The sequence below is a fragment of the Tauraco erythrolophus genome, chromosome 22 (assembly GCF_009769465.1).
Source record: "Tauraco erythrolophus isolate bTauEry1 chromosome 22, bTauEry1.pri, whole genome shotgun sequence".
Classification (NCBI taxonomy): domain Eukaryota; kingdom Metazoa; phylum Chordata; class Aves; order Musophagiformes; family Musophagidae; genus Tauraco; species Tauraco erythrolophus.
The window spans coordinates 2984506-3037190 of NC_141486.1; the positions used below are offsets into that span (position 1 = coordinate 2984506).

The 52685-nt window shown below is 45.5% G+C and overlaps 1 protein-coding gene across 2 annotated transcripts; it reads right to left on the reverse strand.

The window, feature by feature from the left end:
- Nucleotides 1-13428: 13428 nt before the first annotated feature.
- TNFSF15 (TNF superfamily member 15) lies at nt 13429-27396 on the reverse strand. 2 transcript variants are annotated; one of them, XM_086625261.1, is made up of 5 exons: nt 27370-27396; nt 26622-26897; nt 19867-19918; nt 19179-19226; nt 13429-13856 (listed from the first exon to the last, which is right to left on the reverse strand). In XM_086625261.1, exons 2-5 carry the CDS (start codon nt 26832-26834, stop codon nt 13429-13431), a joined length of 741 nt encoding a protein of 246 aa, XP_086481387.1. In that variant the 5' UTR covers nt 26835-26897; nt 27370-27396. The 2 variants fall into 2 exon arrangements, with proteins under 2 accessions (XP_086481387.1, XP_009976252.2); XM_009977950.2 differs by lacking the exon at nt 27370-27396 and having other exon boundaries at nt 26622-26834.
- Between the last annotated feature and the right edge of the window lie 25289 nt (nt 27397-52685).

Below are 52685 nucleotides of genomic sequence, written 5' to 3' on the forward strand. Positions count from 1 at the left end.
CAGTTCTGGCTCCTTTAAGCACCCAAGCAAAAAACATTCAAGTGATGCAATAGATCAGGCTAAAGCTTATGTGATGTTTCCTGTTGCATTGGCTCTGAGTTGAGTTGGTGCTTTGCTGCTTCAGTCAAAGACTTTCTCTGGTTCTTATCCATGTAAGTAATTGATAGTGATGACTACAGAGTGAGTGAGGAGATGTCATTCTATTCTCTGAGCCTATTGGTGTGATTTCTGAAACTCCTTGTAAATCCCAGCTGTGTGGGAAGGCTGAACTGTGACAGCAGCCTTCTGCCATGCTCCTTCCTAATCCCTGGAGCATGGCTCTCAAAGAACCACAGGGTGGGCTCCTGGCTCTGACTGACTGTCCCGAAGTGAACAGGGAAAAAGGGAAAGAAAATAAGAAATACTTATTTTTGCTGAAGAGCCAGATGGCAAAGCCCACAAAGAAGAAATCGATGACAAGCCAGCAATGTGCTGGTCAATCTCTATTTTCCCTGTTTCACAGATCAGAGGTTAGTGACATATAATGATGGGGGAGATGGCAGGGTAAAAGGAAGTATCACTTGTTCAGTGGTGTTTTTTTGTCGGAGTCTGGAAACTAGGTGATGTTATCATTCATGACCTCTTTGACTAAAGATGTCTGAGTAGCCCCTTTGTCACAGGATGCTGGTAGGGAGCACTCTGCTCGCTGGAGGGTGGCCTCACATGGTGCAGTAAGCCAACCAGTCTGTGGGTTATTAGCATCCATGCTAACTCCTGTGGTTTCAGGAGCAGCCTGGTAGCCAAGACGCTGTATCCATACAGGAGGGAAAATGGGTGTGATTGTGGTTTCTGATGAGGTTTCTTTCATGTGGTGCAGGTTGATGAATGATAAACAATTGGAAACACGAATGCTGACACACAACTGTCATGTTCCAAAGCTCCAGCCAAAAAGGAGAACCTGTCCCGGACTAGACTGATCTCACGTCTCCTGTGCTCCAGGTGAGTGCTCAGCCCCAGGCTCAAGGGCTGTTCTTATCTTCTGGTGGAAACTGATAAGAGAGCTCTTACTCAGTGAGGAAAGAATTTAAGGAATCTGCCACAGGAAAGTGAAGGCACGAATACTACTGACTTGTTCAGAAAGTGACTAGTCTGTTCATGGACCTGTTATTTGTGAGTTCAGTACTGAAAGGAATAGGTGTGGATGTACCCTCTGAAAGCATTGCAATGACTGGTGGACGTGTGGATGGAAAAGGACAGGAGGGAAATTAAACACCCCTGTGTTCTCCCTAAACAACGTCTTCTGCCACTGTTGTTCAAGAACTGGCCTCAATGGACTGTTGGCCTGATATTTTAGGATGTTCCCTATGGCTTGAAGGGTCTTCAGCCTTCACTTTATTAGGAGAATGCTTTGTGTGCTGGGTTACTGAGGGGCAGCATGGCTTGTATCAATCCCAACAGGCCTATTGGGAAGCATGGGCTGTGGCAAAGGGAGGCATGGTGCACCCAGTGGCCCCTCCGAGGACCTGGGCAGAGCATCCTCTGGTTCCTGCCTGCTCCCTTGGCATGCACCTCCTTTACCCTTACACCTATCCCTACACACCAGGGGAGAAGGGAGAGAGAGCTGTGAAATGATGCCTTCCTGGGTCTTAGTCTGACGTGTGCTTTTCAGTGCTCACCAGTTGCCCATAGACTTAGCAATGCTCTTGGCTCCTGCTGCTCCTGTCATGTAGAGAGCTCCAGCTCAGAAGAATCACTTTCTAGTGATTGGAAGAATGGTTGGGGTCTTGGAGAGACTCTCTGGAGTGTGGTCAGGCCTTTCGGGAAGGGACTCTCATGCCAGAGGAACCAGCAGTATGAGGACCCCGTCTGTCCCCAAGGATGTCAGAAATAAACCTTGTTTTTGAGTTGAGAAACCTTTTCCAAGAACTTCCATTGAAGCTGCTGTCTCCTCACACCAACCTCTTATTTTGTAAAGTGACGTTTCTGGAGATGAATCCTGAGTTGAATGCACTGCCCACCCCCAGTGCTGTACTTGTAATAAATTTATTTAATTTTTTTTTTTTGCCTCTGAGTGGGAGAGGATTGCTTACCCGCAACCTGGGGAAAGCCACTGAAGTTGGAATATTCCCAGATGCTGGAGTAGTGATTCCTGAGGCCAGTAAAGGCTATCAGATCCCTTCAGAGGACTAGATGGGTGTGTTGTGAAGCATGAGTTGAAGTTGCTAGTCTTCTGCTGATTTCTAAGCTGTGTGAACATAAACCTAAATGAACGAGCCGTGATTTATTTCCACCAGATCTGACATTAGACAGGCCTTAATGTACAGTGAAGATAAAATAGTCTAATTTGTGTCCTCTTCTGCAAAGGGAAAGGTGTGCTGTGTGGGAGCAGAGGGACCTCAGGAACCTTTGGAGTTGGGGGATGCAGTTCCTTTTGAGGGGATGGTAGAGCGCAGAGACATCTTGAGGTGCTACAGACCCAACCTAAGAAGTTGTCAGTTAGCTTTTTGGCCCACCAGAAGATGAATATAAACCCATTAATTATGAAATCAAGATAGTTAGTTTTAGCATTTTAAGCTTTGCGTCCTGGCAATGCACATGCTTAAAGGGAGAGTGGAGGAATGGCATAGCCCAGAGCCACTGGGCTTGGGGTGGCCCAGGAACCTGCCTGGTGTCCCCTTTCCCTTGCCCTGGGTGTGTGTTGATCCGAGTAGTGTTACAGAAAATGCAGGGAAATAGGGTGCGGGTGGAAGCAGCCCTCGCTGCCTGTGTGCAGGGTGTCGGTGGCACCGCTGTCACCGCTGACTCACCGCAGCCGTGCGCATAGCCTACATGCCTTCCTCTGGGATTTTCCACAAAGTAGGGAGCAGGTGCTGGGGTAGCACCATAATTTGTAATTATCTGCACCCTGTGGTGCAGTAAGACTTTTCTGGGAGGAAATGACATGAAAAATTCCTTGTGGCAACTGTGGCAGAACTCTTCTTTATCCAACATGTTTTCCCTAAAAATAGTGGGGCTTTGCTCAACTACATCTTGGGAGACTTCCACAAGAAAAAATCGAGTAAAACCTCTTTAAAGAACTGTGTTGTCATTTGCCATGGTTACAACCTGCAAACATGAGCCCATGATGCCCCACTGAGACAAGAAAATATTCCCATAGTAAGCGATGCTTGCCAAAAAAATGGTTTGTGGTTATGCACTTAGCTTCGAATGGGTGCATAAACGCCTTCCTGAAATTAGGATTGTAATTTAGAAGCTGGAGTAAGGAACAGCAGATTTGTGCAACAGAACATGCCTAATGAATGAGCATCAGAGTCTAGTTTATGATTGTAGAGGGTCAGTAATAGTGTGATATGTAGGAGATCCGTCCTGTGCTTTTAACCTATATGAGAATTGGCTGCAGTTGGTGGGTAAAGAAAGGGTCCCTTTTCAATCCTCCTTACCTCACCTCTTCTATTAAAGAAGTATAAAGGGATGACCTCTGAAGGTAAACTAATGGGATGTTAGTTTCAGTGGACCTAGAGATTTGTACACAGATATTGGAGTTTTCCACATGCTGTAATATCTTTCCTACTTTCTCATCAGATAATTCAGTAGCAAAGAGGAACAGTCCCACAGTCATAGCAAAAAGTTGTTTCATATCTCCTTGTTTTTGTCCTAGAGATTCCCCTGATTTACATACAGATGTCCCACTTCCTTTTCTTCAAGAAGTGAAGTCATCTTGCTAAAGGGCGAGGGCATGGGCAGCGCTTGCTGCTAACCATCTCTTTGAGAGGATGTCATTTTTCATCCTTTGCTTTCAGGCACTGATGAAAGAAGGGAAGTGTAGTGAGCAAACATCTATTTTGTGTGATTTCACAGATAACCGTGCCCTGGCAGCTGTTTGCATGATGATGTCTCAATAGATCTCTTCCACTTTGGTCTCTGCATGCAGAAATGTGCCTCTATATCCTGTCGGCAAGGATTAACTCAAAACTCGATGATGTGTTGGTGTGTCTTTACACTCACCAACTGGCTGGACCATTAGTAGGGAATGCTGAACCTCTTCCCCCTGGCATATAGGACTGTGCTCTCATTTAAACTAATGAGTTTGTTCTCTTCAAATAAGGCAGGGAGAGAAGGGGGAAAGCTGAATGCTTTGTTGTCACGTTGATTGCTGAAGGAGAACAGCCACACGGGCCGGGGCAGTGGCCGGCTTCAGGCTCTGATTCTGGGAAGTGCTGAGCTGCCTTTTCTGGGGACCACAGACAGAGCTGCCCACCCCAACAGGTGCTCGTTTGGCTCAGAAACTAAGTCCAGGCTGCGAGTCCTGACTCTCTACCTCAGCTGCCCTGAAATGTTTCTGAGCATTCTGGAACTAAAGGAGAAAGGGAGATGGCCCCCAGGGGAGAGTCGACCCATCTCTGTTTGACTTTAGAAGCAGCCAGACTAACTCCTGACTTGCAGATTACAGGTCTGAGCCATCCCTGTAATTCTGGATCACACCTGTGAATAGAACTTTTTGCTGTAGAAAACAGAACTAGTTTTTCATAGATTCATAGATTTCTAGGTTGGAAAAGACCTTAGAGATCATCGAGTCCTACTGTCCCTAATCCCCATTGAACCATATCGCTAAGTAGATCATCCACCCAATTTCCCTTCATTGTTTTTACAGAAATAGCGGTTTATGGGGTTGGTCAAATGGATCCTATTGCGAGAATTGGGAATTTAGCTAATCCACATGAAGTCATATCTTCTGAATCATAAATGCTGTTCTGCTCCAATGTTCTGAAATTCTAAAGAGATCTCAAAACACAGTGAGGTTTTGCTAAATAATCTGACTGTTGTTGAGTAGAAAGCAGTTAAATGGGGGTTTTTCATTCTGAAGCAAGGTACATCATCTTTGGGATGCACTGGTGGGTTTGGGTTTTTTTTTGGGGGGGGGGGGGGGGGGGGGGTGTTGTCAGAGTTAGGCACCCTTGAAAATGAAGGTGAGATTTAGCTACATCTAGAGAAAAAAAATTAAATCTGTGAGGAGTTGGAAATTACAGTCCCAGTACTCAATCATACACCAGTGGAGCAAAATTCTCTAATTAAAGCCCTTAAAATACAGACTCACGACAATGTCTGAAACTTGTCCTCAAATGAGTAGGGCTTAATTTCATTGTTCTCAAAATATTAGGATTAATAAATTTCTGTGCGTGTATTTTGTATGTGATTAATAGCTTACATAAAAAAGATAATCCTACACATCTGTCACAGCAACACACAGCACGCTTCAACCCCTTTGGCACAGGTAAACGTCTGCCCTTCCCAATTGCAAATATGAGCATTTGGTGGGTGTTTATTAGAATAAAGAAAGACTCAGGAGCAAATATGAATCAAGTGAAATGCTTTTATTTTTTGCTTTAAGACACAAAGCACGTTTTAAAGAATTATTCATAAACTTCATTGTCAGAAGGCGTCAAAGCTATTTGCTAAAAGAAATAGCTGTTAAGTATGAGATCTAAACTTTGTACCATGATTTTTACAACTGCTCTTACATAAAACTAAGACATCTATATGTACAGTACCAATAAATATGCAGCAAACATTTTCAGTGCCTTTTTGACGTTTTAATATAAAACTCTACAATCAATGAAAGAACATACCTTGATTTGTGCAAGAATGAGAGCATCTAGAAAGCTAGTTTAGTTCATAATGCAGCAAAAACCGCAAACACTCCTGACTTATGGTGCTTAATAAACGAGGTTATAACTTCAGGCAATGTCTTTTCATGCTATTCCGGAGGATTTAGCAATAATACAAGGCAAAATGAATTTGGAACTGTCACTGTTGACAAACTTGGCTCCTGTTTTTGCACTTTTGAAGAGAATCACACCTAGCTTTGGCACCAGGTCTCAGAAAGAAACTGAACAGCAGTGTCCTCATTTCTTTTGAGAACCTGTCTGACAGATGCTGAGTGTGTTAGAGAACACGTTCCGTATTCAGCTGCCTGTCCGTGAGCTCAAATTTTTACAGCACAGGACCTTCCTGTGAGTGTAGATCACTTCCACTTCATCTCAGCTCATGCTCTAGCCTGCAAGAGGCTTAGGAAACAAAGTCTCCATGCCCTGCCAGAGTGAACTCGAAGCGCTTCCCAATAGCTGGACACGTTAACTGTGACATTGAACTTGTTCCCAGCTTGGAAAAGGTGTCTTCACGCAAGAACAAAGCTGACAAGGCGCAGATCCAGCTATGGTTGGACATCTTGGCCAACAGATGAGAGCTGGGAAGATTAAACTCTCGTGGGTAGCGTCTTACTCTGCAGGATGAATTTCACGGAGTAGCAACTTCATCATTTGAAAGTGAGGTTCTCCCTTTCCTTGAGATTCATGTCCATGTATGTATTTGTTAATGCTAAACCCTATGGGGATTCTGCCCAGGCAGTAGCTGAGCAGCTTTATCCAACTATCTGAGAAAGTGAGAGCAGTGCAGTTATCACTTTCACTGCTGCATTTAGCTAGAAAAAGGCTATATACATCTCTGCAGCCCTGGGAGAGAACCACCCCCGTTACCACCACCTTCCCCAGCATGTGCAGCCTTTCAGAAATGTATATCTCTTCCCCTCGCCTCGCTGGAGAGGGAGCCTAGAAGCTTCTTGAGAAGAGGCACCTTCTGTATGATTAAAGGCAGGCACAGTGAAGCACGATGCTTGTGTGGAGGGGCTGTATGTGCCAGTGTATTTAGATCACAAAGATGATGTTAACTCAAGGTATTACCCTATATGTGCAAAGCACAGAGTAAAATGGCAATAAAACAAGTGAACTTTGCTTAGTTCAAGTTGAAACAGAAAATAATAATAAAATTATCATTTGCTTTTGCTATTCTTTTAAAGGTGAGGTAGCTATTGGATTTTTTTTTTTAAAGGCAAACCAATATCTTTTTGGTGTTACTGGAGAAAGCAGTCTGATTCCTACTGTCTAATTAACTCTTGGCTGATCTATAGAGGCTGCTAACAAAGCATCTCAGGTATTTGCAAGTGGATGGAAACCAGAGTAAACATATGTCCTCCATCAGAGTTTTCAAGTGAAAACCTTCCTTGAGCCAGAGCATAGAGCACTTAATCAGAAACCTCTTCTGAAGAAATTTTGATTTGATACTCTGAGCTCAAGCCAGAGAAACAAAAGAAATTTTGAAAATACAAAATATGCCCAATGGGACAATGTTTCTCAATTCTGCTAGTGGAAAGAAAGAATTTGTATTCTTGGCTGCAGAGGAATTGAAGATAATACTACCCAGGATAAGAATCATAGAATGGTTAGGGCTGGAAGGGACCTTCAAAGGTCATCTAGTCCAACCCCCCTGCAAGGAACAGGGATATCTCCAACTAGATCAGGTTGCTCAGGACCTTGTCCAACCTGGCCTTGAACATCTCCAGGGATGGAGCATCCACCACCTCTCTGGGCAACCTGTTCTCATATCCAGGACATGCTGCTATTATGCTGAAAGCATAAGGACAGCAAGGCTCAGGCTAGAACAGGGCTAAGGGTACCCACAGCTCTGCTGCCTTCAAACAAGACTTTGACTCTCGTTTGGCCAAAATTTCCTAGCCAGGCTGTGCCTGGCAGCCAGGAGCTGAACAACTGGAAACATTCCATTCCCAAGCTGCCACGATGCTCTTACGTGTGGTTGTAGATAGGGCAAACCTGGCTTTGTGGCCAGGTGGTGACACTGTGGTTCCCTTCTCCCTTGGGTGCTCAGCGGGCAGTATGGGTCCCCGACTCAGCGGGCTGAGAGTACAGCTACGGTGCAATTTCTGATGAACACTGCTTTTCTGTCGGGTTTACTTTTCCAAAATAGACTAAGAAATAACAAAAAGAGCAAATCAACTGTTCCTCACACTGCAAAGGGCAAAAGGGACTGAAAAAGAAAATCTGCTCAATCTTTACGGTTTTGCCTTTCAAAATGCAAAAATAAGCCCCTGGGGGAAAGTTTGAATCTGAGTTCACTCTGGTGAGGAGCCTCTAACCATGTATAAAATAACGACCATTCACACGTCAACACACAACAAAGTAGGTTTCTTACACATCAGCGTTATCTCGCTGCATTAGCTGGTCGTTCTGAAATGCGCTATCTGGTTAGTGTTGGAAGGGGACCAGGATCAGAAGCTGCCACATTAGTTAACTTGCATTTTTATTATCGTAAAACTTGGAAACCAGAAGCTAAGTCAGTTCTACCAGTAAAGACACACATCAGTACTGAAGCACAAGACAATATACAATCACTTATATAAAATTCCGTACAATAGCAAAATGCTATACTGGTATCTAACACCCAGATCCGGGCAAAAATTCATGACATTTTCTGATTCTTCTAAAGAATGAATTTTCTCCTCATTTCTCATCTGAAATGATGGGCCACTCAGGAGATGAATAAAACAAAGCGCAGTGTGGTCAGTTATACCGTACAGAGGTGAAAAATGAGATTCCTGCAAAATTCTGAAATATCGGTGTTGAAAATTGCAAGTGAGTACCTCAATCCTTTCCACATGGTCTGTGCTGCAGTTCAGTACAGCCTGGTAACACCCCTTTGTACCGGGGGTCTGCTCATCCGAAATTCACTGAACTGTTATGTCCAAAATCATCTCAGCAGCATCCTTTACGTTGTTTGGGTTATGTTTTGCTAAGGAACATGACCTTCAACTTTACACCTCTAGATTTTAATCCTGCCAACATCCATGTGCTGGAGATGGTCCGTGTAAGTGCTACTTAATTTGGAGAGTCGCCCCAATAATGATGTGGTTGAAGGTAAACACAGGTAATACATTTTATCCCCTTTTAATTTGAGCAATATAGATTTTATTCCCCCCATACACCAAATAGGAAAACTGAGCTCGCCTGTTCGATACCCCTTTAGACACATTCTCAGGACTAAGTACAGCACAAGTACGTGTTGGTAAGACTGGAGGTGTGATCCTTATAGCTCGATTTAAATTTGCTTCTGTATCTATACAGAGAGGAAGCTAACACTTTTTTACCAATTCTTAGTTTTTAAGGGGCAAGGAAGGGGTAGGTAAGGGAGCCTTTTGTGTGAGTTATACTTAGTGTTAGGTTTTTGGGGATCAAAGAGATTAGAGAAGAATAGAAATCCTAAGAACTACGATATTTTAATCAGACTTCATATTTAAAAAAATATAAAATATCTGTTACTTTTTCTTTCGATGGTTTTGTTCTGGAAAGTGCTTAAATTTTTATTATTTTTCCTAAGAAATGTAAGGGTCCAAACCTGAAATCATCTATTTCTAAACCATTTAGCATGAGCTGCCTATTTCACTCTTTTTCTCCAGCTTGGATTTTTTTCTCATAAATGTTTTAGTTTCACATCCACCCAAAACAAATCATATTTTCAGTTTGACCACAGACGGAAAGGTCAGTTGTTCACATGACTGGATTTCATCATCTTCTCATTCAATTGAAAATGCTGATGATGCATATGCATTTTCATGTCTCCAGAAATTATTTACGTTAAAGAAAACTCAATAAACACAAATTTCTGAGAACATTTCTGTTCTCATTCAGCTTTGGAAAAATCTGAGAATCCACAGCTTGGGTTCAGTCTGTTCGAGGTATTTCCCTTTAAGCTTGACCTCTGTCTCACTTAAGTGGCTTTACTCTGACTTCATGCCATCAAATTCTGTGGAGGAATATCTGATATACAACAGGGTCAGAATCAGCCCCTGCATACTTATTATAGTTGCTGGTCATTGTTAAAGAAACATTATTAGCACTGAAAGGGGGAAAAAAGGGAGAAAGAGAATTTCCCTAGGGCAGATGTGTGGATCAATATGCCTGCACCACTTTCAAACAAGTAATGCCAGCTATATTATATGTCATATAAATGCCAGATATATTATATGTCATGTATGTCATATAAAATATGCTGATGTGCTAAACGTGCTAAAAGCTGGTGTGTGTAACGGGGTGCAAAAGCTTGCTCTAACCGGACTAAAATAAGTGGTTTTGTGCTATGGATAATGGATCAAGAGAGTCACACGTAACAGAGCTGCAGCAGGCATTGTTTTCTTGTGAATTTTATCACTAGTGGACACAAATTATGTGCCTTATGATAGAAAAGGCTCATTATTGCCAATGGGCTTCCTGGAGCTTCTATGGAATATATAAAAATATATAGGTATATGTATAAATGTGTATATATCCCACAGAAGGCTCTTTTATTGTATGCCAAATACTGCATTCACTGCTCCTCTCCCCCAGACCTCCTATCCACCACCGTTCAGTGCACCGGTCATTAAGTGATGATGTCTTTAGATACAGTTTTTACAGAAATCTGCTCTACAAGCCTATCAGGATTGCATTATGGCCTCAGAAGAATGCTAGATCATCTCATTTGAAAAAACAAAGAGCTTTCTCAATTTCTGTAATGATCTCAGAACAGCTGGAATTTACAATCCAATTTTGTCCAAGGATAAACCAAATTCATCCTATATAACACTCCTATATAACATTCACAGAATCTTTCCTATCTAGTTGCTGAGAACCACGTGTTCTGGACAGGTTATTTTTAAGTCTTCCCTTTATGAGAATTACCACCTTATTTTGTGCTCTAGTCACCTAAAGTGCTTTACATGATGGTCTGCAAGAGCTGCAAATTCCATGTTTCATGAGTTCAGATTCTATTTTGGGCACACAACTAAGGGATCAGAACCTCAGAAGGACTCAACGTGGGGTGTTGAGAGAACACTTTACAAAATCTGAGATACAGAAAGTCTTAGGGTTTCCCAGAGAATAACTTTGTCTTGAACTGCCAAAAGAGCAAGATTTCACCAGATTTTACCGTGGTGGTGGTGATTTCTGAGCAGTAAGAACAGCCCTGCCAAGAAGCTGAACGACCATATGCTCTTTCTGAGAAGTAACAAGGCCAGGTTGCATGTGCAAGGTACTGAACAGATACATGGGGAATAATTGCTCCCATCTCAGCTAGTTTCAACTTAAAAGAAAAAGCTGAACAGGTGGAGGAAACATAGGAGTAAGGACTTAAAGATGGAAGTGAATCTACCTAATAAAGACATAAAAGGATGTTCTGGCCAAGCCTGTTTTCACCTGCTAGCAGGACCATGACCTTTACTTTCTGCCATCCTAACATATTTTCAGACGTCAGTTTTCTCTGTGCACTGAAGTGATTGTAAGAGAGAAGCTGGACGTAGAAAATTAGATTTGGACAAAAAGGTGTCCTTATACTTAACAGACAGGGCCAAGAAGGCAGGAAGGTACTTGTGGGAGAAAGGGATCAAGAAGACAGTTGAGATAGGGATGTGGGGAAAATAAAGGACAAGAAAGGATGGGAAGCCAAACTGTAATGAGGTTTTGATGCAGGGACATTGTCAAGGTCTCCTAGATGGGCAGTGTTATATAGTGGACAAACACTCAATGACTAGACTCAAGGAGAATCTGGAAGCAAGGCAGACACGGCTGAGGAAAGAAGGGCAGGGTAAGATGGCCATGTCCTAGCTGTTGTGATGTGTTCAATGCTGTCTCAGTGTAGATAAAACAGTGAAGACCTACTATGGGTCTCAGGCACTGCAGAATGGGGAAGGTTGGCCAGCTTTCTTCTCTGAGATGACTGCCTACACAAAACACATGCTAGGTTTAAGAGGTGTAGTCATGCTGTCAGCATGAAGGTGCTTACACTGAGCCATGAAGAGACAGAAATCCTGGTGTCACCTGGATCTCCCGCCTCCTACTCTGCTCCTCTCCTCCCTTTACCCTCAACCTGCCTTGACCTTTCTCTATGCTCTACGCTTCACTTGTGCCACTGACTTTTCCTTGTCAGCTCAAACAGATCTTTATATAGTAATAAATTGTCTCCCGCTAGGAAGAGGCTCACTGTGGACAAAGCAGCCTGGTCTCACCGCTGTTTGGGCTGCAATAGCACACATGGCCTTTTGTAGCTGGGCTGTCTCCACCAGAGAACTTCTCTGCCCATTTGAACTCTTCATCTTCAGCCCCCCCATCCCCAGTTCTATGTATTCCCCAACCTCAGTGACTCCCTGACACTAACAGTGTGCTTTTGGGCTCCACCGGGAACATGAAGTAGGCAATCAAGCCTTGCTGTGACTTCTAGCCAAGAAATGGAAACTGGAGAAAATCCAATGAGGTCGCTGCAGAACAGCTGGGTGGTAGGTGCTCAGGTGTGAGACCTCCTGACAGTTAAGAGTGTAAAATCCCAATCTATGAGAACATGATTTGAGTCATTGTCAGTGATGTATTTATTGTGGGAGGAGCATGAAAGCTGGGGAATTTCCCTGAGATACTGTAAGGTCTATGAAAATAAATAGTGCAAGGTAGGAAGCTAAACATTCCTGAGCTCCACATCTGGCTGTGGCACACCATGGTCGTTCCTTTGGATCTTTCGACCTTGTGAAGGGACTACTGGTTGCCAGGCTTCACCTAGGGAAAGGATGGGGAGTCCCTTGTGGTTCGGGGACCGCTGCAGCGTTGGTGACAGTTGCAAGGGGGAGCACTGGGACAGTGATTTATTTGGTGGCGTTTGCTTTGCATTAAACGAAATGGAAACAAAATACTGCAGAAGTTTTCTCTCAAAATTTCAGTGGTTGATTTTAAAAGTGTGGAAAATTTTGCTGCATCTCTCTTTCTGCCTTGTCTTTTCTGTTTTCCTAATGTTAGGACATGGTGGGGAGATTTCACTTTCGTGCTGAAACAGAAAGTGTTTATGTGTGTTCCCTAGAAATTTTACATAAAGTTCTGAGGCTGTATAATGACTTAAAGAACTGTAAACAATTTCTGGGAAAAAAAAATTCAAGTAGCTTCTGCAAAATGCAAGATATGATTTTAATCTACAGGGAAGTTGGAAGGGATTAATTCAGCAGTTAATGATTAATCTGAGCTTTTTGTTAGTGCAAAGTACTGAGCAAATCTATTTGTAAGGAAATGATGAAAAGTAATTACCTTTTAGAACTGAGAATCTGAAGAAGGGTCATGCAAAACTATACTGGAATTGCTGGAGAAAGTTCAAAACACTTTTCCAAGTTGAGGAAATTGTACATTGGAGGTGGAATTAGTGATGTAGCTTAGCTGCAATATTCAAGATCAGTATTCCTACCCACATGTATAAACTGTTCCTCCCTAGCTTACAAAGTTTTGAAGAGTTCTCAGTTTTTACTTTCAAAAATATTTTCAATATTTTTTTTTCCTCTAATCTGACTTTCATTTTTCTGTTTTTTTTTTTTTTTTTTTTTGGGTTGGTCTTGTTTGTCTGTTTGTTTCAATTCAGCCTGCGGCTTCAGCTTTCCCTACCCCTTAACTTAAGGCTGCAGGGAGCTGCAGGGGAATGACGGTACAGAAGAAGGACAACAGCACAGAGATCGCACCCCGACGCGCGCCCACAAAGCCAAAGTCCAGCGAGGTCACACCAGGGCCCTGAAGGGAACCCCCACCAGCTGCTGCCAGGGACCTACAGTAAAAAGGCACCAAAGAAAGTTTTGTGCTCCTTAGTGTAATCCACCAGCTTGATGTCACTAACGTTGACCATTAGCTTGTCTCCTACTTCTAAGGAGACCACGGCACCCAGATAAATGGGCTGGAACCAGCTGTTTCCCTTTTCGCTGAGAGTCGTGGTGCCTGTCAGCAGCTGGGTGGGCTCGGGGTAACTGTCAGTGACTTTGGTGATGATCTCAGTGACAGAATTTGTTTTACTGTAACTTTCAATGGGCCCTCGGAAAGTGACCTGAGCATAGACATAGTAGTCCCCAGACACGGGTATCACCAGTGAGTTGCTGGAATAACTTAGGTTGTTCTTGGTAAAGGCCAAGCCTCGCTTGTCTTCCCACTGCAGGATGGGCAGATGGTTTCCCACGGTGTTGGCGAGGTCTTGTTTCTTCACTGCGGGAAGAAGAGAGAGGGAGAAGAGGTGGGTTAGCTTGCTACAGCTGGAGATGTGCTGCTGAATGTAACGTAAGATCTCTGCTGCAAAGGGCAAGAAATTTAAATATGGTAATCAAAATGCTAGAACAGAAATGTTCTTGAAAATGCTTGAAAACTGAGGTGAACTGGCTGCAGGCTAACTGTCCAGTGATATTTTTGGAGGGTGTCCATAGGGTGTCCAGATCTGAGCAATCGGGAGTGAAAACCAAGGATGGTTTTGGAAGACTTTGGCCAGCACAGGCTGCCTGAAGGGGTCTGCTGTGACTGGAGGACCTGGTTGTGGGCCAGATCCTGAATGGGACTGTTGTTGCTAAGGGCTGAGTGTCATGACACTGTGGAGCAATACGGATGGCTTTACCCTGCAGGTCTGGGGTGCTATCTTACCTATTTAAAGAGTTAAAAAACCTTTTCCTTAAGTGAAACCAGTGCTGAGGCAGTTGTACACATGGGTACCACACCTGTACCTAATGGTTTGGGACAGTAATAAGAAACACCAAACCATCATTTTCTTCAGTAGTGATGGACTGCAATTATGTTTCTTAGACAGACACTACTGTGCTTGCGAAAGCTTCACAATGATCAACATGGTTTATCACCAAACATTGAGATGCTTGAACTTCTCTTCCTGACATGTTGCTTCTGAAGGACATTAGGGTTCATTAGCCCCTGTGTCAAGCTTTTCCTCTGCAGTGTTCGCAATGAAATCTCCTGCCATAGAATTGCCTTTGCTTTACCAGTGTCATTTGATTTCACCAAAAACTCAGCAGACCCCACTGTGCTTCAAGAGGCCCAATTCCAAAGCAACACTTTATATTCAAAACCATTTTTATCTCAACTTTTTTTCAGAATGCTTTGGTGGATCAAAACACTAAGCTTGATGTTAGCCTCAGCTTTCCTCCAGACTTTTTCCCAGTCTTGTAGTTAGTTGAGAACAAGCAGAGCTCTAATCCGGACCCCAGTGTTACTCTGATCCAAGCCAAGGATGCTCCCCTGCTGCAGGGGTCTCAGGGGAAGAATCAGGGAACTGCTGCCCTATTCCCTTCCCCTCTCCTCCACCACTTTAATTTATCTCACAGGACAGTCAGGAGAATAAGCCCCTGTACTTATTCATTCTTTTGCAGGGAAGCAAAAGAGTTTTCTCTGCTCTATCCTGACTGTCACATAAAACTGTTGTGGTAAAACAGCAGCTGAGGCAGTGAAAACGAAGAGAATAAAAACCATTAAGACTCTACCAGGTATTAAAATGAACCTGGAAAGTTAATGTTAAATGCTGAGAAAGACTGAGGCAACCGATTTCCAGGAAATGAGACCTTTTTCCTGAGCATGAGTTAATGTTTAAAGTTGTGTTTTATTATTTTTATATATTTATTACTTAGAGTATTTAGGGAAGAAGTGTGTGTGCACGGGCAGGGAGGCAAACGGAAATTTGAAATTCTCTTGGCAATAACCATTAGGTTTATCCTGGGTGAAATGAGATTCAGAAAAACTGATGTGCCTGGCTCCCAGTGGCATCCGTTTCCCTCTCTTTTCTAGCAATAAATAATCCATAAGGAGACAAGAAGGTATTAGGAGTGCAATTTCTTGCATATTCTGTGAGTAGCACAACAAAATAATGTCTTTTTTTCAGCCTGCCTGTCAGTGCTGCTGAAGTATCAAGTCTTTCTGATCTTTCCCCAGCAGCCAAAGTACATGAGGAGAGTATTCCTGTGTGGGTGAATGAAAGACAGGGATTATGGTAGCAAGCCAAGCTGAATTACTGAAATAATGTATGACTATGAGGCTTAGAGCCAACAAAGCTTTGCCTGATACAAAGAGATAGGAGTAAAAGACAGTGAAAGGTACTCATGGTCTGCCTTCATCCTCATCTGCCTCTTGGGTGTCTAGGGATTGGTCTGAGTCCTGGCATAAAACTAAAGTAGCATTTGAGTCACTTTAAGGTTTACAAGAGCTTGGAATAATACCTCTCAAAGATCAGTTGGTAGCAGATTAAATCTTGTTTGAGATGGGAAGGACCAGAAAAGATCAGAACATTTCCGGAAAATGTCCTGGGCTCTTTTCCTTCTTGGAAATTTTTGGGGAAAACTGAAGAGAATCTGCATGTGAAATATTCTTTTCTGTGTACAATGACGTCTTTAAAATGTCAATGACACTCATGTTTTTCATAACTAACAGACATCTCAAATGAAGTACATGATTTCATAACTTCTAGAATTAGGCAACTCTAAGTTTTACAGCTATAACCTGCCTAATAGGTTAAAGCTCACTCTATTGATGCTCTCTATTTTCAAGCTAATTAATTTTTCTCATGATTTCGATACAGGTCAAGAGGAAAAATACATGTTCAAGTGCTTTTGAATACAGTATAGTTCCTTTTCTAGCAGCAGTTGTACTTTGTACTTGTCATTCGTTTCATAAATATACGGAGCTATACTTCCCGCAAATATACATATGCTAATTCTTGAATTAAATAAAACCTCCTTTTAATAAGGAATCATTGCTGCAGTTCCTTCAACTTTTCCATCTATTATAAATTTTTGGCATCTCTTATGTGTGAAATTACTTCTCCTTTCCCAAAATTCCTTTTGGTTTAGTCTCTTGCTGGAGAATCTCTGTTGCTTGGCAGATTTTGGGTATGTTTTGTGACATATTGCTGAACTTGTGGGGTTTTGACAATTCTTAGCCCTCACCGATGTGAGACCCTGATACTGAACGCTGTCCTCTGAGGCCAGACTCCTGGTCTCAGCAAGAGATTGGAGTCTGAGTCTCCTGTTGTAGTAAAGCCCTTGTACAGCACATGCAGCAAAGTCTCATGGCTGCAGGGTCTCTGTTGCTCAAGAGCATACCCTGGGAGTTTAATAACTGCTCTTAAAAGGTCATTACTTCCAACAATCAAATGGAATCAGAAGTGATGTTGTCCTCAGATTTATTGGAGCACTCGGATACCATTGGAGTATGATAACTTGATGGGGTTTCTGCAGCATAGTTCATCCAGCCATGCCACAGGCTGGTGACAAGAATAGGCATTGGTCTGCATCTTGACCCAATGTGTGACCAAAAAAGTCATCGAGGTGATGACGGCATGGCATGACACGGTCAGCACCAAATATACGCTAGTGCACAGGAGAGAATGGGGATGGAGAAAAGTCCTAGGTATTCACATGGATTGTGCCCTTCTTCACTAGCTATAGCCACCCTGGGAGAGGAGATCTCGATGCTAGTTTGGAGAAGTTCAAAATGCTCAGTGCCTGTTAAAAAGGCCAAGAGCAGGTGGCAAATTAATCATAAAGGAAGAGGGACCAAAACATCTGAGTCATGCTGCTACTGCTAATTCAGTGGTGCATTCCCATGAAATTCCCGTGTGGCTGGTTCTCATTCCTCTGCTCTCACCTTCAGAATATATGGGCCTAAAACTAGAAAAAAGACAGAGATAATAGAGATTGGGAAGAGATTTCCTACAGGTAAGAGCTTGTAATCTATCACCTTCGCTTTGAAAAAGATACCTGAGGTGGAGGAATGTAATGAAGATCTGAAGAATAATTATTCCTTTTTCACTTTCTATGCATGAGTCATGGTATTTGAGAAGACCAGAGTGGCACCCAAGAAATTGTTAGGCAGCAAGTCAAGAATAACAGGAAATATTTTCTGACTGTGATACACCAGTAAACTTGGGAACTCATTGCCACAGAGCAAAGCAGCTAAAATATGTCTGGGTTAAAAAAAGGTCAAAGATAAGTTCATGGAAATTAGGTTCCCTGATGGCTACGTAGCACAGCAGCCTGGGTGTAGCCTTTTTGCACAGAAAAGGAGTGATAAAATCCCCTTAGCTCCCTCCTTTTCATGCTCCCTGCTATGGCCAACAGCAACTGGCCCGAAACGGCAGGTTGATGAGGACAGGTACTGTCCTGGGGAGACTGCTCAGAAATGATGCCAAAGGAATTTTTGCAGATGAAGGGCCTGAAGAAAACTGTTGGGTGCTTCCCTGCAGCAACTTGGACTTTTGTGCAGCCCAGGGAAGTTCCCATCAGCAGACCTGTGCTTTGGTTGCTCTTCTGTGTCTGCTGCCTCTGGATCACTCTGCCATGGGAGGACTCGGGGGAAACAGGGAGACTTACACTAGCTGACATGATTCAGTGCAAGTTTGCAAAAGCAAAACAATCAAAGACGTGATTTTGAACAAGGACAGGTCAGCTTTGGAGCTCTAGCAACTTGCACGTGAAAGGGGAAGGGACCAAGGACATGCATCAGGAAGGAGCATTAGGTATGCATTAGGAAGGAGCTTGTGGATTAGGGAAAGAAAACTATGCTGGGAAAGAAATCAGTCCTGAAATACTGATTGGTTTAACGCTGTAGGTGAATTTTTGTGAAGCATCACACCACACTTCAAGTTACTAAAGTGCTCCCCTGGGACAGCACACAGGGTGTTGGGGAAGCCTCTGCAGTGAGCTGTGGTTTTGAGAGGTAAAAATTGCCTTAGGTCAGGGCAGCTGGAGAGCCTTTCAGCACTCAACTCCATCCACATGGGAACCAGCCACGGACCTTTCCCTCTTCTCTGATAATATCTAGATTTTCCAGATGGGTGGAGTTGGTGACATTAGGGGAAGGCTCAGGACAGGGTCCTTGGTGTGATGACAGCTACACCTTCAAGGCTGAGGTGGTGAGATGGTGGCCTGGCAAATGCTGGCAGCCCCTTGCAAATGTATGGCAGCCCACCCTGCGACACCTGGCACCTTCCTAACAAAAGATAAGGGCTTGGAGCAGATCAGCTGGATATAACTCTTCCCTTGCTTTCTCCCATGTGAGTGAGGGACGGTCTCACTAAAAACAGGAGGCTATTTGATAGCAATATGGTATGTGTGGCCTGAGTCAGACCTTGCAGAAAAATAAGGGCCCTAAAACTGGTCTTATTTGACCTGCTGTTGCTCCAAAACTGGTAGTTTTTCCCAATTCACTGCTCCATGCCTTTTCTAGGGGATTCAGCAGATCACTAAGATACCAGGCACCTATTTAAGTTCAGTTACAAGAGCTGCTCATTCAATGAAATCAGCGGCTTGGAAAAATGGCAAGAATAAAAGTTTCTGTCAACTACTCCCTTCATGAGCCCTTTTCTACAGACACAGGCTGCAGTAAATCTGTTGTGGTCAACAAGGCAAAGCTGATGATTATTTTCCCGATGTTTCCTGCAACATCTGATCCTATCAGACCCGTCTAAACTGAGATTATTGCACCACTACATCTGCCGTAATACTCACGGGAAATGTTTCATTTTAGAAAATGCATTACCTGTCAGATGCGCTCTTGGCTTTTCTGCACTGGAAAGTGTAACTGTAGCTGAGGGGAAAAAAGAAAAATAAGTGTGTAAGGACGTTTGCTGCTATTCAAGTCAATGAGATGCGAGCGGTGATCGCCGCCGCCGAGGAAACGCGTGCAGCCCCTTTCAATTTCTGCATGTTTTTGAGTCGGGAGTTATTTGCTGTGATTGTTTATTGACACTGTTGAGGTAATAAAATCCCTTTGCAAATGCCTGAGCTCGTCAGGCCCCGCTGCGGTGTCGACAGGGCCCATTGTGGCTGTGTCTTAAATTGCTGGAGGGTGAACGGAGGGGAGGTGTGGTGTGCAGGGAGGAGAGCGTGGTGTGCATGGGCTCCCGAATCCGTGCTTTTGCATGTTCAGGGAGTTATACCCATCCCAGAGAGCTGCTGGGGAGGTTTGTGCCTGCACTGGAAGGAGTAAACTTGCACAGCCCTGGGGTTAGAAACGCTCGCACTTTCGCTGTGCCCCCAGTTATCTCCCTGCATCTTGTTGCCCAGGTTTGCCTCTGTCTGCCCCAGCTTGTTTGGCCCGGGAAGGATTGGGGTGGTGAGAGCGGAGGGCAGGCAGGAAGGCGTCTGCCCGTGGGGTGCTGCGGCAGCGACTGCAAAACCTCCGTAAACAGAGGTGTTGGGATGGGGGAAAGGGCTTGCAAACTCACCAGTATCTACTGCCCGTTGTTTCAGAAAGCGAGAGCCTCTCTCTTCTGTGACCTGCAGGAGAGATTTGCAAGCAGTTAGCTTGGAGCTGCAGAGGGTCCAGTACGTCCACAGAGGGTCTGGTGTGCATTATCCCAGAAAATGGAATATGCTACAGTGATATTATTAATCTCAGGTAGAGCTTTTATGGAAAAGGACAAGCCCTGACAAGGCTTTGATTTGTTCCAAGAGTTTCCTGCTCTTTGTTTGAAACCGCCTGTGTCTCAGAAAAGGGGCCAGGGACAGGACCTGGGATCCTGTGCTGGTGGTCGTGTTAAACTCCAGCCTTGTTCAAAGGCTGGACAAGCCCTTGGCACAACGGCGGGAGGACTGGTGGAGTGGCCAGTGGGAATTAGCCATCACTAACCCTCCTTTGTGACAGTGCCTCCATCCAGCACTGCTGGAGCATCTCTGCTGCTTAGACATGCTCCTGTCCCTCAATCTGCAGAGCAAACGGAGCAAGCAGAGAGATGTGAGTGATTCTTCCCTGTCTGAAGACTCAGCAGGTTTTAGCCTTTGCAGGTGCTTGATGCATCCGTAACACCAGCGAAAAGACTAACTGAGGTGTACCAGCTACAGAGCTGCTGTTCCACCTGCTTTTCTTGCTGCATCTGTGTTATTTCTCACTGTTAGTCTGTTGCTTTGGTCTGTCTTGAGTGTTGGGTTGCCTCATTGGCAGAAGGAAAGGAGCTGAGCAGCGGGTGATCTCTGGGGCTGGCTGGCACTCCGCCGAGTGAAGGCAGGGCGTTTCGTTCGTGAGCGGAACGCCAGCACGCTCATCAACCCCCCCCCTCACCCGCCCTGTGCCAACATGCATTTGCACGGCAGCAGGGCATGGCCCTGGCCTGTGCCAAGCAGTTCTGACTTTCTGGTTGAGCAGTTGAAAGGGAAGGTGCTGTCTGCCTGCCACACGCCTACTGGGGCTGGTCCTTCTGAACTACACCTGGGCACGGCTGGTGGCTTCTTGCCAGGAGCTGGTTCTCTTATGGCAGCCTGCAAAGCAGCATGGGTCCTAACTGGAGGATGCTGACTCTGGATCCAGCCTCCCTGGGGTGTGAGGAGCATCCCTTACGCTTTTCCCCAGGGCACAGTTCATTACCAGTCTGTGCCAACAGTGTGGTGGCAGAAAGCAGACAGTCTGGGTTACGCAGCCAGCTCCAGGGTGACTGTCAGGGACCCCCATCACACAACGTTTGTCAGGAGCACGCTGGTGTGGTGTGGTGTGTTTTATGGGCAGCTACAATAAATAAATTGAATAAACTACCACAGAGCAGCTTGCAGCTAAGGGTTTGATGCACATTGCTTAATAAACAGGCTGAAATAGTATTAGTACGTAGATGGTGAAGCTATCTGCTGGTGGCTGTGTCTCACACAGCTTCAAATACTGCAGAAGTAGAAAATAGATGATTTATATTGGCCAGGGGAGGGAGAGTGTGAGCGAAGAGTCAGGCTGCCTGGGCTTGGGGACTGCTCGCTACTCTAGTAAGCCCAAAGATATTTTAATGTTTTACTAGCAGTAAACATCCACGTGTTCATGCAGAAAACCATCATTTCTAAAATAGCGGCTCTGGTGTGCTGGGAAAAAAAATAGAGAGGAAAACTGCAGGGAAAATTGTTTTTTCTTCTTTTTTCTCTCTTCCCCACCTGTACACTCATCTGTAGCCTGGCCATAGGAGTCTGCTGCTCTGCAGGAAACATTGTCTAGAGGAGACGGTGGTGCGAAAGCTCAGTGTGTGGCTGTCAGGGACAAATGGTGTTGTGGTGTCAACAACATGTCTGGGCTTTTCATGATGAATTATGAGTTTCTCCAGGGCCCCGTGTGCTTGCTGTGGTGTCTAAACATGACTGTACTTTCGGGGTGACACAGAGTCCAAGCCAGGTGACTTTGACCTTCCCCTGGTGGGAAGCACAAGACCGGTGTGGAGGGTTTCCCTCAAACACTCGCCCTCGCTTTTGGCCAGATGGATATGTACATGAGTATATTTTACACCATTATTTATGTGACACTTCCTACATATTTATCAAGTGACATGTTTTCCAATGATGCTAAGTACCGCAATGAGCTACAAATCAATCACTAACCTACATTTAATCATGTACCTTCAGTGGGACTGTTTACATATTTAAAGCCTAACTTCTGCTGAAGGACGTTATATAAACTCGGATGTTGTAATACAAACAGAGGTGATGGGAAAGCAGGAAGGATATCAAGAAGAATTCTCCTTCTTTATAAAAAATAACTAAATGGTTTTGACTGAAAACTAGGAAGAAGCTTCTTATGCAACCTCAATTTACTTGTTTCCAAAGAAGGCCAGATGGAAGCTCCAGGTGTGGGAGCTGCGTTAAAGAACAGCGCTGAGCAGGAGACAGAGCAGGGTGCTGCACGGTGTGAAATTATTCTGTTGCTTGGCAAAGGTAGGAGATTTAATTTTTTTTCCCATAATGGTGCTGTTTGATAAGGATGCAAGTCTAAACCTCCTATGGAAAAGATTTTAGCACTGTTCAATGCTACATAATGGCCAGGAATTAGTAATGTTTGTCCTCAGTAGGCACAGATCTTGTACACTGATGATGTAGGTGGGGTGGTGAGGGAGAGCTAAGCAGCATGAGACAACAGAGAGATCATTTACACAATTAGTGGTTTTCTCTCTTTTCCTTTCTCGCTTAGCTGTGATTCTGAAAAGTTCACAGCATGGTTTCAGATTTCCCTTTGGTTACTGTGGAGAGACTGTAACCAGCACTGAGGGATGCTGAAAATCCCACCTTACAGCTGACTCGCAGACAAACGATGTCTCGACAGCCAGCTCTAACTACCCTGAAGACTGCAGTATGCAAAACACTTCTATATTGTTTTGACACCAAAAAACCCCACTGCATTTATATCCATATATTGCTGAAGACAAAAAGAAGGGCTGAACATCCCCTGTTCACATGCTTTGCCTCTCGCCCCTCCAGGAAGGGCTGGGGGTATCTGATAGAGAACTCCATGGGCAAAGCAGCTTGGTACTGCAGGCGGAGAGATTAATAAGCAAAACACCCCCAGCACCTCCATCCACTTCATTTCTAGCACAAGACCCTATTTTACAGACGGGGTCTCCACAAGTCGTAGACGGTTCATACACCCACAATTTTGCTGGTTCCAGAGATGCTGGATGGCCTGGGCTGGGCATTTTTGGTAGGAATCTGTCCCGTGTCAGTAAAAACTGTCTTCCATGGGAATATTTTAGCTGGCTTGCAGTGCCCAGTGTAAGCACGTACCCACGGCATGTGCTCGCTGGCTGCTTTGCCCACGAGGACCATGTGCATCAAGCAGCCACGGCCAGTCAGGAGTTTTAATGCTGCCGAAGGGGAATCCCACACACCCGGGCCCCGGTGCAATGCTCACCGCTCCTCCCCAGGCATTTCTCCATCCCTACGGATCAGGAGACCGTTTCAGGTTCTCTTTCTCATTTGGGCAGGGCATTAGGGCTTCGGGCTCTGCATGTCTGGATGTTCTGGCAGTCCTTATCTGAACTTTGTTTAACTTTCTGGCTTCACCCTTTTGGATTGGAGCTGCTAGGACTATGGAGTCCCTTCTGTACTGTAGCAGCTCCCTTCTCCATCGCAAGGCTGACATGGCACACAGGTTCACATGCAATCCTTTGGACAGGTTTTGGAATTTCCCTTTGTTTTGCTTGTGGTCCTGCCATGCCAAGGATGCCATGAAAATAAGCCCAAGTAGCAACATATCCAGGCCACAGGACTGGATGCTCTGCTGTACTGTGCCAGCTGAGCTGGTTGCTAAGGTAGCCTGAGACGCTCTCCTGGCTGCTGTGCTGTTTCCTTGGTAGATTTGCACTCTCAGACTGAAACTTGGCTTCCTTTTGGGGAAGGATGCACAGCAGCACAGCAGCCCTGCCCTTCTTCTGAAAGGGCACCACTAGAGCCTTTTATAGATTTCCTGCTAATAACACAAGCCATGTGTTATTGCTTAAAGAACCCTATTCCCTCACCTCGCTCTGTCTTGAAGCACAAAAGAAAGTGATTTCTATTTTCCAAAAAGGAAGCAGTGTAGTGAGCCTGGAAGGTGTTCCAGCAAAACCATCAGCAGACCTGAATTATTCACACAAGACACATTATACCACGAGAGAGGGAGAGAGAACCTGTGGCTCAGACATGTTGCTGTAATGACATGACTTCCCCTGGTCTTCCCTGAAAGGGATATTTCCAGAGGAAAAGGTGAGTTTGCATCCTTTCAGAGGCAGAATGTGACACTATGTGCACCCACACAGAAGCAGAGATGAATAAACTGCCTCACCCCGCAGGCAAATCAAAGAGGCACACCCCTGTTACACAAACCTTCCCCAGCTCCCTCTCTCCTCCTTGCTCCAGGAAGGACGAGCTCAGGAGTTTACTATGTCTGCTTCTCACCTGCTCAGCTCTTGAGCCCCTCCCTCCTCCCAGGACTGTCCCCAGTGCATGAGAAATTGATAATCTGGCATGTGTGGGCTGAGTTCTGGTCCTGGGGCAACGAGAGGACTCCTCCCGTGGGCTCGCTGCTGCATGGGTCCGCAAGCAAATGAGCATCTGGTGCAGACAAGGGTCTGCCCACTTGCTCCCAGTATTCTCAGGACATCTGCACCCCAAAACCAGTGCCACAGAGAGCTCCGGCACACGCATCTGGTCCCAACCTGGTCCTCCTGATTTGGGCTATCAATAGGACACATGATGAAGGCATCCTTTAGCAATTCAGTTTTAACTTCTTCAAATGCAGAAGGAAATACAAAAAGACCTTTCCCTGAGAGCCTTTATGCCCAGAAATGGTCCCATGGACTGAGACAGGCTGCAGCCACGCCGAGCCACAGGACAGAGTGCCTGGGGTCAGTCCGTGACACGGCTCTTGGGGGCATTAACAGAAAACTCCCCGGGCAGACCAACCCACGCATCTGCGCTTTGCTGCTGGACAGCACCGGTGACACGGTCAGTCACCAGCAGAGTGCATGAAGAATTCCCAAAGTGCAGGATGCAGCTGAAGCGTGGCTGGGCGCTCCACCCACGCACTCAGCACAATGGCAGCGGGCACCTGGCCAGCTCAGGGATTCTTTTCTTCCTCAGTGGGACTCACAGGGCTGTAACTCATCTGATCACCTTATTACATCATTGTGGGAATACTACGCGCTAGTAATTCCGTGCATATGCACCGAAATACACACTAGTGTAGAGCAAAGCTGATGGCTCACACTGCGCTTTTCCTCTTAAGAAGCCAAACTCACTCACAGAAACACCTTCCTCCGCTAACTCGGCCAACAGGGTCAAAAGCCAGGAACACACCAGTCCAACCAAACAGGCCAACATATCATTATTTCACTCTAAGATCATTTCAAGAACTGAACTGTTCTGCTCTGTACAACCTCACCAGACACGAACAAAGAGCAATCAATGCAGCTGAGAGCGTCCAAAGAGCCTCTTCACTCTGGGTGCACCCACTCCAGCTGGCACAAATAGCAGTAACAGGGTCAGCACAGCAACATGCACCTTCACATGTGTGAGAAATTGGCAGATTTAACAGCCTGAGGTGCTGCCCATGGCTGCTGCATCGCCTTTCGGCTGTGCATGAAGGTATAGCCAGATAAGGCAGAAGATGCCGTGCTTAAAGCTGGCATGACTTGGGCACGGGATGCCGGCTGAGCAGACCTGAGGTCAAACGGGGGTGAGCACATCTCTGTGCAACCAGAAGCAGATACACGTGCAGCTGTGGGTACAGCTGTCACATTCGCTAAACATCCGTCGGCTAAATGTGTGCAAGGTTAGAAACCTGCCTTCGAGGCCGCTTACTAACGCTGCTTTCTTTTGCTGTTCCTAAGGGAGCATGTAAAAAACAGGCTAGTGGGAGAATTTCAGACTGAAGCTAAAATTCTCACTTTAATTCTTCAGATTTATATGCATCTTCCTAGCATGGGGCAGTCCTGCCGAATTCAGAGTCTACCATGGAAACAGGCACTTGTTTTCAGTCTGGCATGAGGAGTGGGGTGGCACAGAAGAGCATTAGAAGCACCTCGGAGCAAAGTGATTTTAGCTATCTGTCAAAGGAGGGGAGCTGAGAAGATCCCTGGATCTAGAGAAAGTTTTGATGGGGAGTTAAAAACTGGATGTGAAGTTTAGGGTCAGACTCCTCAATTGTCTCAAATCATTATCTCTGCAGGAGTTTGCATTAATAATATACAAGAGCTGTAGCCGTCTGCCCCATGATGGATGATGGGCACTGACCCACTGACATCAGCAGCGTGGTCAGGAGATGTTTGCTGAAATAGGATACTGTGAGGAGAAGTCTCAGATTTAACCCTAAAGAAGGGAAGAAAATGAGCCATAGTGTTGAAATCTGGCTAAAATCAGTGGAGAGACACTGGTTCCCATTAACTAGTGATTTTTTCTTAAGCATTTCCTGCAACACGTCAATAAAAGTTTTAAAGCAGTGCGTTGTACTGTGACCTTAGTGAAGTTAAGACAAGAGGAACAGAAACCGTTAGTTAAAAAGACCAAAGAGTAATAAGATTTATCCTGAGGAGATTTTCTCTGCGTAAGGAAGGAAGAATGTGACAGTGACTTTCTCACATTCCCTTAAATACGAGAAACTCAAAAAAAGAATAAAAGAACCAAACGTTCTCAACCTGGAGACACAGGATGCGGTGCTCTCCTCCTCGCAGAGCGGCAGGACAGAAATCGGCCGTCGGTCTCTTACCTGGCCGGTGCAGGAGCTGGGGGCTCTGAGGTTTCCAACCAGCAGGTAGGCAGTGGGCAGCGCCAGGAGCAGCACGGAGAGCAGGCACAGCAGCACCGCGCACCGTATCCTCCTCAAATCCTCCCTGAGGTGCATCCTGGAGGCGTGGATGGTCCCAGGAGCCGCATCCTCCAGGAGCGTCTCAGCCACACGGTCCATGCCGGCGCCTGGCATGCGAGCTGCTGCTGTTCCTGGATGGGAACTGCGAACAGCAAAATCTCTTCTGGCGTCTGCTCTGCATGGAGACCCCCATTAAATAAGAGCCCGAGTGTGGGAAGGCACCGACACACACACACCCCCCCTCCCTCCCAAGGAATGCACCGCCTACAATAGAAACCCAGCTCAGGGAAAGGGAGCACGGCGGCTCCCCGAGCTCCCCGGGGTGCCTGCCCGGTGCCTCCGTCTGCCTTTCCTTCCCCCTCGCTATGCAGGAGGAAGCTAGGAAAGTCCCAGTGGGTGGAACCAGGATAAATGCTGCTGCTGGGCTGGATAAGCTCGAAAGATTTTCCGCATGGCAAAGGAAACATGAAACCAATGGGAGTGAAAGTGAGAAGCAGGGGGAGAGCGAGAGCGAGCGGCAGAGGCGAGCGTGCGGCGTGCCGGAGCCCGGCAGTTTCAGCACAGCCCCAGGAAGAGTCTTTTACGGCAGGCGAGGTTATTGCAAGTGACCCCAAGAAGTGTTCTCCAAAATGCTGCTTCATTCTCATGTTTTAGCAGAATTTGCCACGGGCTGCAGGTTGCTCAACGCGCTTTTTGCACCGAACAGTCCAGGGTCAGGCCTAAAATAGGGTGTTGACCTGCTGTGAGGTGCATTTTCTCCAAACTCAATTTAATTGTGCTTTCACAGGAGCCTGTTATCATTACTTGGAAAAGCTGTACTTCATTGCACTTGGGAAATTCACGTCATCTTACTTCACTGATAGCTGCTATCTCTGATTAAAAAGCCCTCTGCCCATCGGCCACCCCAGGAGCTGCTCAGCAACTGGTGTAGGAGAAGCGAGCTCAGGCAGCAGCTGATGTCCAGCTGGAAGGGGCTCCCCCTTCCAGGGAAGGCTCCCTGCGTGCTCGCTCCCTGCCACAAAGCAGTAGCCCACCCTCTGTCCGCTGCCCTTGGCAGGGTTTGGGAAGGGCTTGGCAGGAGCCGTCAGTGGAGATGTTGCCATGTAGACTTCTCCAGATTTTTGAAATTGGAATTTTTTTTCCTGGGAAAACATGGTTCTCATCAAAACTGAAACTTTCTTTGATTTATACACACACAGAGTGATTTGCAGAAACTTCTCCTTTTTCCCTAGATAGAGAAACAGGGTGGAAACTTATGTTTTAACGAGAGGGCAACAAGGTTTGGTTTCCCTCCACGTCCCCATGAAAAACATTTCAGATTCGTGTTATTACAAAATAATACCAAAGAACGAAAAAGATTTTCTCATGTCTCAGCCTGTGTGCAAACCACATGCCCCCCCAGTAAAAATTCAGCCAGCTCTTATCACTTGCACTTCCATAACACTGCTGGAAATCTCCTATTACAACCATCTGGTGCAGCTCTTGGCACACTAGAAACCTGGAAGTCATCTTCTGAGCAGAACATTTAGTTAGTGAGGATGGCTGAGGCTGACGGGGATCCTGGCCAGCAGACTGGGCAGGGGATAGGCCAGGGAAAGAGAAAGTGTGAAGGGGAAAGCAAGAAATAGTGAAATCCAGGATAGTTTTAGGGAGGTGGGACAAGCGAGCTGGTAAAGCACCAAAGGACGTGTGCTCCAATCTGAGCCAAGCCACATAGCTCCTTTGTGACCTTAGGCTAGTGGCTGACATTGTTTCCTTCTTTAATTCATTGTTTGTTTTTATTTAGGCTGTAAAACCTTGAGGACAAGGATTACTTTTGGTTTTATAGCACTCGGAACTGATTTTAGGGCAGGCGTGGCTCCATTTGTCATGAATTTAAAAACCAGAACGAGTGGGAAAGCGCTGCTGAGATGAGTAGAAAGAAAACTCATATTTCTGTGGAAGTGCTGTGTAGAGAGATGGTTTTTTGTTTGGTTGGTTCGTTTCTTTTGCTGGGGTCCCAGTTGCTCATTGTAGGACAGAGCACTAAAAAACTAATACTAATATTTTGGCTATGAGTGTCAAAGTTAATTTTCTCTTCATTGTGAGTGTCACAAAATGCTTAATATATACTCAAGGCAGATGCCTTACCAGCAGCCAGCCACAGATATTTCCAATCTGTCAGCCAGCAAACCCCTGGAGTTTATTTTTTGTTTTCCAAGGAATTCCAGCAGAGCCAGTTCTGAGTTAAAACAGCTCATAAGAGCTTTACTGGCCTGAGACTTCTTGCAGTGGAGCGTGACCTGCAAACCTTCAGCTGGAAGAGGATGAGTAGATGGAGCCTTGCAGAGCAAGAGCTGGGCTCTGGAGATGAGATGGGAACAGGTTCACACTTCGCACCTGGCCCATGAAGCCAAGCTGAGTGTTTTTTCTTAAAAATCCCAAGAAAGGAAGGAGAAATTTCTCTTTCCTCTCCAGAGCACAAATGCACATGGCACACGGCATGCCATGTATTTGCCAGGAGGTGCCTGGTCAGAGATGGCTCAGCAAGGCAGCTTTAGAGCAGCCAGAGCAGACCCAGGTCTGCAGATCTCCTGTCCCAGTGCCAGGCTCCTGCTGCCCGACTGCCCCTGGCTGTGCCACACCAGGCGCTCCGGCCTGGAGCGTTTCCCTTCCATCCCCTGGCTGCAGAACAGGGAAGAGGGACCTTCCATGACCACAACGGTCTTGCCTTTCCCGCGAACGGAACCAGGCCTGTGCGGGCAGGCTGTGGGCAGGGGCGGCCTCGCTCGGCTGTCTGTCCTGGTCCTCTTCCAATTTCTCCTGCTGCTGCCCGTTTGCCCCTAGCTGAGCTGTGAGCCCTGGCTGTTGGGTAAACTCTCCTGCTCATGGCAGACATGTCCCAGCCTGCGATTCTTGACTGGTTTCTATCAATTAAGAGAAATCTGCAGGGGCTACCAATCCAGCTCACCTCTGTAGTTTAACAAGCTTTAAAGAGAGGAGACATTTTACTGGGGAGTTAAATATATTGTAGATTTGAAGGGAGAAAGGAATAAAACCAGGCTTGCTAGAGATAAGCCTGGGAGCGGCACGCCAATGTTTGAGGGACAATGTGCTAGCGAGGTCCTTTGGTCTGCCATCTCAGCAGAGGCAGGGGATGGAGTTCCATGCAGCAGGAAAGACACAAGGGTTATTGGAAGCACCTGAGAATGGTCAGGTAGGAATTAGGGTTTCTCCCCCTAAAAAGGTGGCAGGATCAATAGCCCAGCTGAAGTGCATCTACACCAATGCACGCAGCATGGGCAACAAACGGGAAAAGCTGGAAGCTGTTGTGCAGCAGGAAAACTATGATATAGTTGCCATCACGAAAACATAGTGGGATGACTTGCACAACTGGAGTGCTGCAATGGATGGCTCTAAACTCTTCAGAAGGGATATGCAAGGAAGGAGAGGCGGTGGGGTAGCCCTGTATGTTAGGGAGTGTTTGGACTGTCTAGACTTGATGGTGATGATAGGGTTGAGTGTTTATGGGTAAAAATCAGGGGGAAGGCCAACAAGACAGACATCATGGTGCCAGTCTGTTATAGACCACCCACACATGATGAAGAGGCAGAGGAAATATTCTATAAGCAACTGGGAGAGATCTCATGATCACTAACCCTTATTCTTGTGGGGGACTTCAACTTACCAGATGTCCACTGGAAATACAACGCAGCAGAGAGGAACCATTCCAGGATAACTTCCTGACACAGCTGGAGAGTGAGCCAACGAGGGAAGGCGTCTCGCCGGAGCTGCTGTTTGTGAACAGAGAAGGGCTTGTGGGTGATATGGTGATTGGAGGCCGTCTTGGGCAAACCAATCACGAAATTATAAGAGTTTTTGATTCTTGGAGAAGTAAGGAGAGGAGTCAGCAGAACTGCTACCTTGGACTTCTGGAGGGCAGACTTTGGCTTGTTTAGGACCCCAGCTGACCAGCTGAGTCCCTTGGGAGGCAGTCCTGAAGGGCAAAGGAGTCCAGGATGGCTGGACATTACTCAAGAAGGAAATCTTAAAGGTGAAGGAGCAGGCTCTTAACTTGTATCGAAAGATGAGCCAGACCAGCCTGGCTGAACAGAGAACTTTAGTGGGAACTCAGGGGAAAAAGAAAAGGTTATAACCTTTGGAAGAAGGGGCAGGGAACTGAGGAGAACTACAAAGAAAAAAAAGTAAAAGTAAAAGGCTGAGGTAGTTGATACTTCTTTGCCACAGTCTTTAAGAGTAAGACCAGTTGTTCTGCGGGCACTCAGCCCTCTGAACTGAAAGACAGGGACGGGCAGCAGAATGAAGCCCCCATAATTCCAGGAGAAATGGTTGGCAACCTGCTACATCACTTAGACACACACAAGTCTATGGGGCTGGATGGATCCAGCCAAGGGTACTGAGGGAGATGGCAGAAGTGCTCCCCAAGCCTCTCTCCATCATTTATGAGCAGTCCTGGCTAACTGGGGAGGTCCCAGTTGACTGGAAGTTAGCCAATATGACACCCATCTACAAGAAAGGCCAGAGAGAGCATCTGGGGAACTACAGGCCTATAAATCTGACCTCGGAGCCCGGGAAGGTTATAGAGCAGATCATCCTGAGTGCCATCAGACGGCACGTACAGAACAATCAGGTGATCAGGCCCAGTCAGCATGGGTTTATGAAAGGCACGTCCTGCTTGGCTAACCTGATCTCATTCTATGGCAAGGTGACCCACTTAGTGGATGAGGGAAAGGCTGTGGATGTTGTCTACCTAGACTTGAGTAAAGCCTTTGACACTGTTTCCCACAGCATTCTCCTGGAGAAACTGTCTGCCCACGACTTGGATGGGCGCACTCTTTGCAGGGTAAAAAACGGGTTGGATGGCTGGGCCCGAAGAGTGGTGGTGAATAGAGTTACATCCAGTTGGCAGCTGGTCCCAAGTGGTGTTCCCCAAGGCTCAGTACTGGGGCCAGTTCTGATATATCTTTATCAATGGTCTGGACAAGGGGATTGAGTGCCCCCTCAGTAAGTTTGCAGATGACACCAAGTTGGGTGGGAGTGTCGATCTGCTTGAGGGTAGGAAGGGTCTACAGAGGGATCTGGACAGACTGGATCAATCAGCCGAGGCCAATTGCATGAGGTTCAACAAGGCCAAGTGCTGGGTCCTGCACTTGGGTCACAAGCCCATGCAATGGTACAGGCTTAGGGAAGCGTGACTGGAAAGCTGCCCAGCAGAAAAGGACTTGGGGGTGTTGGTCAATAGCTGACTGAGTATGAGCCAGCAGTGTGCCCAGGTGGCCAAGAAGACTGGATGTTAGGAAAAATTTCTTCCCCAAAAGGGTTGCCAAGTGTTGGAACAGGCAGCCCAGGGAAGTGGTTGAGTCACCATCCCTGCAGGTACTTAAAAGTCGTGTAGACATCGTACTTGGACTCAGTATAGTGGTGGACTTGTCAGTGTTAGGTTAACCACTGAACTTGATGATCTTCAAGGTCTGTTCCAACCTAAATGATTCTATGTGGGACTTACAGCCATGTTTTTAAAGAGAAGAAAAAGCATGAAAGGAATGAGGCATTCGAAGAAACAGCTTGTCACTGGGCATGCCACCTCTGTGCTGCTGAGCTCTCTCGTGTTGCTGTAGTGCTTTTCGTTCTTTCCACATGCTTGTGCACGATATGTATGAGGGCATTTTTTCTGAGGAGGAGTAAGCTGAATCAGATAAACAGCGAGGATAAAGTAGTATACACAAGGATGGTATTACAGGTATCTCTGTCTTTAGCACGGAAGATACGTAGCGTATTGCATCTTTATTCATGCCTTGTCTGCATCGGGTAACGGCTGTGTTTTAATTTTTAAGCTTGAGGTGAGTATGGTGAAAAAGTAATTGAGGATTCAAATACCATTTCACACATTTTCTAAGAGTTTTCAAAGTGTTTTTTTGTGCACCGTGTTCGGAATGGTTAATGTTTTATCTGCACCATTTCCAACTGAATCCTGTGAGATTCTCCTTAGAAAGACAAAACGCAGAGCACCCTTCACCTGGGAGGAGAGGGGGAATCAGCACGTGAGATTTGCTCCTCTTGATCTTGTCATATCCTTCCTGCTCGGTGTTCTGCTAGGTTGTCTGGAGTCTCCCATCATAGACGTCATGTGTACAGAGATGCAGCATGGTTTGACTGTAGCTTGTGCTGACAGTGCTCAGCACTTCATGACTTCTCAGGTTGACATGTCATCCTTCCCTCTTGCTTCTGCTGCCTCGATGCTGTAGCTGTTGGTTGTTGTCATGTACCCAGTGGTGGTTCCCTGCTGTGCTTTGCTGTGGCTGTCTTGCACCCCCCAGCACCGGGCTCGCTGCAGCTGAGCATTGGTGCTGCATGGGGAGCAATGGGCAACGTCTGCTTCTGCCAGCCTGCGGCCTGAGCCAGGCAAGGGGAGTGCTAGTGGTGTGCAAACTTCTGCTATACCAGGGTCAACTTGTGGACGTCCAATAAACTCAAGTGCTGTTGGTTGTGATTTCTGAGAAGAGCAGGGCTGGAAGAAAGGCAGAGGAATGGGGGACTCAGCATGACCAGCACCACCTTGGAAGAGGAACCATGTCTTCCCTTGTGCACAAGGGTTGTAGGAGGGTTTTGTCGTAGGCATGGTCAGGTATGGATATATGTCAGGAGGGGCTTTTCAGGTCAGTCATTACTCTCACACAACTCCTGACCACCAACAAGCAGAAGTAGGGCATAGCTGGGCGCTATGTGGAAATGCTACCCAGTTAGACTGGGTTTGTCACCAGCTGGGAGATGGGGACCAGCTCCTCAAACTGCCCCTTGCCAGGGGATGACATGTGACGGGAAGGAGTGGGAGGGTACAAGATGGTTCCACACCTACAGCCACTATGTCCCTGCAGTGACCTCCCACCTCTTTGCTGATGAAACCTTCCTTCTGCCGTACAGCACATGTCCTGTGAGAACGTTTCCCTCCCACGCACATAGAGTGAGACGATCAGCTGGGCGGTACTCCCGTGGTGTCAGAAGCTGTGGAAATGACATGGCCCAAGGGGATGCTGCTCCCATGTCTTTGGCTCCAGCTCACGTCTGTGGAGAAGGCAGGGGCTGTGGGATGGGAGCTGTGCCATGCCAGGGACTCTGGGAAAGCCTTTCAGGTCAAATCCTGGTCTATCCCCTCAAATATGCTATGGCAAATCACAGTGCTTGTCAACGTGATGTAGACAACCTGGAATTTCTTGAATTTAAAGCAGCTGAGCTGGGCACCATGTTTGTTGCCGTGCTGAACCGCTTCGCCTTCTACTGCTGCTGCCAGGAGATTTTTCCCAGCAGCAAGACCCCAAGTGGGACACAGACAGACCAGAGCTTTGGTCTCCTCTGGTGCCCAAGAAGCCTTTTTTCACCCCTCAGTCTTTCCTTCAAGGAGAGAAAGACAAATAGTTCACAGGATGCTTCAGGCCGTACCAGACTTCTTGTGTTGAGTGCACTGGGGCAAAGTGGGATGGCATAAGGGGAGTGTAAGGGCACAAGGTCTCCTAGAATAACTTTGATGCAATGTATTGAGCAAATAGGCCAAAATCCAACATGGTCCCTGTGGCATGTAGACCCTGGAAGAACTCATCCGCTGTGCTGTGGATAGGTTTCTCACCAGGGAGACTACTTGGGTTGCCCAAGAGTGGAGCCCAGGAGGCAGTAACATGTACGTCTTTTAGATGACTGAGGGATAAGATGGCAGCATGACACAGAGAAGAACCAACTTGACAAGGGAAGAGCACCGTAGTCTTCAAGAGAGTAAAAGCACCTTAGTCTCTCTTTCCAAATCGCTCTTGAAGCCAGAAGTGGTCAGGTGCAGGGCTTCCTAGTTCTCACCTAGGAGAACTCACTACGTTTCACCAAGCTATTTTGCTTCCAGCACTTACTTAGGAGTTTTTTCAGGTCAGGAACACAAGGTGGTTTATCCTCTTGGAAATTAATTTCTGGTGATCTGAGACCCTTTGTCTTCGCTCCTTCCTAGGCATGACACTTTCTGCTTTTCCTGTTTTTCCTTCCAATTAATTTCCCAGGATCAGAAAATAGAGAAACAGAGGAAAGCTCATGATAAAAACCAGTGGAAAACATTGTTCTGTCAACCAAAAAGATCATTTACCATTTCCTTTTGAAACAGCCCAGGCCCAACTGATTACAGAGATGGGAAAAGTATTCTTAGCCAAACTCCAGGCAAGATTTTCAAAAAGATCCTGTGGGGCAGATGCTCTACTTCTGACTGCATTGGTACAGAGAAGTTGAAATCAGTGAGTGGAACCAGTGCACATCAGCTGAGGATGAGCTTCCCCACCATTGTTCCGGTGAGATTCACACAATGTACATGTGCACAGGTACAAAGTCTGAACTCTGCTCCTCATTCATGGGAATGTTTAGGGAACAGACAGAATCAGCAGAAAATAAAATGATCTGATGAAATGCATAAGGTTTTTCTCCTGGACTGAGTACAAGATGTACTTACAGATACTCTGCTTTTTCCCATCTGTTGCTGGAGTGACGTCTTGTTCAAGTTTTCCAAGAATGTGTTTGTATTGTCAGGGACAGGTTAGCTGGACATTTTCCCACCTGTTTCAGTGTATACAAGGAAACTGGCTCTGTAAAGCGTTCCCTTCATGATCCAAGGCTTTGTTTTTCTCCGTGCTGTTGACAGTCCCCAGGCAAATCAGCCAATGGAGCAGTCTCCCTGCTCTATGTGTCTGTTAGTCTATCAGAAGCAAACCACAGCTGGCTATTGTTGTCTGAACGTTGAGAGGTTGCTGAGCGTACACGGAACAGCATGTTTCTACGTGGCCAATGCAAACAAATGAGGAAAATCCAATTGTACAGTGCAGTTCCTGGTTATTTTGTACAAAGGATTACATGGCATGGGTTGGGGAAGAACTCTATCATTACCTTCCTTTCATATGTCAGAGCTGGGCATAGCTGGACTTTCCCTTTCCTATTCCTTCTCCGGGAACAATGCAGCCCAGAAACTGCCAAATGTGAGAAATGGGATCAGGGGATCTTGCAGATCACTTGCTCTGGACTTTTCCTAAGCAGGGCAGTGGTGACATAGTCTCAGCTCAAGGTCTTGGCCTGTATTGCCCTAATATGCCCTCAAACCCTTGAGGCTTAGTCTGCCAAGGCACATTTTTGAGTGATGCCTGTTTCACTTTTGAGACAAGGGCTTCAAGTTTTAGGCTGCCGCCGACACGTGAAGTGCATGCTGTAAGAACCTAGTGGGTAGGAGCTGTCTTCTTTCCCTGTAGGGATGTCCCATGTTCCCTCAGACAAGGCCTGCTGCTCACATAGACGGTGACTCTGCCAAAATAGCCCCAGGCGTGGCTGAAATGGCGGGGCAGGATGCTGCTGGTGTGCCAAGTGGCATGGCTGTGTGCCAGCCAGGCAAACCGAGCCAGAGCTGAGCAGGGTGCCACTTCCACTGCTGCCCTTGCTCGTGTCCCCTGAACCACAGGGGCATCACCAAAGCGTGCAGGAACACTTTCACAGAAGGGAAAAATTAGGAAGCAAAACCCAGAGAGTTTCAGACAAAGCACGATGAGAAAGAGTTGATGCATGATGAAGCAGGAATTTAGGGAGGTTTCTTCTAGACATGCTCTAAGAAGCAAGATTGCCTGGCAAGATCATGGAGCAGATCCTCCTGGCGACTATGCTAAGGCACATAGAAAACAAGGAGGTGATTGGTGACAGTCAACATGGCTTCACTAAGGGCAAATTCTGCCTGACTAATTTGGTGGCCTTCTATGATGAGGTTACAGCATTGATGGATAGGGGAAGAGCAACTGACATTGTCTACCTGGACTTATCTAAAGCATTTGATACCGTCCCACACGACATCCTTGTCTCTAAACTGGAAAGACGTGGTTTTGATGGATGGACCACTCAGTGAATAAGGAATTGGCTGGATGGTCGCTCTCAAAGAGTTGTGGTCAACAGTTCAATGTCCACGTGGAGGCCAGTGACGAGTGGTGTTCCTCAGCGGTTGGTACTGGGACCAGTGCTATTTAACATCTTTGTTGGAGACATGGACAGTGGGATTGAGTGCACCCTCAGCAAGTTTGCAGATGACACCAAGTTGTGTGGTGTTGTGGACATGCTGGAGGGAAGGGATGCCATCCAGAGGGACCTTAACAGGCTGGAGAGATGGGCCTGTGAGAACCTCATGAAGTTCAACAAGGCCAAGTGCAAGGTCCTGCACGTGGGTCAGGGCAATCCCAAGCACAAGTACAGACTGGGTGGTGAATGGATTGAGAGCAGCGCTGAGGAAAAGGACTTGGGAGTGCTGGTGGATGAGAAGCTCAACATGAGCCGGCAATGTGCGCTGGCAGCCCAGAAAGCAAATCGTATCCTGGGCTGTATCAAAAGAAGCGTGGGCAGCAGGTTGAGGGAGGGGATTCTGCCCCTCTGCTCAGCCCTCATGAGACCCCACCTGGAATACTGTGTTCAGCTCTGGAGTCCCCAACACAAGAAGGACATGGAGCTACTGGAACGAGTCCAGAGCAGGGCCACGAAGATGATCCGAGGGCTGGAGCCCCTCTGCTATGGAGACAGGCTGAGAGAGTTGAGGCTCTTCAGCCTGGAGAAGAGAAGGCTCCGGGGTGATCTTATAGGAGCTTTCCAGTACCCAAAGGGGCTACAGGAAAGCTGGAGAGGGACTTTTTACAAGGGCCTGTAGTGATAGGACAAGGGGCAATGGATTTAAACTGAAAGAGGGCAGATTTAGGTTAGATATAAGAAAGAAATTCTTTACATTGAGGGTGGTGAGGTACTGGAACAGGTTGCCCAGAGAAGTTGTGGCTGCCCCATCCCTGGAGGTGTTCAAGGCCAGGTTGGATGAGGCTTTGGGCAACCTGGTGTAGTGGACGGTGTCCCTGCCCATGGCAGGGGGGATGGAACTAGATGATCTTTGAGGTCCCTTCCAACCCTAACCATTCTATGATTCTATGATTCTATGATTCTAAGGAAGTTTATGATGGAAGGTTTGCGTCAGACCCAAACCCTTTCCACTGTATTTCTGATTTAGCTGCAGCCTTTCTCCAGTGCTGAAAATCTATTTATAAAGGAAAAGGTTCTGACATCAGACTTGACTCAGTGGTACAGCAGAGAGATGGCTGTGGAACCACAGAGGAAATAACCCTGCAAAAGATAGAGTCCTCTAGCTGGCTAAGTGCAGAGATAATTAAATCCAGGCTCTTAATCCTTACACTTTGGGGAACAGATCATTATCTGGAATGAAAATATCTACATGGAATGTTGTATTGTATTGTGTAAGTCAGTATGGTCACACCTAACCTCATCCTAGGCATCAGGCCACGGCCAAGGGCAGAGTCAGGAAAGAGAAGTCAGCACAAATGGACCTCAGGATTTCTATGTCCTTCTGTGCATGTGGTGGGACAGTGAAATTTAGCTTTTGCATCTGAGAGTAATTAATGTCTCTCCATGTGCTGACAATTTCCCGGTGGTCAATTGACCCTGTTCTTCTCTTGAAATTAACAGTGGGATGTATTTACTCCTCATTTACACACCTCCTGCCACATTTCTCTTATCAAATATTTTGCCCTTCGTGCCATTCTCCAATAGCTTTATGGCTGGCTTTGGCAGAGTCTTTATGGCCCATTTCCCACCAGGTAAATAAACACAGGGCCAGTACCCTTCACTCATGCTTATTTTAGAACTCTTCTTCCCAGCCAGTGAGCCAGACCCCTCTGACCTAGGATATGGGTGAGAGAAGCAATTAGAGCCTTACATTAGACATGCAATGAGACCATGACTGCTTAGCATGGACCTTGGAGGCAGGACTTGCCTTCAGCACAGCTCAGGGCCCTGTTGGAGAGGTGATGGGAGCTTGGCTGGAAGGTGGCATGGGCTCAGCAGCAGCTGCAGCACTTCTTTGTATGGCTGGTGGAGAGGGAGTGAGGCAAAAGCCATCAGTGTGTGTCTCGGTGCCGGGAGGTTGGAAGGACTCTAGCAACACCAGCAGCTTGCCCAGGAGAAGCAAGTTGTTCGTGAGCATCATGACACTGAGAAAGCACTTGTTTGGATGGAGAGAACGTAATTAATAACTGTACAAGAAGAACGCCCAGTGAGGTCCTTCTCTTTCTGGTTTAGGGCAGGATGCCCAGTCTTCAGCAGATCAGAATTTTGCAGGTGATATTACTGACATGAACATTTACAGCTTGGTTCATGCCGGGTTCTGCGAACACCACAGGAACCTGCACATAAATTTTATGGTCAGCCTTCACTGCCAGGTCTTTATGGCCACCATCACCTGAACCATTTAAATTAGTGCTAGAATGAGTTCTAGCATGTACTGAAAATATAAACTAGCAGAAGAGAGGTCCAAAAAAATAAAAAATAATTTCTCCCTCTCCTAGTTTAAGTTGTAGAATTCCTTTCTTTAGGATATTGTAGACGCTGAGAATTTACATGGGTTCAAACACGTGAGATGTTTATAAAAGAGAAGTTCTCTGTGGGAACTAAATACTCGGAATTGGTGTGTCTCAGGAAGTCCTTGGGCCTCTGATTGCTGGAAGCTGAGAGAATGTTTTAGGGAAGCATTATATACGTTTGCCCTGTACATCTACATCTGCACCAGGGCTGCGGAGATTTGGGACACGCCTGCGGAAACGTCCTTGTGGTGGATCTCCAGCCACGGGTAGCAGACAGCAGACAGCACTGGGACACTTGTGGATATAACTCTACTGTGGCTTCCTGATACTGGTGACTTATCACAGCTCCAATGGGAGGAAATAGATGCAGTTACCGTGCCAAGTCTTGAGGCTATAGCTGCAGAGCGGTGTGGATACACCTTTATGACCAGCACAGGATGGGTGCCCACACTGGAGGAGGCCATGCTCAGTCTGCTTCCTTCTTTTGATCAGTATTAATTACACATTTCCTAATCTGAGCCTTTCAGCCCACTTATTTGTCTTTTCCAGAAGCCTGGTCATATGAGCAATACCTCTACGGTTTCCCCAGGTGGGTTGTGGAAGAGTATCCCCAAGCGGAATGCTGGCAGCCGTCTCGTGCACTTGGCGTGGGAGACTCCCCTCCCTCCAACACACCCTTTCTGTTGGCTGCAATTCTGAAGAACCTACTTGCCCACACAAAACTCTTACCGTACCTCGAATGAAATTAGGGATTAAGAAATAAATGCGCTTCAACGGAGGCTGGAGAGTCAGTTTGCTGAAGGTTCTGCATGTTTCTGCCTCAGGAGCTGATCTTTAAACTGACTTTCTCAGAAACGTGATTTATTACAAGAATTTTCAGGGTTCCAGGTGGAAACAGCATGGGAAAGTTCTCCAAGACTAGCTTTGCATTTCTATGAGTTAAATACACATTTCAGAAACAAAGCAAGCTGAAAAAGGCACAAAGATTGTACATGGCTTTTTTTTTTTTTAGGCTGATCTTAATGTTTTCATCTTCCTCTCTTAGAGGCCCTGCATGAGACTGCATGATCATATGATCTTTTCATTAAGTCAAAGGGACTTCTGTTGACACAGAGCTTACAAAACCACCACAAGTACTTCTTTGTTGAATGTGAAGTACAGACAAGCAATTGTAGTTTATTATTCTGACACTGAGAAAAGATGCAGGCACTAATATCAGACAGGCTTGTGCTCACCTAGTTTACCTTGCAGTGGGATAATTGCTTATTGTTTATTGATTCTCCTCCTGGAAAAAACAATCTTATTTGTTAATGAAAGCAAATCTTTCATGGTAGTGGAGCCCAAATATTGCTTTGTAAAATGAGAAACACCGGATTGTTAGGTGTACAACAAAACACAGTAAATTTCTTGTGCTTCAAAGCTTTCTGTCTCTCTCCCTTTATTTGGATGAGGGATTAATAAAGACTGAGAGTGTTGCCAGGCATGCAGGAGATGTTCAGCTCTTTCTGGGGGACAGAGAGCTCTCAGGGTCAGCCTTTTGTATATAGATAAGTACTTGCATGCATGGAGGATGATGTTTCTCTTTTGCAAAACTGTTCTTAAATTTAGCCTATATGACCTGGTGCATGATTTGAGACTAGCTGTCAGCCAGCATTAAGGTAGTTTTCCATCTATCCATAAACAGCTGACCTTGATTTTTGTCCCTGGAAATCACAACGAATAAGATGTTCTGTTGAATTAATATACAAAAAGTTCATTGTGATTCATAAGGGTGGTTCAGCCCTGAACACAAGACATGCAAGTCAAAACAGGAGACACTATGTAAGGTCTCACAAGCCTCTGCTGTCAGTGGACAAATGCTACTTATGGTGAGCAAAGAAAACCACAACCTCATATTGGGATGAGAGTGAGGTGTGATTAGGGAAAGGAAATTACCAAGGAAACAGGATATTATTTTCATGTTGCACAAAATATGGTGTCATGGCTTCCAATGCAGAGTGACACAAACGTGAACAAGGAGGGACTGACTCAAGCCTTCGCTCACTTAAGCTCTGCTGTATTTAATGCTGAACCAATTCACATTTCAGGGATGATACAAATATCTGTGAAATCTAAACAGAAAAGTGAAATGATCTGAGTTTTACAGAATTACTGGAAGAATCAGATGAACTCTATGCAACATTTATCTTGAGTGTTTATGTGGCTTCTCACTGTGAGAAGTGCTCTGTCAATATTAACTCACCGGCCCTATCAACACCTGTGAAATACAGGTATAGTATGAACAACTGCTGAGATCTTCTTTTCTCGGATAGATTTGGCCTATTTTTCTTGGACTGATGTCCAAAAAAGTCTAACAAAACTGTAGCTTTGCTGAAGGAAAAAATAGTGCATTCCTGAGATGCACCATTTGGACCAGAGTAAAGCTGGGGAATTCCTCCTGTTTTTTTAAGGTGATATTTGTGTGAAGGGAAGACTTCTGTCAGGACAGTTATGTGTTTGCATGCATGTCTTCCAGTGCAATGGCTTTCAGTTCTTTGCTTTGAGATTCATAATTTGATTTAAGATTTTGATTTGAGACTCATAATTGGAATCAGGTGGGGAACTGGGAATTAGCCCCCTCCATGATTTACTGGAAGTATGCCTGCAGCTCACACTGGCTAGCTGTTAACCTGGGACAACACAGTGCCACAACCTCATGGCACATGTAGAGGGCTGACTGCCCAAGTAATGACCAGGGAGAAAATAACTGTCTGCACCTGTCTGCACCAAACCTAACTGCAGACTGCCAAAGTGAGTAATAGTGAGATGGGACCCCTCAAGGGAGCAGCCTGAGCTCCTGATCGCTACCTAGAGGGGCTATATGAGCCTGGTGCCTGTATGAACTGGTCAATGAGGTTCCCATCACAAGAGGAGAGTGCTTAAGGTGGACTGAAGACAGGCTCGAACTATGAATGCGTCTGGTGTGTGAGCAGATGTGGCAGAAGGACAAGAGAGCAGTCTGGGAAGACCAAACCTGTGGAAGACATGATTGTCAAATTTCATGATCAATATGTGCAGAAGGACCTGGTGGAGGTCAGTAATCAGCCACAGGGGTCTAGGTGGGAAAGTGGATCTATCACATCTAAGAAACTGGCTTACAGCAGGCTTGAACGCACCCAGATAAAGCGTGCCCTGAAACTGAGCAGGTTTTGGTAAAAGTAATGGTGTAATTAGGATAAAGTTGTGCCTCTGAAGCCTGCCTGTTTGGGACGGTGGAAGAGTGTGAAAGGAGTCGACTCAGCACAAGCAGAGGCTGCCGGGTGTGGTTAATGAGGCAATTCACAAAGGCATTACTGCTCTGTCAGCTTCATGGGTTGGATTACATCTTGAGTGGGTGAGGAAGGAGACTTGTTGGAACAGCCCAGTCTCGGATGCAGGCTCTGGATAGGAGGCTCTGTAAGGCTAATGCTTCTGGCTGCTTTCTGAGGTCAGAAGTTTGCTGCTTCTTAATTGGGCCTTTCTCAAGTGCCAAGGAAGTTAATGAGTCAATTCCTGAAACTTGTCAATAGATCTGTATCCCTCATCTCTTTCCCTGGGATCTCTTGGCAGAACCTCAGCTGTGGGATGAGGAGCCCTCTGCTAAAAGCACTGTTCCTGGTCGGTGGGTGTGTACTCTCGGTCCATGACCACACTGCAGGCCAGAGCAAGAGCTGGGACCACACCATCTTCCGAACACTTAGCGATGTGCAAGTGAGGGCATGCAAATGGGGAGATAGAGCCATCATCTGCTCCAGTAGGTCCGTGAGCCTGGAAGGGTGATGCAACAGCCCTTGTCTCCCAGTCTTATTGTGTGAGCAAAGCCAGTGAGTCAATGACCTACCTCTGGGAAGAGTAGAAATAATTTGTGCTGAGCATTGGAGCCGAGATTTCCGGTGGATGAAATAATAGGGTTATTGGAATACAGCAGTGGCTCTTAGAAGGATCACTATCTCTTGATGCAGGATATGACTATGCCACAATCAAAACTTTGACTTTTTGACTACCTGATAAGACTGATTGGATCTAATAAAAACTCATTACTTTTGTAGAGCTGAACTCTGAGCTATAGTCGCTAGAAGAAGTTATAGGTTAACCTATACAGAAATCAAGCAGTAAAAGTTACATTTTTTAAAACTGGTATCAAAGAATTATCTGAAAAAGCAAATTTCACTAACAGCTTGTTATTTCTCCCCATTCGTGACCTCTCTGGTATGGCAAACCAAAAAGAGTAGTTGGAGTTAAAGGTATTATATGCAGAAAATGCTGAGAAACAGCTGCTCAACTAAATGACAGTCTGTGCCTTATCACGAAATTAAACCCAGTCATACAGCTCCTATCTGTAAGTGCATCTCATTTCTCAGGTTTAACATCAGCTCGTTTTTACACTTTCATCCAACTTTCATCTAAAGTCGTTGTTACTTACATATCAATGTCATGCCATAATGCTTGCCAGAGTGTTCAGCTTCTGGAATGTTTAATATGTAATCGGATGGGATTTGAACCCTATAAATAAACACACTACTGTTGACAATACAGAGAATTTTTCATTTTTGAGTCGTGTAAGTGTAGAGAAAGCTTGCAGGAGGTGTGCCAGAGGGGAGGTGGATATGACATGGGTAGCATGCAGGTCTCTTACAAAGAAAGGCTGGTTCCTGATACTCTCCCCCATTCATTTGTTAAAGGCAAATCACTTCTGGTTTTACTCTGATCAATAATATTCTGGCCTTGGTAATCTACAAATAGAAGCAAGGTGAGACCATAGGCAGGGTGAGACTGCTAGGGGAAGTAATAATTCTGTTAGACAAAACATCCTGGGGTGCGAGAGGAGAAACACGACAGAAATATTTTATATTCTTCATCTAATTCCACCCTGCTATGTACAACTATCACGTAACTCACACATCGGTATGTTAAAGCGTTCTGGCCATATTATAAGACAGCAGTAATGTGGCCGTCCAGAAGACACTCGAGACCCAAGCATGTCCTGCTCCTCCAGACAGAGAAGTGACTTTCCAAGGACATGCATTTCCCTTTCAGCTGTGTAGTGGGTCCTGTAACACCCGGCTTGTACAAGTTTAAAAAGGGGAGAGGCACAGGAAAGGTTGGAGGGAAGTGCAGATGGACTGAGAATGAGCTGTAGAGCTGCCATGGTAGACCAAACAAGATGCAGGCAGAGGGATTTTAGCCTCTTTTTCTCAGCCTTTTCTTTTCTGTCCCTACGTCTCACTACACCAACTTGAAGAATGTGGACCAGGACTTTCAGAAATACCTGGAGAATCTGAGAAGCTCAGGTTTAGGGGGTCAGTCTGAAGTACTTGGAAAGGACTTGTTGTGTAAGACTTACTAAACAACTTTGAACGAGAGAACCCTCCCTCTCTCCCTTATGCTGTCATAGGTGGATCAAGCAAGAATAACACGGCTTCTCCCAAATTTGCAAGATGATCCTACCCTGTGTTCTAGATCCTTTGTATTTACAAGTTGCATGGTATTGGCTGTAGCTGAAGGACTAATGCCCATTTATTTGTAGTTATTATTGATTAAACTGTCCTCTTTATTTGCTGGAAGGTGAATTTTTGTGGAAAGCTTTAACACCTGTCTGTAATGTGTAGTAAAACACTTCCATTCGCAGAAATACCATGCAAGCTGCCACGTCATTCTCAGAAACGTTTCCTGTTATCTAAAATCGTGAAGTAAAGCAAATGGGGGAAAACATCCTAAATCATCTTGTGTGCTGAGAAAAGGAAATGATCTTAATGTAATGAAGCTGTAGAAAACCACAGGAGGGACATCATAGTGACCTCTACAGTGTTCAGCAAAATAACCTTGATAGAAATAAATCGTCTGCGTACGTTCGTTTCAAGCAGATGCTGGTTGAAAGACATCCTTGTGCTTCCCTCATCCTGTTCCACTGAGCCTTTAGCAGAGCTGCCTACCCCACCTCATGAGAGGAAAGGAATGACCTCAACTCATGAAGCTATTCCTGCCTCCCTACCTAGGCTAGCAGACTCCTCTATTCAATTTTTCCATCAAATTTCTACCATTTCCCTTGACTTCCCGAATTTATCCCTTCCCTGTTCCTCCTTCCTCCCTTGTCCCCTGGGTCATTCCAGTAACCCTTTTTTACACCACTGAGTATTCTTCCTCTATCCTTCAGTCCTCAACCTCAAACTCCCAGAGTGATGTCTCACCACTGAGCCCTTAGGATTTTGCAGGAGCTACCTAAAATCTTGAGAATTCAAGGGAAACATCTCCCTTGATGAATCACCTAGACCTGTTTATAGAATGAGTAATGAAAGGGCAAAATTTGGGGTCAAATGCATCAGTACAAGGAATGAGTAACTATTATCCTTAATGGAAATCACAGAGCTTTGGTAGACAATAAACTAGAAAGTCAAGGTAGAAAGGCTTTTCTTCTCTAAGTCTGGTTTGTTCTTTCATTTTTCTCCATGCTTTTCTCAAATTATGCTGCCACAGGTATGATCCGGGAGGCTAAAGCACCTCTGCTCTGCCTCTGCTCGGCTGCATGCCTCAACGCTGCAGTCCAAAGAGGACTTCTTGCAGGTACCAAGCAACCCAACCCTTGCCTTGTCCATGGGTTTGAACTGTGTTTGGCAGCTCGCAGCAGCCAGCTAATATAAACAGGGTGAAGAGCTCTCATTGCAGTGGCTGTTCTCATGGCAGGGAAGTCATCTTGTTCCTGGAAATCACCACCACCCCTTGCACAACCCCTGGCACCCGCAGCGTGTAACGATACGCTATGAGCCATCTCTTGCCAGGGGTCAGCTATGCAGCAAGTCTGGAAGCCAAGGGCAGCCGTTGGGTCCCCAACCAGCCCAACGCTGGCTTGTGTGCTTGGGGTGCACAAATCACCTCCGTGCCGGCGCGTGGCGATTTGGGGGACCATCATCTTTGGAAAAGACATTCAGAAATGGCTAGACAGCTCTGTGTGGTTCAAGGCTGCTGAGCACTTGGTCTCAAGAGTATTTTTATTGAGTTTTCATGGAAAAGACTGTCTGAAATAACAGCATAAAGTGCTGTCATGTATGTTTGTCTCCAGCATCTCTGTAGCAGCATGTCCAATTGAAGGTGTTCCAGGTAAACTCAGTGAGGATTACTAGAAGAGTGGAAAATATAAACAGCATAAGGCATAAACACAGATGAAATGTGTGGCTAAAAGGTGATTACAGGCTTCTTTGAGAGCTGGCTACAGTCACCACGTAAAATGCCCTTGAGAGGAGGAAAAGGGCAGAGCACTGACCTGCAGCTCAAAAACAGACATTCTGCACTGGCCAGTTGCTTTGCTTGTCTGGGCTTTGAATTTACAAGAGGAAAACATGGGCTATGATACTTGGCTTCTTATTTGGGAAGCACTTGAGGATTTAATCAGAAATTGTTATTACTAGTATTACCAGTATTTCTATTGTTATTATTAGATTTTTTCAATAACAGGCATTTCTTAAATGCTAAAAATGTTTTCACCTGTGATAGAATCACAGAATGGTTTGGGTTGGAAGGGACTTTAAAGATCACCTAGTTCCAACACCCTGCTGTGAGCGGGGACACCTTCCACTAGATCAGGAATGATGTCAATGTTGTTCAGATGAGTTTCTGCACAGTTTAGAGTTGCAGCTCTATGTGGAAATACTTTCTAAGTCTTCCCAGGTCGTGTAACACAAAAATTATGCTGCCTACCATAATGGCTGTGGAGAAGGGAACCAACACAACTCTTTTAGAGGACTCAGGGGTTTTTGTACTGTTGTTTTACATTACTGGGAAACCAGCCATGTTAATGTGGTGCTGCTCCTTGGTGCTAATGCAGTGACACTCATCTGGAATGGTTCTTATGTACCATATTTAGTTGCTTTTTGGAAATTGCGCATCATCTCTGTCAGTGAAATAGGTGCTGAAACGCTGTTAAAAATCTAGCTGCCACACAATGGTCTCTGCCTCAACGCTCAGCTTCAAAGAATTCAGGTATCATCTCTCAGGTCCATTGCAAGACCACTTGAACGGAGGTTGTTTCAGGTTGTACACACAAATCACGCAGCATCGCAGGGTTATACCATGATCGCTGCAATTATAACATGAAAATAACAAAATAAGGATGGAAAGGAGGGAGGACTGTCCAGTGTTGCCGAAAATCCGGAATAAGAAACTTATCAACACCAATGGGATGTAGATAAGCAGACACTTCTTTGTTGCGGCGCCGGGTGCACGGGGGATATCTCCTCCTAGCGTGTGCACCTTGCACCAGAATTAAACTTCTTATATAGAGCTTACATATGCACAAACAAATTATTCCCTGAAAATCATTAGCATATTCTTCCCCTATTTCCGATTCTGCACAATAAAAGTTAGAATCATCTGGAAATGAGTCTGGGGTATAATATGGGTAGGTGGTCTGTGAGTCGGTGGTCGCGATCTCCCCCTGCTGGAATTACCTTTTGCTTAAGTTCATGGTTTCTGGTAGTTACCTCATGGTTTCTTGGCAGGTACCCATAAATCGTTACGGCTGGCCTTCTTCATTCTCATTAATCCAAACCTTGATAGCTACATGCATTCTTCTAGTTCTATGTAAGTATCATAAATCAATTGGTAGGTCAACTGGTACTTGTTATCTAATTTCTACATGATTCTAACTTATCCCTTTGGTCTTGGTACAGGATTATACAAGAAATTTCATAGCAGCATCTGGTTACTGTACGAGCATACTTTTCATTGAAATATTTCTTATAGCTTTATATTATTAAAATCAATTGCAAACTATATTAATTACAAACTATTGATTAAATTCTAATTACTAAAATTCTAAGTATCAGTAACAGCAGGACACAGGGGTGGTAGTAACCGGAAGGAAACTTGGGCTGGCAGTGCTAAAGAAAATTTCTTGCAACTTAAGATCAGTTAGCTCATAGGTTTCTTCTATGGGTCTGATTTGAAACCTCTTCACTGCAGCTAATAGAGAAATTTGCCTAGGTCCAGGCAGGCCACCTGCTGCCTTTACCATGTGCTGGAATTATCAGCTCATCTGGCACCCAATTAAAAAACATGAAAATGAGCACCACAGGCCGAGGCACAGTCCAGCCCGCTGCTACGTAGTGTGGAGAGCTAAGCTGGGTTAGTGCGAAGAGGGTGAGATGCAAAACTTCAACCCCAGGGCGCATCCATCCCTTGATGCTTCACTTTGAGTCATGTCTGATCTGACCAGAATATTTCCGATAAAGATATTTTTCCTCTGGAAGGAAATTTTGCTTGAACAAACTGAAAACTCTTGGAGGAACAGCACTGCCTTTGTCAAGAATAATCATCCATAGGTTTAATGTCAATGATGTTTGATTGTCCCGTTTAGACTTAATTTGACTTAATTTCGAACTAATTTAACCAAGTTTTTTTCTCTATCTTGGTCAAAATTATAAAGAAGCACTTTGACTCTTCTGAAGTTAAATCTTGGACAAATTAAGGAATTCTATTCAGGAAAAAAAATTCCAGCTTTTCATTCTGTACTGGAAGAAAACAAAGTGAAACATCTGAACACTGCCCATGGAAAGGAAATTCCAAATATCATCTCAGTTCAGCAGTGACAAAATAAATCCTACTGCTGTCATAGTATGAGACAGTTTCTGTGAGGAAAAGAGCATTTCTTGTAATACAAACAGAATTTTGTGGACAATATACACAGGTATATTTCCAGAGTTGTGTTTTATGTATATGTATTTCACTGGTCAGAACCAGCTGTAGCATTATTTTCCTGTTCAGTATCTATATTTATCTTATTTAGTTAGAAAAGGGACATGCTAATAATAGCAGCAGAATTTTAAGCTCTTCCATGAAAAATTTGGTATTAATATAGCACAATCAACAGCATGTTTGTGAGATGAACTCAATGGGACAATCATGTCTACATTGCTGTGATGTTCTTTTCTAGGGATTTTAGTTCATATTCATCCCTTGAGGTTACCAGAGAGAGATGGACTAGACCCCAGTGAACTCCTTAACTTCTAATAATTAACCACATCTCATCTGGACATCTATCACTTCTTCCAGTAAAGTCTAGATTTTGCGGAAATGTGTAAGCTTGGGTCTGACATCAGGCTTAGGCATTCTCAATATATGTCAGATTTTGCAGAGGTGGATTGCTTGGCCTTTTAATATTTTGATACCATTTCAAGAGGATCTGCTCTCCTTGGCAAGCTACAACACCAGGGAAAATCCTCCAGTACATGCTTGCAGCAAGCACAGATGGGGACAACCTTCTGGCCTGAGGTCTGCACTTTGAAAGCTACACAACTTGCTGTCTCAATGCATCTGCCGATGCCAATAGGTGTTGGTCTTTGTGTAGTAGTCCTCAACAGGGCTTTTGCTGGGAAATTTAAGAGAAAAAACAGCCATTTTCGGCTCGTGCGTGGTGGTGTCCCCCTTCTTTCACAGCTGGCAGCCTGGCTGCTCCTAAGGGAGCCCAGGAGTGCCAAGACCTCTTGGTTGCAGTCTTGCGCAACCAAGTAATGATGTAAGTCACATCTGGTCACGCCAGCTTTGAGACCACTTGAGACTTTGGTACGGTGTTTCAGGTCAGCATCACAGCACTCTTCAACTCTGTCCGTACAAGAGCCATGAGTTCACATCAACACTCCTCCTGCACCATTCCACACTATTGGAGGGGTGGGTTATGTCTCAGCTGAATCAGAGACGTTAGTGCCTCAGAAATGTCCCCGTGGGCACTATGAGCAACCTGAACTTTCCAGGGAGGATCCTTTGTGCTTTGTGACAGCCACCCACTGCACATTTCCTGAGAGGAATGCTCTAGGGACAAAGCTGACTAGCACTGCATGCTAGGGCTTCGTCTGGCCCCTAGTGAGGATGTGGTCCATGATTAACACATATCAGAGAATTAAGTCAGAAAATGTCTACAAAAAATTGCAATTTTATTTTTTCTTTTAGTTAAAAGACTGCATTCAGTTTTCTCACTTTGTTGGTGGAGCAGAGCTTAGGAAAGGGGCAACCCTGTTTAATTCATAAAGGTCTTCAGCCATGGTGGAAAAATTCCCAATCTTCCTGCTGGGGAGGAGAGGAAAGTTCCAGAAATATGGCAAAGCCTTATGTTCTTGCACTATTATTCACATTTCCAGTGAAAAATACCTGCTTCAATCTCTATATAGAGTGTGCATAAAGATACAGCTGGGAAAAAAAAAAAAAAAACGGAAAGAATTAAAACCTGGAAGCCCACGCCTGTGACCACGTGGGATGAAAGTCCCATTGCTTGCCTCAACACAACCTCTGCGAAGTGTTTCCTCACCTCCACCGTGTCCGGGGGTGGCCGAGAAGGCCACCTCCATGCAGAGAAACTGCTCTGCATCTCCCCGACAAACGAGGCACCGAGGAATGACGTGGGTGTTGCAGCCGCAGGGAGCTTCGTAGCTGCCAAAGGAAAAAAAAAAAGGATTTTAAATAAACTTCTTTCTACACACCTGCTTTTGAAAGGGATGTAATGACAGATAATATTCTCCGTAATCCCAGCGGGGTGACACACTGTCATTTGGCCCTGGAGGGGGAAACCACCAATATCCAGGGAAGGTGAATTCAAACTCATGCTCTGTAGGCAGCTGACAATGTGGTCAATTTTTTTTTGTGACCAATATGAATGCCTGATCCCAAACCAGTGACATAAGTTGAAGATATTCTACATCTTTTAATGAATTTTGGACTCAGGCTTCATTACACCAAATTAGGGTGTGAGACTGTAGGTGAAGATGACAAAACAAGATGGTTTTCTTACATCGTGATAAAAGTTGAGAGGGGAGCGTCCAGCAGACCAAGGGATGTTGATAGACATTTGGTGAGAGTGAGACCATGACTGGAATATGGGGTCCAATTTTGGCTCAAAAGGGATGTGAAGAAGGAGAGAGGGCACCATGGTGTCTGTAAAGATGCCCAGCGTCCTGGGCAGCATGACCCACGAGGAGAGGTAAAGGAAACTAGGCTGGTTTAGTTTGGTAACAGGGAGCCAAAAAAAGCCCTGGTAATGCCAGATAATACACTCAGGGGCTATTCGCAGCCTTGAACTGCATTTTAGGAACTTGATGATGGACATTAGGAGGACCTTTTTTACTCAGAAGGTGATACAACACAGGAATAGGCCATCGGAGAGGTGTCTGAATCCCTTCCCTGGGAAGCTGTCAAGACTTGGCTAGAGAAAGCCATGGCCAACCTGATCTAGTGCTGGTGACAGTCTTGCTTTGAGCAGGAGGGTGGGCTAGAGATCCCCAAAGATCCAGCTGAACCAGTATACATATGATTCTTAAACTCTTTCAGCCAAGGACTCAGATTAATTAAAGATGGGGATGTTATTAATAATCATTTAAATAACACCATTCTCACATCTCAGATATTATGCAAAGTTAATAAAAATCCTTAGTTACGTAGCCAAAATCCTGCTGTTTCCTGAGTTAACTTCCTCCAGCTTTTCTTAGCTTAGCAGTGAGAAGTGACCAGCAAAACAACACTTTTTCAACACATAGTTCTGTTTATTGCTTCGAGATGGGTCCAGTTATCGTGGCATAAAAGTTTATATACCAGATAACTTTCTTTATCTGACATTTTCTGGGGAGATGTTTTGGTGTCTTTTGAGGTACGAATGCAAAGATAACAATTGCTCAGTGTAGGAGGAGAAATGGCCACATACCATTAAGAGAGAACAAGGAGGAGAAGCAATACTGGTCAGCAGGGTAGGCAGCAAAACGTAACATTATATACGTCATTGCTTCACTTTTTCAACTCTGAAACGATGACCATGAGTGGAGCTGGAGAAAGCAGAAACAAAAGTAAGAGCAGCTGCCATGAGTCACCAGAAACATGGGTTTAGTGGAGTCCTGCCTAGACAGTTTGCTAGCAGCCCTGCAGAGACCCACTGGTACACACAAAGGACCTCCAGAGACCAAGTGACATTTCTCTGCTTTTGGTAGTGTCTGTTGGGCAGAGCTGCCTAGAAAGCAGGGGGTACCTCACCTTCCTTTTGACCTCTTTTGAGTCAAGAAAGACATTTACTGTGTGGATACTGAATTACACATAGAGCACACTCAGCCTTCCCCAAGGATGGTACAGCTCCGGGGAGGCAGGAGGCTTCACCTACCATGCGGGCCATGCGATGACCGCAATGGCAAAGCAAGCGTGGGAAAGACTGGGCATTTCTGGAAGCTCAGAAAGGGCACTAGGGTCAGGTAAGGAAGCAAAACCATGTCTCCAAGGCTGAAATACCCTTTTGCTTTTTCCCCGCTCTTTTTTGGAGGGTGCAGTGTGAGGGCATGCTGAGTTAAGTTACACTGCTTAGCATGGATCTGGACCCAAGGGCTGCACCAAGTAATTTATTTAACTATGTTCAGCCTTTCTTTTCTTCAAGTTTTTCTCCCAAAAGCCAATTTTCCTTTCCTGCCAAAAGGAGGCTAATTGTTTGCTGGATTGGCTCAAGTCCTGGAGTCATTCAGATTCCTGGCAAGATCCCATTCATTTTGCAATGTCTAGGAGTGCGGGGTCAAATGTCTTTCTGATT

Excerpts from the sequence above, each read along its gene's own strand:
- TNFSF15 (XM_086625261.1), bottom strand. The coding sequence starts at position 26,834 with ATGCCAGGCGCCGGCATGGACCGTGTGGCTGAGACGCTCCTGGAGGAT. Across the intron at positions 19,227-19,866 it reads ACAACGGGCAGTAGATACTG|CTACAGTTACACTTTCCAGT; the intron begins GTGAGTTTGCAA and ends TTTTCCCCTCAG. Across the intron at positions 13,857-19,178 it reads GCCAAGAGCGCATCTGACAG|TGAAGAAACAAGACCTCGCC; the intron begins GTAATGCATTTT and ends TTCTTCCCGCAG.